At 42.9% G+C, this 72,089-nt stretch overlaps 2 protein-coding genes across 2 annotated transcripts; one reads left to right on the top strand and one right to left on the bottom strand.

The window, feature by feature from the left end:
* Positions 1-7,097: 7,097 nt before the first annotated feature.
* TADA1 (transcriptional adaptor 1) lies at positions 7,098-26,844 on the top strand. The gene is given in 8 exon segments (NM_001131629.1): positions 7,098-7,186; positions 13,501-13,592; positions 13,850-13,915; positions 19,431-19,528; positions 20,943-21,152; positions 23,012-23,163; positions 25,072-25,234; positions 25,636-26,844. Coding segments are annotated over 8 exon segments (1,008 nt in total). The 5' UTR covers positions 7,098-7,112; the 3' UTR covers positions 25,789-26,844.
* A 2,698-nt stretch (positions 26,845-29,542) lies between these two features.
* On the bottom strand, positions 29,543-43,843 carry POGK (pogo transposable element derived with KRAB domain; the record flags this gene model as incomplete). The annotated part of the gene is given in 7 exon segments (NM_001134124.1): positions 29,543-30,754; positions 32,930-33,558; positions 33,613-34,415; positions 35,752-35,850; positions 36,603-36,729; positions 42,264-42,397; positions 43,747-43,843. Coding segments are annotated over 5 exon segments (1,776 nt in total). The 3' UTR covers positions 29,543-30,754; positions 32,930-32,943.
* Positions 43,844-72,089: the final 28,246 nt, after the last annotated feature.

A 72,089-nucleotide genomic window follows, 5' to 3' on the forward strand; every position in this document is an offset into this window, starting at 1 on the left:
TGCTAAATAGCTATACATGGCTGCCGTATTGGAGAACCCAGCTCTAGGACATTTCTATCATTGTAGAAAGTTCTATTGGACAAAGCTGGTCTAGCCAACGCAAAAACCAAAAAATGAAGAAAGAGGCCTAAGGGTTGGAAAGAAAAAGGCAAGTTTTTCCTAATCTGTAGACAATATGATTGTCCAGATAGAATATCTAAAAAAAATCTGCAGGTAAACTATTAGAAATAATAAAGGAGTTTAGCAATGTCAGTATACACAAGATAGGCATAATAATAGCTATGACATATTGACTGTTACTACACATCTGGCACTATGCCAAGGCTTTCATGTACTCTTACATGTTACAATAATTTAATTTTTACAAGAACCCTGAAGTAGCATTACTATTCCTACGCTGCAGATGTGGAAACTGAGGCAGAGTGATTAAGTAACTTGCTCAGAGTCATACAGCTAAATTAGAAGAAGCCAGGATTCAAACCTCAGGCAAACTAGCTCTGTAGTTTGCACTTTAACACCATGCTATTTTGCCTCCATTGCATTCCGAAGTCCCAACAAACCAAATTAGACAACATAACAGGAGGCTGGGCATTGTGGCTTATGCCTGTAATCCCACCACTTAGGGAGCCTGAGGTGGGAGGATAGTTTGAGCCTAGGAGTTCAAGACTATCCTGGGCAGTATAGGGAAACCTCATCTCAACAAAATAATTTAAAAATTGGCTGAGCACGCTGGTGTGCACCTGTAGTTCCAGCTACGCTGGATGGAGGCTGAAGTGGGAGGATCACTTGAGCCTGGGAGAAGGAGGTTGCAGTGAGCTGAGACTGCATTACTGCATTCCAACCTGGATGACAGACCTAGACCTTGTCTTTAAAAAAAAAAATCTCTTCACAAGAACAACATTTGTAAAAGAAATTAAGCATAAATCTCACAAAAGATGAAAGACTGAACACCTTACTTTGGGGAAAGTCCTGGCTCTCAAGGATAGAGAATGCTGTTTGGTATAATTGTGGCTGTAATTCTAGACAGTGAACCACCTCCTACATTTCCACCAACAAATCTGGCCAAATCTTCTGAAATTCATTTATCAAGTTCCTTCCCTGGGGTCAGATTTTTCAGGGCAACACCAGATAGCAATTCATCTTTCTGGATCAGCACTTGCGGCTTTCCCTCCTTCCAGAGGGTGATGTCAGTAGCCTAGTCTTCATCGAGCATAGTCTTGCTATGTTAGTAGCAACTTCAGTGACAGTGCATCAGTTTGGAATCTCTACCTGCCGAGAGTGCCAAAGATCTCTCCAATGCTTTACCTTCATTACTATACTAACATATATTTTTTAGCACTGTAGAGAAGCTCTTATCCACATTCTGAGTAGTGATCAAAGGCTTCAAAATTTCCAAATTTTATTTGGCTACGTGGTTACAAAAGTCTGAAGGGGTTCTTTTCCAAACCTTTCCAAACATGAAACTTCTAGCCTCCACAACTGTGAGATAATGTTTCAATTGTTTAAGCCACCTAAACTGTGGTATTTTGTTGTAGATGTCTGAATGGACTAAGACAAGTACCTATAAAACTTAAGAGGGTCTTAAGCTGGGGCCCATGGGCCCCAAAAAGGACCATGATAGAACTGTGTTCAATAAAATTGTTTTAAATGTAATCCTATGTTATTTATGCTTTAAAACACTATTCTTAGAAGGACTCCAAAGGCATCACCAGACTAGCAGTGAGATCCATGGCATTGAAAGAAAAAGCATTAAGAACCTCTTTACCTCCTTCCATCAGGCATAAAATAAATAGATGTAGTATCAGGGCAAGACGACACTCAACTTATTTTCAACCATAAATTTTACTAGGGCCTAATATATTCCATGTTTATAACCTTTAACTGTATTAAAATCTGTAGACTGATGCAGATATAGAGGAGGAAAACATTACATAGAATTTTCTAAAATATTTAATTCCAGCACACATTTATGTTGAGTTTCAGCCACCATGTACCATAGTATAACCATATGTATAGGTACCATATGTATAGTTACCATATGCATGTACCTTATGTACCACAGCATACATATAAGTATTACAAATTACAGCAAATGTTGTAAGTTCAACAAGAAAATTGAATATATGATTAATAATATTTTAAAGCTGAACTGTAAGAGTCCTTCTAGTAAAGCAGAGCTGCTGATGTCTGAAATGGAAACAACTCACACATTTGCTGACAGTGCTTAGAGAAGGCTAATGAGTCAATGGTAATGGGTAAGTGGAGTAAGAAAGTCAAACAAACATTTTTGCTATGCTAGGCCCTGGCCACTGTAAAGAAGGAGTCTATGATTTATTAAAAAAACTAAATAAACTAAATCTAAATATCATATAATGGATAAAGACAGAATAATAACTATATAATCTTTGGAGCTGGAACATCTCAGAACTCCTTCAACATCAAATTCTAATGTCAATCCAAAAGACAAGTGTTAGCAATGATGGGGAGAAATTGAAATCCTTGTACACTGTTGGCAGAAATGCAAAATGGTGCAGCCACTATGGAAAACAGTGTAGAGGTTCCTCAAAAAATTAAAAATAGAATTACCATATGATCTAGCAATCCCACTTCTAGGTATTTATCAAAAAGAATTAAAATTAGGATCTCAAAGAAATATTAGCATTCCTGTGTTCATTGCAGCACTATTCACAATAGCCAAGATGTGGAAATAACCGAAATGTTCATTGACAGATGAATGGATAAAGAAAATGTGTGTGTGTGTGTGTGTATACACAATGGAATACTACTAGCCTTAAAAAGGAAGGAAATTCTGCAATATGTGACAACATGGATGAAACTTGAGAACATTATGCTAAATGAAATAAGCTAGTCACAGAAAGACAAATACTGCTGCATGACTCCACTTATATGGGTATCTAAAATAGTCAAATTTATAGACTCAAAGAGTGGGATGATGGTTACCAGAAACTGGTGAGAGGGGAAATGAGGAGTCACTAATCATAAACTTTTAGTCAAGCAACATGAATAGACTCTAGAGATCTGCTTTGCAACACTGAACCTGTAGTCAATAATAATGTATTGTGTACTTAAAAATTTGTTAAAAGGGGGGCTCTGTGTGGTGGTTCATGCCTGTAATCCCAGCACTTTGGGAGGCTGAGGTGGGCAGATCATGAGGTCAGGAGATCAAGACCATCCTGGCTAATACGGTGAAACCCCATCTCTACTGAAAATACAAAAAAAATTAGCGCGGCATGGTGGCACGTGCCTGTAATCTCAGCTACTCGGGAGGCTGAGGCAGGAGAATCTCTTGAACCCAGGAGGCAGAGGTTGTAGTGAGCCGAGATCACACCATTGCACTCCAGCTTGGGTGACAGAGCAAGATTCTGTCTCAAAAAAAAAAAAATTGTTAAAAGGGAAGATCACGTATTACGTGTTCTAACCACAATGAAAAAAAGAAATCCTAATGTTAAAAGACCAGTGCTTAATAAAATACAGAATAGGAATGGGAAAAATTAAGGAGGTACAGACCAGGCCCTCATAAATATGTAAGTAAACTAGCTATGAGAATACACTTTTTAGAGGGTTTTCCTTTGTTTGTACAGAATTATATTTATGAAGGAAAAAAGTTGTATAGAAACAGGCAGTGTATATGAATAATACCACCAACCTTCAGTTATCTATCTAATGAAATGGAAAAAGATATGGATAATATAAAGGAAATTTTATTTTATATAAGTGGAGACTACATATACATATTTACACACATAATACATATACTTGGAGAAATATTCATAAATACTTAGATGTCAGGTAAGGTTGGATCCTCAGATGTCTGTTCTCAGCAACTTATTGAGTTGACTCTATTAGTTACTCTCAAACCAGCTTGTAACCAGCTGGATGATAAAAAAAAAAAAACAAACTGGACTAAACATTTGTCAAGTTCCTTGCTCTTTATAAAGCATTTTGACACACATTCTCTGAAGCTATTTATTAGTTGCACTATGCATTGTATAAATATTGCTATAATAAAAGATTTAGAATTAGTTTCTTTAAAGTAACCTTCCAAATTACAAGTGGTTTTAATATTCATTTCCTTTCAAAAAAAATTGTTTTTTAAAGTCGAGGTCTCACTCTGTTGCATAAGCTGGAGTGCAGTGGTGCTGTCATAGCTCACTGCAGACTTGAACTCCTGGACCCAAGAAATCCTCTCACTTCAGCCTCCCCAGTAGGTGGGACTACAGGCATGTGCCATCACCCCCGACTTGGGATTCATTTATAATATTGTGTCCGGAATTGGTTCCTTCCAGAGGGTTCTTGGTCTCGCTGACTTCAAGATGAAGCTGTGGACCCTCGCGGTGAGTGTTACAGTTCTTAAAGACGGTGTGTCCGGAGTTTGTTCCTTCAGATGTTCATATGTGTCCTGAGTTTCTTCCTTCTGGTGGGTTCGTGGTCTCGCTGACTTCAGGAGTGAAGCCGCAGACCTTTGCAGTGAGTGTTACAGCTCATAAAGGTAGTGCAGACCCAAAGAGTGAGCAGCAGCAAGATTTATCGTGAAGAGCGAAAGAACACAGCACCCACAGCATGGAAGGCGACTGGAGTGGATTCCCGCTGCTGGCTGGGGTGCCCAGCTTTTATTCCCTTATTTGGCCCCACCCACATCCTGCTGATTGGTCCATTTTACAGAGTGCTGATTGGTGCATTTACAAACCTTTAGCTAGACACAGAGCACTGATTGGTGCATTTTTACAGAGTGCTGACTGGTGCGTTTACAAACCTTTAGCTAGACACAGAGCGCTGATTGGTGCGTTTTTACAGAGTGCTGACTGGTGCGTTTACAAACCTTTAGCTAGACACAGCACTGATTGGTGGATTTTTACATAGTGCTGACTGGTGCGTTTACAAACCTTTAGCTAGACACAGAGCGCTGATTGGTGCATTTTTACAGAGTGCTGACTGGTGCGTTTACAAACCTTTAGCTAGACACAGAGCGCTGATTGGTGTGTTTTTACAGAGTGCTGATTGGCGCGTTTACAAACCTTTAGCTAGAAACAGAGCGCTGATTGGTGCGTTTACAATCCTTTAGTTAGAAAAGTTCTGCAAGTCCCCACCCAACCCAGAAGCCCAGGAGGCTTCACCTCTCAATATTACATTGTTTGGTCAGATGTCCATTTATGTATATTATATTGTCTAACATTACAGTTTAAATGGACATTTAACTGAAAAACTGTAGTAAAATTAGTGTTAATAGATGTATAAGTGCTGAGAGAGAAAGGAATATTTAATTGAGCTAGACGTATGAGTATTGTCAAGCATGGGTTCAAAAAGAAAATCTTTGAGGCCTATCTTTCTTCGTGGCTAGAGACAAATGAGAAACAGGGACTCTTCCTGGAAGATGTACCCAACTATCCGTAGCCTTTCCTAGTCCTGTTGAATTGATCCTTGAATAGATTCATATATATGTTTGAACCTGATTCAAAAAAATGGAGGTAGCCAACCATAAGTCTCAAAACCAGCAGAGAGGAGCTATGCGTAAAGGGGAAGAGCCATGTGCTTTGTTAAAGTCAAGTTAATTAGAATACCGAGTGCAAGTGTGGGGGTTATGTGGGAAGGCCAGTGGTGTGTGAGGTACACAGGTAGGGTGAGTTCAGATCAGAGAACATTTGAATGCTGGAGTCTGGAATTTGTTCAGCAGAGCGTGGGGAGCCATGGAAAACTTAAGTGGATATTTTTTAAATGTGTCAAAACTTACCCAGAGTTTTGACACAGAGAGGAGACTTTGCCTGACCTTTGTATCTCCTTTCACCTGTATATCTCCGGTACTCAAAGAGTTCCAGACACATAACAGGAGCTCACTGTATGAATTCAAGTGAAGAGAAGGTGCCTGGCTGGCATTGCGGCCAGGACAGGGCTTGTGGGTTTAGGTTGGGCAGTGAGGAAGTTGAATGAATGAACTTAAGGGGACCTCTTTGGAGAAATTACACAAGATTTAAAAGCTATCTAGGATTATTTTAAAAACTTTGGGAGTCAATTTGACAATATACCCCAAGGCATTTATAAATATTCCCATCATTTGATCCAGTAATTCTATTTGTGGTGATCCAGTAATTCTATTTGTGGGACTCTATGCTAAAGTAATAATCCTAAAGGAGGAAAAGTTTTATGCATAAAGAAGTTTTGCTTCATTATGCTATATGCTTCAAAAGCAATATTACAGTATTGCTTTTAATAGAGAAAAAATGGAAACAGGCTAAAAATTGGGAAACAAGTTATTGTGTACCTTCTATCTGTGGGGGTATTTAATATGTTGTCATTAAAATTATTATAAAGACAACGTAATACTACAGATAAATCCTTAAGTTTAAAAACGTGCAAAATTGAACATAGAGTATTTTAAGTCATGGGAGTGTGCGAAGTGAAGGAGAAATCTCTCTCAGTTAAGTGTTTGTCCGGGAGTGGTAAAACTTTTTCTTTCTTTTTATCTTTCTGTGTACTTTCCAAATTTTACATAATTACCTCATTTACTCAAATACTTATTAAGCATCCACTATGTGCCAGGCGCTGCTCTAGGAACTGCAGGTAACAGTGAATAAAACACAACTCCTGTCCTCGAGCCATAACATTTACAAGATAACTCAACTAAACGTCATATGAGACGATTAGTGCTCGGGGAAAAATAAGACAAGGAAAGAGTAAAACTGATACTGCATTTACTTTTTGAAATGGAGGGGTAAGGTACTCCTCCGGGAAGAACAACAGCAGGCTGAATTCGGAGTTGCCCCAGCGGTAACAGAATGAAAGCGCTTGGGACACGCCAGCCTGTCAGCAACGCTGCAGCCGAGGTGGGGCGCACGGGTTTAGGATGCGCGCGCGACAAGGTGAAGCGGTTCACGTGACTCGAGGGGCGGGAGGAAGAGAGCAGGGTTTGGCCGGGCACCTTCCCTACAAAAAGGCGGGCGGAGCCGAAAACCAAACAAACGACTTCTGAGAGATTGGGGGCGGGACTGACCGCGGCCGGCTTAGCTTCCAGAGCCAAGGCCTTCCGCTGAGTTGGTTTTTGGGTTGTTGATCGCGGTGGCCGGGCGGTCTGCGGTCGGGCTGAGACGCGCGGAGCAATGGCGACCTTTGTGAGCGAGCTGGAGGCGGCCAAGAAGAACTTGAGCGAGGCTCTGGGGGACAACGTGAAACAGTAAGAGCTGCCCCAGCACAGCGTCCAGGCCAACACGCGGGTGCTCTCCTGGCCTCGGGCTGCCAGCCCGCCCCGGAGACTCCCGCATCGCCCGGGGGCCTGTGCAGCCTTGAGTCCGCGGCGGCGGGGCTTCGGGGTTTCTCCGGCCGGGGCGGGGCGGGCCACCTGAACTCACCGCCCTGGAGGGACCGGGCCTCCTGGGCGCCCGGGAGACATCGGCGGGCGCCGTTGCTCGGGACTTTCTGCCCTGGGTGGGGCGGGAGAAGCGCACTTCGCACCCAAGGGCCTGCTGAGCAGGTGCGGGCCCCAGCGCGGGCGTGCGGGGTGCGGGAGGCTGACTTGGGCCGAGTGAGCCGGAGCCCTACGCTCCCAGCCAGAGGGCATAGCGCAGGGCGGCCCGCCCCTGGAGGGCATCCTGGAGGTGGAGGCCTGTTGAGCTCGTGTGATCTGCTAGGGATTATTGGTAAGCCCTTTTGACAGCAATTTCGTAAGGCAGACGGACCCTCTGGTGAAATCACAGTCATTGAACACTACAATTATAGTGATGATAGCAGTAGCGGACATTTTAAACATTTTAAGCTCTCTAAATATATTATCTAATCCTTACAACAGATGTGAGATAGGTACAGTTGTTACTCCCATTTGACAGATGAGAAGACTGAGACCTAGTGTGGACAAGTAACTCTTCAAAAGTCACTGTCAGAGTTGGGACCCACGCTTTTGATTCCCGACTGATGCCTTAGAGGGGCTGTAAAGGATCCCAGAGACGCCCAGCCAGACCTTCATCCAGGTTATGGCAGGGGACCTAGTGCACAGTCAGGTTAGATGCAGAATGGCCAAGGGTAAAATCAGTATCCAGCCAAAGCCAAACAGCAAAAAAGGAACCTCTGGGATACAAGGAAGAGTTTGGAAATTTTCAAAACGTTGTTATTACAACTTTATTTTTCAAAATATAGGAAGCAAATGTAAACGTTTAAAATTATAGTGCCTGTGTTGTTGCTGCTAGATGGCTTCTCTGGTATTCTACACATTTGCGTTACTCAATGGATGCATACTTTTAAATGATGTTGGTGGAGGAGCAATTTGGGAATACTTAATTTTTCTCCAATACTTTCTTTTCATCCTTCTCTGTTCTTTATTATTACTGGATTGAAATTACTTAGCTTGGATGTCATACATGAATTTTGGAGTTTTTCCTTCATGTGAAATTTTGGGGTGGCAGAGTTGACAGTACTTTTCATCCTAACAAGATAATAATGGAAACTATAAAAAGATTAGAATTAAAATCTAAACTGTTATTTTAGCATAATTATTTAATTTTTGGTGAACATTTACTTACGCCCAGAGATATGTTTCACTTTTTTTGGGGGGGTTGGGGTCTTGCTGTGTGGCAGAGGCGGAAGTACAGTGGCCTGATCACACAGTTCACAGCAACCTTGATCTCCTGAGCTCAAGAGATCCTCCCCTGCTGTAAGCCTATAACTGGGACTGTAGGCACACTCCACCAATCCTGGCTAAAGTTTTTTTTTTTTCAGAGACAAAGTCTTGCTGTGTTGCCCAGGCTTATCTCAAATCCTGGCCTCAAGCAATCCTCCCGCATTGGCCTCCCAAAGTTCTGGGATTACAGGCATGAGCCACCACACCCGACTATAATGTTCCACTGAAAATTATCTTTCAATATTCATGTTCACTGTACTTATTGAATTAAATATTCTTACTTATTTTAATAGGTAAAATTGACAGCTTTCACCCTAATTACTATAGCTTTTTACTTTTGTAATACCGACTGATAAAATTTACCTTTTTTTTGAGATGGAGTCTTGCTTTATCGTCCAGGCTGGAGTGCAGTGGCAAGATCTCCGCTCACTGCAGCCTCCGCCTCCTGTGTTCAAGCAATTCTCTGCCTCAGCCTCGTGAGTAGCTGGGATTATAGGCACCCACCACCATGCCTGGCTAATTTTTGTAGTTTTAGTAGAGATGGGGTTTCACCATCTTGGCCAGGCTGGTCTTGAACTCCTGACCTCGTGAGCCACCCGCCTCGGCCTCCCAAAGTGCTGGGATTACCGACGTGAGCCACCACGCCCAGCCAAAATTTACATTTTTAAGCACATAAAAGGCATTTCACTCTGTTGCATCTAGAATGCTTACAAATATTTGAAAGCAAACATTTACATACCAAAATAAATCTGAAGGATCTGGCTTGTGTATGATTGCCTTTAACCCTGATGAGATGCAGTGGTGACCTCTGTCATCCCATACTCATTGGTTACAGGTTCAGGGCTGCCAAAAGTGTTTTTGAAGTTAGCATTCCTTACTTAGTTTTCAAAGGCCAAAGCCGACTGTCTGATGTTGGTCAAATACTGATGCTGAAGCTAAATTTGGTGCATCTGGAGTGTGAATCCCCACTAAAATGCAATCAAAAGAGATTTTTATGCCAGAAACAGTTAATGGTACCATAGAGTTCTAAATTTGTTTTTCCATTCTCTCGTTCTTTTCCCTTCTCCTTAAAAAGTGCCTCTGGGTTAAATAGTCAGTAATACTGTTGTACTGTACGGTCATTTCTTATATTTCCTCCATGAGCAGTTTGCTTTGGTTTGCACAACCTATTTAAGTGTGGTCCTCGGTGGTAGGCAAAACATACACGGTTATGCACGGAGGCTGGATATGAGTTATTTGCTATTTATCCAGTGGTCTGAACATCCTTCATGTCTGACTGGTTGGGTCGTGTGCCCAAGCTGCTTCCAGGAAGACATGGGCTTTGCTAGGCAACTCACTTTGTATAGTAGCCAGTAGAATGCCATGTTCAAATAGGTGCCTGATTTCTTTTGAGGATTTGATCATATGTTATTTATTTATGCATTTATTTATTTATTTTGAGAGAGAGTCTCACTTTGTCACCCAGGCTGGAGTGCAGTGGTGCGATCTCGGCTCACTGCAACCTCCACCTCCTGGGCTCAAGTGGTTGTCCTGCATCGGCCTCCTTAGTAGCTGGGATTACAGGCGCCCACCAACCATGTCTGACTAATTTTTGTATTTTTAGTAGAGACAGGGTTTCGCCATGTTGGCCACGCTGGTCTGGAACTCCTGTCCTCAAGTGATCCACATCCCCCTTGGGCTCCCAAAGTGCTGGGCTTACAAGCGTGAGTCACTGTGTCCGGCCATGATCATATGTTATTTAATATTCTTTAGGTATATCCAGTGCTTCATAGTCTGACCCACTTATACTTCTACCCATTGTCCTGACCTTCACAGGGACTGATTGACTTTGTTTTTGGTATTTGTCCTTAGTCTGTTTGTGTTGCTATAAAGGAATAGTTGAGGCTGGGTAATTTATAAAGAAGTTAATTTGGCTCACAGGTCTGCAGACTGTACCAAAAGCATGGCACCAGCATCTTCTGAGGGCCTCAGGCGGCTTCAGTCATGGTGGAAGGTGAAGGGAACCTGCATATGCAGATCACTTTGGTTTTTTTTTTTTGGAGACAGAGTTTTGCTCTTGTTGCCCAGGTTGGAGTGCAATGGCACGATCTCGGCTCACTGCAACCTCTGCCTCCTGGGTTCAAGCGATTCTCCTGTCTCAGTCTCCCAAGTAGTTGGGATTACAGGTGCATTCTACCACACCTGGCTAATTTTTGTATTTTTAGTAGAGACAGGGTTTCATCATATTGGTCAGGTTGGTCTCAAACTCCTGACCTCAGGTGATCTGCCCGCCTTGGCCTCCTAAAGTCCTGGGATTATAGGCATGAGCCACCGTGCCCGGCCTGCAGATCACTTTGTGAAAGGAAGCAAGAAATGGGGAAGGTGCCAGGCTCTTTTTAAACAACCAGCTCTTGGAGAATCTCTTGCAGGAACTCACAGAGTGAGTGAGCTCTCACTCATTACCACCAGGAAAGATAACACCAAGCCATTGGTGAGGAATCCTCTCCCATAACCCAAACACTTCCCATTAGGCTCCACCTCCACCATTGAGGATTAAATGTCATCATGAGGTTTGGTCAAATATCCAAACTATAGCAGTATTGTTGAGGGAAACAGTCATTTGTCTGTGGCTATACAGTGAGTTAACAGAGGGACCAGGATTGGAGAGCAAGTCTTTTAACTCTTGGTAGCTAGTTCTAGCTCTTTGGGCTAAAACTTTTGCCACTGGAGAAAATAGTTTGCGTTATTTTGACAGAGCTTCCTGGTAGAGCCTTGTTTTAGTTCTGGAAGAAGTTCACTCATTCCAAATATACATTTGCTTCTTATAAAATACTGACATAGGACTTTTAAATAATAGAGTTTTTCTCCAGGTTACTATTTTTTTTGTTGTTGTTGTTGTTGGATACAATGGGATAGGAAAAGACTTTTGGTTTTCTGTGGAGCTTTATTTTATTTCTTTCATTATTATTCCTGTCCTTTAAAAAAATGTATAAAAGTGTCCACTTTTGGAAAGTTACTGTTGATCTATTGACTAATGAATGTGTAGCTATCAAGTGGAAAGGGTACCAAGCTCTAGAGCTGCACATGTTTTGTTGTTAAGTGAAATGGGCCTGAAAGATGGCAGTGTCGTGGGTTTTGGGCCACTTAAGACCCCATAAAAGCTATGGGTTTTCTCCTGAAAAACAACAACAACAACAACAACAACAAACATGAACCCAAAGCTTTGCATGCAACTACATATGATCGTAGTCAATTACATATAGAGATACTAAGATGACTTGAAGCTAATCCACACACAGAGGGAGATCTGCCATAGGCATTATATGGCAGTGAAAATACTAAATCATCCTGTTTAGAAATCTGATTTTTTTTTTCCTGTTGGGAACTCAAGTATTGAGTAATTTTTCATCCCGTTCCATAAATAAGAAGCAGCTTCCTTAAGTACCAAAACAAGGGTTGTGGATGTGATATGAAAAATGACATATTTTACTCTAATTTCTAACATTGTTGTTAAAGTGTAAAAGGTTAAGTCATTTTTTTTTTCTACCGGTTACCAAGTAATTTTTATTATTAGGTGTTGATTTTCACTTTAAAAACTACCAAGTTTCTCATATCCCCAGGCATTTTCTTTGTGCTGAGATGTTTAGAAACCCATTTTTTTTTTTTCAGCCAGTTAGATTGAAAGTTGAGTTTATCTGAAGGGAAGGATGTCACCTAAAACAAATATAAATGACTACTCCCCTCTCCGTTAAACACACACACTTTAAAATATAAATCTTAAATGCAGGATTCTGGAGAGTAGGTCATATTAGAAAGGTGACAGTGAGAAACAAGGGTATAGCTATAATAGTTTTGGGTTAAGTGAATCATGAGTCCAATTCTGTGACTACCTGCCAATTCCCTTTTATTTGTTTTGAGACAAGGTCTTGCTCTGTCACCCAGGCTGGAGTGTAGTGGTGTGATCATGGCTCACCACAGCCCTGACCTCCTGGGCTCAATCAGTCCCTCCACTTCAACCTCCCAGGTAGCAGGGACTACAGGCATGCACCAACATGCATGGCTAAGTTTTGTATATTTTGTAGAGAGGGGGGTCCTGCCATGTTGCCCAGGCTAATCTCGAACTCCTGGGTTCAAGCGGTCTGCCTGCCTTGACCTCCCAAAGTGCTGGGATTACAGGCATGAGCCAGTGCACCGGCCAGTCCCCTTTTAGGGAGGATTTTCCTTTCTTTGTTGGTATTCTGATTCCTAGGTGTATTAGTTTGCTAGGGCTGCCATAACAAAGTACCACAGACTGGTTCGCTTAAACAACAGAAATTTATTTTCTCACAGTTCTGAAGGCTGGAAGTCTGTCATCAAGATGTTGGCAGGAGGCCTCTCTCCTGTAGATGACAGCCTTCTTGTTGTGTGTTCACATGGTTATTTCTTAGTGAATGTATCTGTGTCCTAATTGCCTCTTCTTATAAGGACACCAATCATATTGGATTAGGGCCCACCCTAATGGCCTCATCTTAATTACTATTTAAAGGCCCAATCTCCAAATACAGTCATATTCTGAAGTACTAGGGTTAAGGCTTTAATACAGGACTTTTGTGGGGGGACACAATTCAGCCCATAGAGCCAGGGAATTCAAAATTTCCTTTCCTGAGAGTTGGAGCATGTATGCTGAACTTGGGAAAGAAGCAAAATGTGTTCATGCTGTAGTCCCAGCTACTCAGGAGGCTGAGGTGGGAGGGTAGCTTAAAGCCAGAAGTTCAGAGCTCTGATTGTTCCCCTGCACTCCAGCCTGAGTGACAGAATAAAAAATCCTGTCTCTTAAAAAAAAAAAAAAAAAAAAAAAATTGAAAAAAAACTAGAAGCGGCCAAATCTGTGGTTCTTAGTATTGTTTCTGCCTCTGCAGATACTGGGCTAACCTAAAGCTGTGGTTCAAGCAGAAGATCAGCAAAGAGGAGTTTGACCTTGAAGCTCATAGACTTCTCACACAGGATAATGGTAAAATAATTATCTGCGGAGTTATTTTACTATTCTGTAGTTTTCCTAGATTTGTAGTAAAGTCTTTTCCCTTTTTAAAAAGTAAAATTTTGGTTTTGTGGTGTATAAGGTTATCTTAATCATGTGGATATTTAAAATTAAGTATAAAGCATGGCAGAATAGGGGATATCCAAAATCCTGACAAGCTAGACCAAAGTTGTGGTTTCCTTATGTTGAAAATGTTTTGAATTTGATTCTCACTATCTTTCCTTTTTCAGTCCATTCTCACAATGATTTCCTCCTGGCCATTCTCACGCGTTGTCAGATTTTGGTTTCTACACCAGGTAAGGGAGTGGAAATACTTCCAGTGTGTGTAAGTCAGCAAAGCACCAGACTTTAGCTTTCTCTGATAGACACAGCTAGTGTTTGTAAAGCAGATGTTTTTGAACTGCTCAGAAGAAAAGTTTTATTAGGTAGATAAAAATTCTTTTACAGAATCTTTTTTTTTTTTTTAAACAAAAACTCTTTTTAAGAAAAAGGTATGATTTCTCATTTTCAGTTCTTGGCATACATTTTAATTCTTTCCAGTGGAACCCAAACCTCCTGAACCACTTTCAGTGTCATCCAAAGCTTGAATTTCTATTTCTGGAGAAAAAGTCTGTTCACAAATGAGCTATGCAATTTGATCACCATTTTTGACACCAAACTTTTCTTTGCCAGAATTGAGTAGTACAACACCAACATTTCCTCTATAATCTTCATCTTATGATGCCAGCTCCTACATCAGTAAAGTGTTTTTCAGCCAAGCCAGATGTGGGACTACTCTTTTCTAACACCCAGAAGGAAGGACTATCTGAATGTTCGTTTTCACAAGTGCTTTCTTCCTAGGTGGTATTGTGTAATCCTAGGCATGTCCAAGTCCTAGCACCCGTGGACCCCTGGGTCCGGGCGTGTTATGCTGGGAGAGCTGGGCAAGGCTACTCTGTGTGCCACCCTCCCCCACAGGCCAGTTTGCTCAATGGGGGAAATGGTGGTGTCCCTCAGAATAGGGCTTGAGAGAGCCAGAAGGCAGGCGAGGAGATAGCCCGGTAACAAGAGGGCGCAGGGTGAGCACTGCAGCAGGGACTGCCCAAATCTACGGAGCATTGTAAAGCAGGCCATGTCCCTGTACTTATATTACCTTTTGATATTGACTCCCCACTCAGCTACATTTTAGATTATTTAAGTAAATGAGCAGTGAGGAAAAGTGTGGGAGGTCAGGATGAAGAAGGTAAGGGGGATGAAGAGAGGACAGTTGGTGTTAGGTGTCCTGTACCTAAGGGATACCTAACTTGAAAGTTGTCTGTAGTGGGGAGGTGGGGGAACCCAGCATATGTTGGGAACCCGGACTTCCACTATGTTCTTAGGTAAGATAGCACCTGAAAGGTCAAGCTTCAGCACCAGTGTTTGGCAGATTATTGTCAGAGAACAAGAAGTAGGGGATAGTAGCATGTTGAGGGGGTAGGTGGAAACAAAACTTGTCACTTTAACCTGAAGAGAAGATTAAGCTATAAGTCACCTCTTTCAACCATCTTATTTTAATCAGTCAAAAACAAGTAATTAAATACATTGAAAACTTCCTCATGATAAAAGTCATCCTGGACTTTTTAAAAAAAATTAGGCCAAGTGATTTATTCAGTAGTTTTTATGTTTCTAAATTACAGTTTATATCTATTCATAAGACTACAAAAGTTACCATTAGAATTGTGCTCACCAACTCCTGTTGTAGATTAAATTGAAATTTTTTAAGGGCTTAGGGTGATTCTGATGATCATATATTGAAAGCTCATATTTTATCTATAAATGGCTGGTATTTTTTATCCTCTCTCTCTGTTTACTTCTACTACATGATAAAGAACTCACAGCCAGGGCGTGGTGGCTCATGCCTATATTCCCAGCACTTTGGGAGGCCGAGGCGGGCAGATTACTTGAGGTCAGGAGTTTGAGACCAGCCTGGCTAACATGGTGAAACCCCTACTCTACTAATAATACAAAAAAGAAAACTAGCTGGGTGTGGTGGCGCACACCTGTAGTCCCAGCTACTCAGGAGGCTGAGGCACGAGAATTGCTTGAACCTGGGAGGTAGAGGTTACAGTGAGCAGAGATTGTGCCACTGCACTCCAGCCTGGGCGACAGAGCCAGACTCTGTCTCAAAAAAAAAAAAAAAAAAAAAAAAAGAATTCACATAAGATCTCCTAACACCTCCTTCCTTGACCCTCAAAGAAGTCGTTGTTAATGTGTAGTAAACTGTGAGCACTTGCTTGTAGGGTTGTATTAGAGAGCAGTGACTGCCTCCCTCCCCTCACCACACTCATCACCACACATTCTTACACCGTGTCAGATTTTTGATGTGCTATTTAATTTGTATACAAGTAGACTTTAGCCATTCTTCTTTTATGTCCAAAGTTAAATCATAATCTATTTTGTTGTATAAAATTTAATTTGATCAGAAAAGCCAATATTGTGAGGATTACATCTTACTTTTTAGGGAAGCGTATTGTAAATTGTCACATATGCCAAAGATAAATGGAGTGATCAGAAATAAAAACCCTGGTTGATAAGAGTCAAGAGACTTTGGTTCAAGTGTAGGTTTTGCCACTAGCTTACATAATACAGTTACTTGGGCTTTCAAATAAGTACAGCAATATCTACCCCATAGGATTATGAAAAAACAGATGAAAGAACTTATAAAAAAGTGATTTTAAAAATAAAAAATGCCAGCCAGACATGGTGGCTCATGCCTGTAATCCCAGCACTTTGGGAGGCCAAGGCAGGCAGATCACCTGAGGTCAGGAGTTCAAGACCAGCCTGGCCAACATGGTAAAACCCCGTCTCTACTAAAAGTACAAAAATTAGCCGGGCATGGTGGCAGGCACCTATAATTCCAGGTACTAGGGAGGCTGAGGCAGGACAATCTCTTGAACCCGGGAGGTGGAGGTTGCAGTGAGCTGAGATCGCGCCATTGCACTCCAGCCCTGGCGACAGACTAATACCGTCTCAAAAAAAAAAAAAAAAAAAAAAAAAAAGAAAAAATTGCCAAACAAGTGTTGAAGTGGTATTCGTAAGTACAGGTGGCTGATTTTAATTAGATAAAAACCTTCAATATTCTGAATGGTTGTTAATAGTTATTTTAAAATAAATGAAGCATTTGGATTTTGAGAATGTATTCTTCCATTGAACACCCCAAATTTCTCAAAATGAAATTAATATTTGTTAGCAACAAAGAGAAGATTTCTATTAAAAGTAAAATATAGTTCTTTGTGCCTCACAATTTTGGATGGGTTGTTTTCTAGTTTTCTAAGCTAGGCAGGAAAGATGATATTAATAATAATATTTGTTGAGTACAGCATACTAGACACTTTATATGCATTATCTTTAATCCTCACAACAATTCTGCAGGGTAGGTGTTAGCCTGTTTTTATAGATAAGGAAACAAACTTCAGAGAAGAGAAAACAAAACAAAAGAAAAACTTGCCTTAGGCCTTATCCAGCTAGTAATTGGATGTGTTGGACCAAAACTGAAATCTAAGTGCTACTAAAAAGCCTTCCCTTTTGTCAGGGTTAGGCCTTACCATGCTTTGCTTGGCCACACAGCAGCAGCTGGTAAGCTCTGAGTTTGCAGGTCTGCTCCTTTGCATCATCATCTGCATGTCCAGTCTACTTTCTTATCATCACTTAGCATCCAGTTTCATTTATCAGGAAGGGATTTCTTGGGAAAATCATCTCAGATTGGCTGACCTTATCAAGTGAGATCTGTGCATGCCAGAGATAAGAGGAATCTGACTTCCCAAACAGTTCTTTTTAAACTGAGGAATCTGGAATATTTTTTTTTCAAAGCGTTAAAAACATTTCTTTCCAAAAATATCAAAATTGTAGGAACATTTTACTATGATTATGGGTGATTTTTTTCTTTCTTAAAAATTTTTTTGAGTTTTCTTTTTTTTTTGAGGCGGAGTCTCGCTCTGTCGCCCAGGCTGGAGTGCAGTGGCGCTTTCTCGGCTCACTGCAAGCTCCACCTCCCAGGTTCACGCCATTCTCCTGCCTCAGCCTCCCGAGTAGCTGGGACTACAGGTGCCCACCACCACACCTGGCTAATTTTTTTTTTGTATTTTTAGTAGAGATGGGGTTTCACCATGTTAGCCAGGATGGTCTCAATCTCCTGATCTCGTGATCTGCCCGCTTTGGCCTCCCAAAGTGTTGGGATTACAGGCTTGAGCCACCGCACCCGGCCTTGAGTTTTCTTTTTAAGTGTACTATAGTGAGGTTGTATTACTTTTTTTTTTTTTTTTTAACATTAAACAGTGTATGTTCGTGGTTAAAAAAATATCAATAGCACAGAAGGTTTTATGATAAAAGCTTGTTCCCACCCCTAGACCTATTCCCAAAGGCAACTACTTTTTGTTTTTTGTTCTTCTGGTGGGACCTCTTTAGCCCTCATAGTTGCTTAAATCTGTTTCTGGATTTAATGATTTTAACATCTCTGTCTTATTGCTCTGTTTTTGAGATTTCCTGAATTCTTTGGGCCTTTCTGTTGAATGCAATCTTTAATTCAGCAGTTTTAGTAGCATCTTGTTTCATGGATAAACATGTTCTGAAAGTTGGAAATTTATCAGAATTCTTTTGCATTTCCTGTCTAGGACCTCTTTTTTTTTTTTTTTGTTAGCTTGCTCTTTCTTGTCATGTGAAAGAATATTGTAAATATCTGGTGATTAATTGTTGTCCTTTTCATGTTTAAGAATGAAGCATAAGACTGCCTAGAGACTTTGCTTTAGAGTAAGCTGACAGGAAGCCTACTGTTAAACTGGGGGTCTCCCAAATTCCCATATGCAGAGAGCTTTGCTGTAGGGTACCAACATCCATACCAACTACCTTAGTAAATCCCAGAAATTGTGTTCGGTTTAACTAGAGAAGAGTCCTTATTCCCTCCCCACCTTCCTTCTAACTCCCTGCCCCAGCTATTATAAATACCCTGCTCTGTGTCATTCTGTGCATGGGAATGAAGCTTCATGGGCCTATGACCTGCATTGCACAGAAGGGCCCTGCACTTGGTTTGTACCATCATTATCTTGAAATTCTTAACTTTTAAACACGAGGCCCAGCACTTTGATTTTGTACTGAACCCGCTTTTGGGGGTGAGTGAATGGGTTTGTGTGGATGATTTAAGGATATAGACATTCCATTAATTTTGTTTTTAGCCTTATAGATCCCTCCTGGTTTTCACTAACTCATATTCTCCCAGTCCAGGTTGTGGGTTTCTTCCAGGCAGGTTGACGTGCTTCTGCCTCACTTGCCACCTTCCTTGCCTAGCCTAGGTTACAGCTTCCATGGGTCTGCTTCGAGAGTCTGCACCCTTTTAGTCCATCCTAGAAATTTGTTGACATCTCATCGTGTCTGCCACTCGTTTTCCTTTTTAACCTCTGTTGCGCAAGTGTGCCATTTACCTTCCTTCCTTTCATATTTTGTAGCGTCTTGGGAGAGGAGATAAATACATGTGCTCAGTTCATCATCTTAGACCAGCAAATTCTGTCCTACATCTATAATAATACTACTGCTAATACACAAAACACCCAATAAACATTAATTGAAAATATAAAAAAATTTGTCTTCCTAAAAAAATTTTAGTTGCAGCTAGGAAAAAAATGTGATTTGAGAGGATCAATAATTTTATTTAGAGAAGTAGAAAGAGAAGGTTTTGATTTAAGCATTCATTAGTTTAAGCATTTCATGAGCATTCCATGCTTTTTACCCCAAATTAAAACAAACTTAGCAGTTATCAGTTGTCATTATTTTTACTTATGGTTATATATTTCTGTCTCCTAGATGGTGCTGGATCTTTGCCCTGGCCAGGGGGTTCCGCAGCAAAACCTGGAAAACCCAAGGGAAAGAAAAAGCTTTCTTCTGTTCGTCAGAAATTTGATGTAGGTTGTTCTTCAGTAGATCTTGATAATGACTGATTGAAGTACTGGCATGTTGGGACTAGCTTTAGTTTTTAAATGAATATTAAAATACTGGTAGTAGAGTTGAAAAAAAGAGAGTATGATTTGGGAAGAAAAGGGTTTCAAGGATTGTGAATTCTAGGTGTCTGAATTTTTATAGTTCTTGTTTGTTACTGCTTAAATAGTAATGTTATCATTAGTACCTAATGATTTTTCAGTTATTCAAAACAATGCCTTTGTCTCTCCTGTTAAGTATTTTTCTTGAATGAATAATGTTTCTTGGATGAAGACATCTGTCTCAAGGGCTCAGGCAGCCTGGAGGCCTTTGATGGGATCCTGGTGATGCCCAGCTGGGCCCTGAGCCTTTTGAGGACTAGTAGAGATGTCATGAAGGCATTTGGCTATAAAATTTGTAAGCATTTTAAAACAAATTGCTTTTTTCAGTGTATATTTAGGGAAAAAAAGCTACCCCGAAGTAACCCTTTTATAGGTTTATGGGGTATTGATAGCTTTATTGATTAACATCAATAAACAGTTATTTATTTTCACCTTGACTATATGCTTTTTATCAGTAAGAATGTAGAGGCCATCGGGATCTCTAGAGAGACATGTCTGATTTAAAAAGAGCTGTTCAATATAAAGTAGTTTTGTACTTGGAAAATGGAAAAATAACCATGTTGTTTTCATAAAATCAGTTTCAAACAGGGACAAACCATCTTCACTACAAAATCTTTTATATTAGCCTTAAGCAAAAGCTACCGGGGCATAACTCCCAGTGGTGATGGAGAACATGAATGGGCTATCAGAATCTCCCTGGGGAAGGCTGAGATTTTATGAATGAAAAAGACTGAGAAAAATAGTCATGACTGTATCTTAGGTTCTGTGTTGAGAATTCTAAGTAGAAAATAACAGTAATTAAATAGTTACACTACATAGCATTATCTTGGAATATTTGTTACTAGATCTGCCATATTGGTTAGCTAGGCTTTTTAAGATTTAGTTGAATCATTCATTATATATTTATACTTTTAGAACGTACTTACGGTTAGATTTAAAATGCTCTGACTTGTTTGAATATAGTTCAATACGTCTTATTCTCCCTCAGTTATTTTTAACACAGTGCCATACATTCTGTGATCACCAAAGTATTAATTGAATAGAATAAACTACTACGCAAACTACCATTATTCCCCTTAATCCATGTCTTCATTATTACCTTGTATTGGATGTGAATCTGTGATTATTTGTGCATGAATTAACTCTTTTTTTCCTTAACCCCTGTGGTATAGTTTTGGTGGCATTAATTTGTAGGATCTCAACTTCAGTACAGGAGTTTACTTTTGTGTCTTGTTTGCTACTGTAATGAGTAATTTTTAAAAGTTTTTCTTACTCATAGCATAGATTCCAGCCTCAAAATCCTCTCTCAGGAGCCCAGCAATTTGTGGCAAAGGATCCCCAAGATGATGACGACTTGAAACTTTGTTCCCACACAATGATGCTTCCCACTCGAGGCCAGCTTGAAGGGAGAATGATAGTGACTGCTTATGAGCATGGGCTGGACAATGTCACCGAGGAGGCTGTTTCAGCTGTTGTCTATGCTGTGGAGGTTGGTTTGCTGTTGGCAGAAATAATCTTACAGGTTGAATGTGATAGGCTTGTGTGTTGTTTAAAGTCTGTATTGCAAGAAAAGAATCCAAATGTCACTCTGATTTCACAGAATTGTCATTGTTGAAGTTGTTTTCTGTTTTTTTTTGAGACAGCATCACTTTGTCTTCCAGGCTGGAGTGCAGTGGCACGATCATGGCTCACTGCAACCTGGAAATCCTGGGCTCAAGCGATCCTCCTGCCTCAGCCTCTCGAGCTGGGAGTATAGACATGCGCCACCATACTTAGCTAATTTTAAAAAATTTTTTTGTAGGGATGGGGGTCTCTCTCTGTTGCCTAGCTGGTCTCGAATTCATGGGCTCAAGTGATCTTCCCACCTTGGCCTCCCAAGGTGCTGGGATTTACATGTGTGAGCCATAGCACCTGGCTAAAAGTTGTTTTCTTTTAAGAGGAGAAACTCATTATAATACAAATAGTTGTCTTCAGTTAATAAACTAAGCTTTTCAGAAAGGTTATTTATGGCATAACTCTTCTGGTTGATCTGATGTTTTGTCAACAGGGGAACGGTTTTTAAGGAAAGAAATGAAATTGAGAATCCTAAAGATTAAAGTCACTTGTTTTTGCTGTGGTACAGCACTGAAGAGTATTAGTCTTGGCATCTGAACAGCAGAATTCTTGTCTCTGCACATGATTTCATTTGTCCATTCATTTTATTCATTTAGTTACTTGACAAAACTAATTTGATGGGGTCTATAATGCACAGGTACAGTCAGGTGACATTGGATTTTCAATTCTCTGAGCCCTATTTTCTTCATCTGTACCTCAAAAATAATAACAGTTGTCCCATGAAGTTATGAACATTAAATGAATTCTGCGTGCAAACCAATTTAAATAGTACAATAATGTCTTGATATAAGTGGATTTTCCTTGGTATAATTGAAACACCCTGCCTGATGCTGGCTCCCCTAATAATAATGGTAGCCTGGGACGAGTTCTGTCACTCTATTTTCACAGGCTTCCTCAACCTTTTCTTATATACTTGGCTCTCATGAAAGTGAAGAGAAATCAAGTACCTAATTTATTTTGTGATTATTTCCTATATATCTGTTATGTGGCTTTTGAGAGAGCCAAGGTTCTTTTCACGCAAGGATTTTGGTTCCAATAATATCAGATCTTAAAACTTTTTGTCCTATTTTAAACAAAGTTTCAGCATAGTTTATCTCTTTTTAAAAAGTCATTTTTGCTCATGCCTGTAATCCCAGCACTTTGGGAGGCTGAGGTGGGCGGGTCACCTGAGGTCAGGAGTTCGAGACCAGCCTGGCCAACATGGTCTCTTTTAGTTTCTACTAAAAATACAAAAATTAGCCAGGCTTGGTGGCGGGCACCTGTAATCCCAACTACTTGGGAGGCTGAGGCAGGAGAATCGCTTGAACCTGGGAGGCGGAGGTTGCAGTGAGCTGAGATCGTGCTATTGCACTCCAGCCTGGGCAATAGAGCAAGAATCCATCTCAAAAAAAAAGTCATTTTTGTGTACTTCTTTTAAAGCCATCTAAAACTCATTTTTGAGAGAGAGGAGCCAATTTAGAGATGTAAAGACTTTTCAAATTTCATGTATAGCAAGCCCCTCTTAAAGAGAACTATTAATACATGAAAATAAGCACGTCCCCCTCTTTCCCATACCCTCCTACTCCTTTGGTGTGGCTCCGTGGCTCTTCATGTGAACATTCATTTGGTTCTAGCATATACTAACCTATTCTGCATCTCCATCTAAATGCCAATAAATGTTTTTTGGTCAATGGAAGTTTTATGATTTGCTTTTCAAGAGGATATCATGCTATTTTTCTTTTCTTATTTTTACAGAATCACCTTAAAGATATACTGACGTCAGTTGTGTCAAGAAGGAAAGCTTATCGGTTACGAGATGGTCATTTTAAATATGCCTTTGGCAGTAACGTGACCCCGCAGCCATACCTGAAGAATAGTGTAGTAGCTTACAACAACTTAATAGAAAGGTAAATGAAGTTTCTTGTGATTTTGTTCCATCTTTTGCTAGTTGTTTATACTCCTCTTATGTAATAGACCATTGTTAAATAATTGATTGTGTTTTCATAGGTTTAAAGTACCTTTAATAGGAGTACAATTTTATTTTTTAAAGTCCTATACTTGCCTGAGATCTAGTGAATTATTTTGGTACTCCTTTTATGAGAAGTGAAGTTGCAGAGTTTGGCTGCTGCATGCGAGTTTAATGTGCTTGTCCCCCCGCCCCGACTTTCTTAGGTGCAATGGAATAGTGCATAGGTGGTGCATCCTGAGGGCTCCTGAGGGGCATCACCTGCCCAGTGGGGAAGTGAGCCTGCTTTCAGTTAGAGGCAGGGCCTGTGATTGTTGGGTCACAGCTGGGTGTCTTGGTGGTGGGAGGAGGAGGAGTGGTAGATGTTTCTCCAGGCCCTCATCTGGCTCTTGTAGGCATAGCTCAAGATAGTGGCCTGTGCCTGGTGTCATCACTTGCTTTTGGCCTCCTGCTGTGCAGACATGGTCTCTCAGCTCACCTCTGGGATTCCTGTGTCCTCTTCCCATTGAGGGCTTCAGGATGTCTCTATGTCCTGAGTCACCCCTTTATGAAACAACTTAGATTACTTTCATCCCTGTGTTGTCTTTCTTATCCTTCCATCTCCCTTTGTCCTCCACTTCCCCCAAAGGGAATTTAGTCTGAATTTTAAGCCTTTGGGAAAGGAAAAAAAAATAGCAATGTAATTTTCTTTATGGTTACTGAAGTGACTTGAATTTCTTGTGATTTGCTGGACTTTGCATATCTGGTTAGTTTGGGAGAAGAGAGGTAAAGAGATAACTGGGACTTGCAAGTTCAGAGAAAAAAGTATGTATGACTGGGAAGGGTGGCAGGGTGATTGGTGAAGTAACAGGAAGGGAAGGCAGGTGTAGGTGGGAAAGCTAAGAGAGTTGGATAGAGAGAGTGTTGATACCACATGTGGGAGTTTGTGCCAGTGCCCATTTCATGATTCTGAAGACCTTTACAGGGGTCATGGGCCTATTTTAACCCATCTTAAATTGGGTTTACTGTTTAGATTGCCATATGTGGTGATTTATTGTCTGAATCCCATTCAGGCGTATCTGTTTGGGATCATTCTTCTCTAGAAAAAAACAAATCCCCAAAAGTGGCTCCTTGTAGTGGGTGATGTTGGGAGCAGCGTCTGGCCCTGGCGGGACTCCCAAGCCCTCTCTGCCCTACTGGCCAGTCTCTGAGGGCTTTTGCCTCTCTATTGGCCACTTGTTACTCTAACAGGGCTGCTTTTGTCTGATGCTTCAGTCCCACGCTAACGTTCCACTGTGCTTTCCTCTGAGTTACTGCTTTACTCTTTTGTTTTACCTCTAGATACGTCCTCAGCATTGTGTAGGTTATCTCCTGCTGGGTTATGAAGTAAAAACTATGTCTGACTTCTCAGTTTGTATCTAGCTCTATTTTGGGAAATTGGCAGGTTCTGGATTAATTTTCCCCACTCTCCCATTTTTGCCTGTTGCTTCTGTGCTATGTCTTCTTTTCTTCTAATTTATTTCAGAACCAGTTGTTTCCAGTACCATTCACCTCCCTCTTTAAGTTACTTGTGTTGAATGTTATATTCCTGTAGTTAAGGTCTATTAGTTTTTTCATCTGGAAGTTCAGTATCCTGAGCTAGGTAAATATTTTAACATTGTTGAAGAAGGAGGGTAAATATAGTTGTATTACGTTTTATTTCCAGCCTTTAAAAATTAAAATTACAGATTATTCGTGTCTACAGGAGTAGACATTGAACAGATTTCTAATTCAATTAAAGATTTTTAAAATAAGATTCTAGCAGGCCACTCCTGTCCTTGTTGCTCAGTTGTCTCCATGCTGGGACTATTTCTGAAATTTTTATTTTCAGCCCTCCAGCTTTTACTGCTCCCTGTGCTGGTCAGAATCCAGCTTCTCACCCACCCCCTGATGATGCTGAGCAGCAGGCTGCACTCCTGCTGGCATGCTCCGGAGACACTCTACCTGCATCTTTGCCTCCGGTGAACATGTATGACCTTTTTGAAGCTTTGCAGGTAAGTCTTGGCTCCTTAAAGTTTACCTAGATTTATGGATAGGTTAAGAGATTCTTTAAGTCTACAAAGGTATTCACTGGTTTTTTCCACTTCTTGGCTTTGTGTTTTTCAGTTTTGTCTGTTATAAAAGCCATTATTAATACTAGCCTCATTTTTCAAATCCTGAGCCCATCTTCTATCTCCCCAGTAAAGAAAAAGAAAAAAAATCCCTTGTTCTGCTATTCCTGTTTCAGAAGCTTGTTATTTCCTTATCTTATTATTATCCAATTGGTGATTCATTTTAGTGTCTGACTGAAAGTTTATAGGTTGTGTGTATGTTTTGTTGACGTAAACCCTTTTATATGTCAGAAAAATGAGTCTACTGAAGTATAATTGGACATGCATTAATTTTTTAATCCCAGGTGCACAGGGAAGTCATTCCTACACATACTGTCTATGCCCTTAACATTGAAAGGATCATCACGAAACTCTGGCATCCAAATCATGAAGAGCTGCAGCAAGACAAAGTTCACCGCCAGCGCTTGGCAGCCAAGGAGGGGCTTTTGCTGTGCTAAATTAGGATTTGAGGGTGTGGGACCCTCACCAAATTCATTGATTACTGAAAATTGAATGTTTTTTGGGTCCACATTTCAAGGCTGAAGTGTATAGTGTATATATAACCTTTCCTATGGAAATGTGACATTGAGTACATTTTGTGTTGCTGTTGTGAAGCCATTAATATAAATCTTTGGTAATGACCCATATCTCTGTATGTATGTGTTCCCAGTTATGGGAGCAGGCACTAATGAAATCCTGTGCCTGGAATGGAGATACTTAGGTACCTGAGGCTTAGTGTTCTGTGGTCTGCGTGTAAGATAGATGACATCCTAGAACAAAGAAGCTGTTTTAACTTAATCCCCCTGATCAGCAGGATATCTGTGTGTTCAGTGACATCATACATTCTGTATCTAGAAGTCTAAAATTTCTGCCTTTCTCCTAAAGAATGTGTTCTTGCATTTTGGTTGAAATAACCTACACAGTGTTAAAAATCAGATCCCTCCTTTAGTGACCAGTTTAAATTTTAATAGCGATAGGTAGCCCCTGAGAAATTTATCACTATAACTCCACAGGAAATACGACTTGGAAGTGCTCTGTGTACTAAACAAAATAAAGCCCCTCTTTACATTTAAAACCAAAGTCAAAACAAAACTCTTGTAATGCAATTAATTAACTTTATGTCTTCCCATGACTCGTTTTGTTAAATATGCCCAAAAACTTTGATAGGCAGTTTCTTCGGTTAATTATTCCTATAGAATGTATTTTAAGAAATCTATACAAATTGGATATATGCTTGGTAATTCCCCAGTTTCTAGGAGGTACCTATTTCTACCGTTTCAAGTGATAAAGTGAAAATAATTTACATTCGATAGTGTTACTGATAACAAACCTACTTTTCTTAAGAGGTATGTTGCTTTTCACTTAAGGGATAGTGTTGATAAATTAGAATGTATAGATAGGTTTGTGAAAGTCTAAATAATGGCTGTATAGATATGTATATATGGTTCACATATCTGGAGCTGTGTATTTGATTTTGTACTTTAAATGTGACAAATAAACCTTTTGGGAGAAAACTTTGTTTATTAAACATTATAAGGAATATTGCCTTCTACAGAAATACAAAAATTGCCTGCTTTATGAGGGCTTGGCAGAGACTTCTCAAAATAATGTACTAGATGAGAAAGATTAAAAAGCAGATTCCAACTAAGGTATGCCATTTCTTTTTTTTTTTTTTTTTTTTCTTTTTGAGATAGGGTCTCAACTCTGTCACCCCAGCTGGAGTGCTGTGGTGTGATCATGGCTCACTGCAGACTGGACCCCTGGGCTCAGGTGATTGTCCCATCGCAACCTCCTAAGTAGCTGGGACCACAGATTCATACCACCATGCCCGGCTAATTAAAAAAATTTTTTTTGTAAAGACACGGTTTTACCATGTTGCCCAGGCTGGTAATGAACTCCTGAGCTCAAGCAATCTGCCCACCTTGGCCTCCCAGTGTTAGGATTACAGGCCTAAACTACTGCATCTGGCCAGGTATGTAATTTCTTATGTATAGATTAAGACTTCTTAAAAAAAATCAATAGCTTAGTTTCAGTTCTTGGCACAAGCCATTAGTTTTAGGTGAGAAACTATGTAAGAATTTTTAGGGCTTGGAAGAATTTGAACTGATACTCGAATATAGTTTTGGTTTGGACTACTGATATACCTGGGCCTTAATGCTGCCTAGGGAATATGTGTGAAATTTCATAGTTCCATAGATGGAGAGGCAGCCAGGAGCCTTGACCATGTCCTGCTGCCCATTGCAATGTCAGGTTCCATAGGCTGTATGGCTGTACGTACAGCACAGAGGAAACTGCAAACAGGAAAACTTCTCACTACTCTCTAGGACCTGGCCTGAATTCCTAGTCACCTACCCACCTGGTGGGACCATAGAATGCTGGAAGACTGCCTTTGCCTCGTGTATTTCAGGTCTACACTCTAATCTGCTCTCCATGCCAATTTTCCTATGAAATCATTTTCTAAAGAGGGGAGATGGGGTAAAGTGCAGGGCAGTAAGGTAGAAACAGTAATACTTAGCATTTTCACAAGAGCCCCTGAAACATCTGAACTTTGTCCACCAAAGGCTGGTTCCATCTGTAACACCACTACCAGCTGTGGGGACTCTTGAGTGCAATCTCTTCTCTAATTAGGTTAAGAAACAAATGCTTATTATCAAGCATCATGTAGAAAAATAATTATTTTAACGAGGGAAAAAGCTGTTGGAAACCATATAATTTCAGACTTAGAATAAAACTTATTTTTTCCTGCAGGCATTTATCACCGTGCAAAACCAGGTGTGATAAGGCTGGCTGTATTTTACCAGGCAGGTGGGAGGACTCACTTAGCATGTTCTTTTGTTGTTGTTACGAATTAAAAAAAAAAAAAAAATTTAGGTTCAGAGGTACAAGTGTGCAGGTTTGTTATTTGGCACGTTCTTATCACCTTTATCACCCACTTCTCTGATCAATCAAGGACAAACACTTTTCCTTTCCATTGCCTGAAGTGATGACCACAGGTAAATGCCGTGTCCTACCATGCCTTTGACTCATTCCAAAATGCCTCTGGGAGGAAGAGTAAGAGTAAGGAAGCTTAGTCTAGGGGTCAGACTTGGAGAGTGGCTTAGCATTGATGGGTTGAAAAGGAAAAATAACACTGCCAGATTATTCCTGGAGAATCGACTACTACTTTATGGGCACTAAACTGTCAGGACTAATTTTACTAAAAGTGCATAATTAAGACTTAATGGGTTCATCATACTTTCATTTAAAATTCAGATCCCTTTATGGTATTTCTTTCATGTGATTTTGGTAATGTACCACTGCTGAGAGCATACAAAACATGACTGAGGAAACAAGCTATTTATGTCAAACTTGCCCCACTGCACATTCTTCCCTGTCTTCACAGATACCAATATTACTTACACTGCATCTCATGAACACTTTTTGATTGAAAGATGTAAAATATTGGTACCAAACTGGATGGAGAATAAGGTGTAGCCAATACCTTGAATGTAACTTTTCACAATGCTAATAGGTAAAGAAATAAAACCACCATAGCCTATTGTCTTTATTATCAAAGTTTATTGTTGGGGTCAGTTCCTATCTACTAGGGAGTACAACTGTATCTCAATATGTGCTATAGTAATTCTAGGGTAACAGCCATTCTGCAAAATAGTTGTACTGGGGCTCTGTTAGGCATAGATCATAATTAAGTCAGTGGAAGAATGAGCCCAGAGAATCCCTGGCAGCAGAGCCGTTACTCTAGGAAAGTTCCAGTGCTATGCAACCTGTAAGGCATCATCACTCAGCTGATGATGAGACTCACGGAGGTGTTGGTGGAGCGAAACAGAAGTTGAACCCATTTTCTACTCTTCTTGGCAGGGTAACTATGGCTCCAAGGAAGGAACCCAAAATTAGGTCTTGTAAAATCTTTTAAGCTCCCAAAGCAAGAGAAATAAGACATGAAGAAAGAGCCAGTAACTAGGACAGATGAAAAATTAGGTGGAATTGGAAGAATGGAAACTTCTGGAATGCAAAATAGCTGGGTTTAGACGCCATTTAAGATGACGAAGAATACAGTACAGGTAAAAGCAAATGGGGCAAAAATTCAAATATTGACAGTTGTTCAGATACTAGAGGTTAAGTAAAATTTCCCCCCTTAGGGGAAAACTGGTTTAAAAGGATCAGAAAGGTGAATCAGTAACAGGACAATGAGTACCTGAGTAGAAATAGGTGTTTCAAGATGCCAAGAACAGTTTAATATACAAGTGAGCTGAGTCTACAGGAAGGAAAAGTGGTTATGGCAGCCTGTTTCCAGATTTGATCATTGGAATGACATTTCTAGCAATGGCTTTGTCTGTGAGGTCCTGGTATATTTTTTGTAGCACAGATCACTTTAAAGGAATGTTTTCGTAACACCCAAACTTATGTGGGAATGCAAATTACTATAGTGTAAAAATTCAATGACTTCCCACCTATTCCTGCAGGGCAGGAGATCAGAAGTCTTAAAACAGCTGTGGCTAAAAGCCCAAGCCCTCCCACTGCCCCTGTGATAAAAATTTTAAAGAAATTAACAAAACAAGCATCAGATGAGTCAATGGGTCTTGTACCATGTAGACAACAGATAATTTATAGCGACTTCTTCTGCAGGCAGCCTGAGAAACAAGCGCTTGCATACGAAATCCTGCCCTATCATTAAATATAATAATGAAAAAAACAGGGCCATTAAATGAGACCCTAAAAAAGTCTAGCTGCCAATCAGGTTGGGAAGATAAATAAAACAGCATAGTTTATTTTAACCTATATCTTCCACACTAACCTAGTTTGTCTATAGAAAAGCCATCTGCTGGCACCAGGCCAGTATGTCTTAATTTTGTTATTCTAAGTATCTCATTTTTCCAAAAGAGGAAATGTGTAAGTAGCAGGTGTACATAGGTGACACATTTCTACAAAGCCTTCTCTGTAGTCTTGACCTGTGTGGGGACAGGGTCTACTTTTGGAAGCATTTTCAAAGGCAGAATAAAACTTTACTTGAGGTTTTCTCCATAGAAGGACACCAGAGTTATGCCCATATGATGAGTCCCTTGTTGGTGTTGAACAAATTGTCTTTTCTCCAGGAAATAACCTTTGTTCGTTCATATTTACAGGTTTCTTTTGATGGACAGATGGGAGTAATCTCCAAACCAAGAAATGGGGCAGAAGCAGTTTCTTTTCTGATCATGTCTCTGATGAAATGATAGGTCCTAGACTTTTCTGATACCTTGTATGGTGTGGGGAGGGGCTGGGCTGTGTCCTGGGATGGATGTACAGGCTGCTGTCTGGACCTGGGCTGTTCAGAGCCCCGTGGCCTTTTCCTGATGTTCCCTGCGCATCCAGCGCATCCACACTTTCAGGAATAATCATCTTGAGGAATTTCCTCCCCAGCTGTTTAAATCAGAGTTCCATTTGCTGGAAAACAGAGAGAACCTAAATGAATTAACCCTTGGCTTTTTGGTATAACTTTTAACAAACATAATAATTCCATCATTCAGATTTCCAAATAGAGGACAAGAAGTAGTTTTATGCCCACTTGGTCTCCCAAATCTCTTGTTCACTGTGAATCTGTCTACCCCCATCACTTCCTCAGGAGCTGCAGAGAGAACTGTGGCACTCTAGAAGAGCAAAAGCTCATGACCAATATTAGAGGCCAACATTCATAAATGCAACTTAGCATAGCTTTTTCTCCTTTCCTCTTCTGCAAGTTTTTAATCATGTCCCTGAGGTGGTAAGGAGCTTAGGAGATTAAAAGTGCACAAAAATGTTATCTAACAAGGAGAGGGAAAAGCAAAAGGTAAATGAAGAAAAGATGGAAACTCAATGTAATTCAGTTTGATATCCAACGCAGGCAATACAAGGGTCAGCAGAAAAGGGAGGCTGGATTCATGGGGTTTCTCAAAGCAAGGAGGACCCAAGGGGGAAAAAAAGCAATTTTGGTGATTTTGAATGTAATAGTAAGAACTTCTTGCTGCATTGTAATTCCAGGGATCCCAGAATTACAATGGGATTCAGCAATATGAGTACAATTTAATTTGGAAGCAAGGCAGGAGACATAAGTCACTCTCTGAAACACAGATGGACTTACATAGCTGAAGTGGGTAAAATAAGGCTCCCATTAGCATTTCATTTGGAGAAAAAAGCAAGGAAGATGGAAATACCTAATTATACTTTAAAAGAAAGTAAAAGAATGTGTGAAGATGGTTGACGGTTTCAGGTCCTCTGTAAAAGAGGTGGCTTCTTCCTTCATATAAAACACTGTCTGGAGGATCAAATTAATTTATAATTAGAGAGATAAGAACGAAGAGGTAAATGAATTGTTTGTTCTTTGTGGGTGTCCCCCCTGCTGTACATGCTCATCCTCCTCCTCTCTGGAGGTGTAGGTGGGTGGGGTCATTTCACTAGTGTTGTCTCAGTTAGGCCTCCATTCCTACTTTCCTTTGAAAGTTGTTCTTCTTGTGTAGTCAACCCAGAAAATTCCAGGCCTATTGTCCTCAGACCTCACTAGAGTCCTAGATATGCACCCTGTTTTATTTTCTTTTTTTGGTGTAAAGATTCAGTTTAAAAATATCTTCCTTCAGACATCTGCTGACTACAGGAAATTATTGTCATAGCCCATGTGAAGGTCATAGTGAGACTAAGATGATGTTTTAAAACTCCTGAACTCCGTAGGGAAAAGCAAGCAGAAGCTATTATTCTTACTCACTGGTGGCATACCGTAGACAACTCCAGGACTGAGACTCGAGACCTGGAGGACACTGTACTGAAGGCACACTTAGTGCTCTCCCTATGTCACGGTCCTACAGGCCAGCAAAAGTGAGTACACTGTCCCAGCATGTCAATTACACATACTGGCCCTAAATGTTCAGCATAATTTAAGAGGGAAAGAAAAAAGTTGGCTTTTCAGACAAAATTTTGTGTGAACTGAACAATGTCAGACTATGCTTCTTTGGGTCCAAATAATTTCAACTTTACAGCTCTCAGATGTTCTGGCAGCTCATTCTTTGTTCATTTCACCTATTATACAAGTGTTTCTGGGTCCAGGCCACAGAGCAAAATAGACACAAATAAATCAAATAATAAATGTTTCATATAAAGGAGAAAATGCTAATGGTCTGTTATCTATACCAGCAGTCCCCAACTTTTTTGGCACCAGGGACTGGTTTCATGGAAGACAATTTTTGCAGGGACCCAGGGAGTGCGGGGTAGCGGGCGGCAGGATGGCTTTGGGATGAAACTGTTCCGCCTCAGATCATCAGGCACTGAGGAGCCTGCAACCTAGATCCCTCACATGCGCAGTTCACAACAGGGTTCGTGCTCCTATGAGAATCTAATGCCGCTGCTGTGACAGGGGGCGGAGCTCAGGTGGTAATGCTTGCTCACCTGCCGCTCACCTCCTGCTGTGCAGCCCAGTTCCTGACAGGCCATGGACCAGTATGGTCCGTGGCCTGGGAGTTGGGGACCCCTGATCTATACTACTGCACTGTAGGCTCTAAGGGAACTTAAAAACAGAAAAATAATGGGGAGAAGGTGTTTGTAGAACACAGAAATGTCAGCAAAGGCACTGAGTATCTACTCCTGAGTGGTTACCTTTCCCTGTCCCTTCAGTTGCCCTCAGCCATGCTTTCGGTGTCACATTCTTTTGGTGGTTCTCCTCCTCCCGGCAACTCACTCTCGATTTCCCACAGGACGTCGTCTTCCTCCTCCAAGTTGCTGGAGATATGGCACTTCTTGAACCCCTGGACGATGGACTCACTTGAGATGCTATTCCACGCGACCATGACCCACTCCAGAAAGAGGCCCAGGGGTGGCTTCTTAGCATTCCCGGTTGGGCTCAGCGCCAGGTTCCCAGCCAGAAGCCAGTTGGAGTACTGGGCCCGCACACTGTCATTCAGTGGCTTGTAGACCACGACATCCAGCACCTGAAGCTGTGAGGTCAGACCCCCTGGGATGATCACCATGTCAGTGTTCATGCTTTCCATGGAGTTCTTCACGGAATCTGTGGCATGGCCCCGGAAGCCATTCAAGATCAGCATCCCTCGCTGCTTGGGCACCGCTCCTGTCCTCCGTCTCCACACCACTTCCAACCAGTCCTGCATCAAGTCTTCAGTCATCCACCCATACCGGTGGCAGCGGATTTCCATCCCACTGGGAAACTTCCCCGGGGGGATATACGTTCCCCTCAAAATGATGTACGGTGGTAACTTCCTCCCATCAGCCAAGACACCAAGCATTGCTGTGATTTTCAGTTTTTCCCTGCCTGGTGTCTTGACCAAGACAGGCTTTTCGCCCTGGTTATCAACAGTTACCCGTGACGGCACCTCTAAACAAATGGGCGTCTCATCTGCATTCCCCATCTGAGCTACCTCATAGTCATGCGCCCTGCGCAGAGCCAGGACACTACGCTGGTAAGTGACAAGTTTCTCAGTCAGGTCTTCTGGCAGGTGCTGGGGCACGGGCACTTTATGCCTCAGAGACAGGTCATACCTTCTCATCATTCTTCGACACCAACCCAAGCTTGCCTTGAACCCTTTCTCTGGAATGTTCATCTCCTGGGCGATTTCGAGAGCTTTCAGCTGCATCGCCTCCCGGGTGATGGGGTCCCCTTTGGCCTGCATGTATCTGACATATTCGGCCACACGCTGGTCCACCAGAGCAAACCTCCCATTCTTGGGGCCTCGGAATGCCCGCCGCATGGCGTGGGCATTTTGAAGCTGTGGCTTCACTTTGCGCCAGTCTCGAACGTTTTTTTCCAATACTCCAAACTGCTTGGCAGCCTGGCAGTTGTTGGTGCTCTCAGCATATTCCACCACCATCAGCTTGAACCCTGCGTCGTAACTGCGGCGCATGCCCCGGCTGAACTGAAACTTCCCAGCTATGTCATCAGCCGAGAGGTCATACCCTGGGAAGCCCATGGCCATGTAGAAGGGGTACCCCTCACTCCACTCGGGCAGCTCTGTGATATCCCGAGGCAGACGGAGGCCAAAGCTGTCAAAGTGCTGAGGCTGAGGAAACTGGGAGGTAGCATTCATTGGGTTTGGCCAGTCTGGAGGCTTTACGTCAGATTCTTCATTTTCTGGGAGACAAACAGTGAGGGGCAAAAATAATGCCAGTAAGTAAAATGGCTTATACCCTGATTTTTGGGGGTTGAAATGCTAAGAATAGCTTAATCTGAAGTTCACCAAAAGTAGTAACTTTAATAACAGGTAACATTGCCTAAGGCCTTATCCATATGCCAATTTACATGGACTACCCACACCTAGTTCTCTTAATAACTCTAAGTATCACTGTTCCTTCTTTGCAGATGAAGAAAGGGAGGCTACAGAGGTTACATAACGCACCAAGGTAGCCAAGCCAGAAAGTGGCAGAGCTGGGAACTGAACAGAGGCACCAAGCTTGGACCAAATAATTTGGGGGCCATGTATGCATCAAAATACTTTTTATGTGAATGAGAAGCCAAATGTTAACCATACTACCATATAATATTACAGAGATGCATCATGGCCTGAATCATATCCCTTTAGAACCAAGAAAACCTATAGCAAAAACCACACTTAGCAAAGTGAAGCTTATAAGGCAGAAAATTAGTTCTTGCACATTAACGGTGGAACGGGGTTTCACTTTATATTTAGAAGGTGGTCACAGAAGTTGAGTATGATTTGGGGAAATTACCCTATCTCACCCAAACGGAAATGTCATCAGTTGTAGGATGCATCATTATGTGCCATTAAGAAAGAAAACACTGCTAATTAAACTATGACATGCCACTGATTTTAAGAGGCATTCTCAATTTCAGAGACAGTAAAGCAATGGGAGAAAAACAGGTCTCAGAGTCAGTGAAATATGGCATTTTAAACTCTTACTTCCGGAGAAAAGACAAAACTATTTTGGCCGTCTGGAGGCAATGCTATATTTATTCAACTGCGGCCTCAATAACCATTTTTCTTGACAGAGGACTAGGTACTTCTTAGACACATTTGCTCAAATGTATGCTATGACTGCTATTGCTTTTTCTATCCAGTATAAGATGGACAGGGAGCCAGGTAACTCAGCGTGCTTCCTCTCACTATTCTTAGTTTGCAGAGGCACATGGTACGCTACTGAGGTAGCCCTGTTCAGCCAGAAGGTGCACTGGACCAAACGCTGCATAAGCCTCATTTTGCTTCATCCACAAAGAAGGTCATACGTCGAGTCTTGTTACTCAGAGCTGATAGAGGAAGAATGGAAGCTGTGAGGTAAAAGCAGTTGCCTGTCACACACTGTCACACATTTAGCACTGCAAAGAGGGAGATTTCAAAACTCCAAAACCCATAATCTTTCTACCTCTTAAATACCCCGTGGAATGTACACTGAAAATCCCACTTCACAATGTTCCCAGCTGGATGGACGCTGAACTGCTTTACTTGTAGTACCTGCAGAGGTGCCTCCTTGGAGCTGCCACTCGTCAGAATTCTGAGACTCCTCCTCCCCTTCCAAACGGGTGATCATGTCTGGCTTAGGGAATGGGAATTCTGTTTATAGGAAATAAAATAGGTAACAGCTGTGTGTTACTGTCCTGGAGCACTACCAAAATAAGTACTTTAAAATACTTAAGAGCCACTCTCCCCTTCTTCGTGAAAAACAAGGGGAAAAAGGCTCAGGGATACTTAAAGAAAAAAGTTAATGGAAAATAGGTCTGTCTAAAGGAATGGGTAGATCTCTCCTAATGAGGGATGGTATTGGCACCAACAATAAAAGAACTGTATTTAGCAGGGAAGAGGGTGAGTGCACCTGCTGATCCAATTAACATTTTGGTACCTGTATAAGCAAACTGGGAAATCTCTTCAAATGATTACATTCTGCTGATAAGATGTGTGATATCAATTTGGGGTGGAAGTTGGGGAGAGGAGCAAACAGTCTTTGGGAGGGTATGTCCCCAAACTTCTGAGGCTGACAGGGTAACATTAACACCTGCCTTCTCTCATAAGAACAGTGAGGCACAGGCCCAGATCCATGGTGACATTTCTAAGGTTATAGTTTTTATCCTTAAATGTAAATGCCTGGGTTGAATGGGGGCAGTTCTGAGGCAGCACAGGTTGCCGAGTAGGATGACACAATATTTATATACTGCCCAAATCAAAAATTGGAATAAATGGGCACGGACATTGAGGAGGCAGAGTCTAAGTTCAGGAGAGAGGGACATTGGATATACCAGAGAAGAGAGACGTGGAAACAATTCTCTGGGCTCAGAGCTTCCAGGAGACAAAGGAAAACAAAGCTTTACCCAGGGACAGGACAGTTTCATAATTCATCCTCATGACTTCCCGGTAGAGGGCCTTTTGTTGCTCCGTCAAAACTTCCCATTCCTCATCGGAAAAATATATGGCCACCTCATCAAATAGGGCCGGTACCTGGAAGAGTGAACAGCCCTTTCACAATGACAAACAGGCACATGCAGACAGACTTTCAGAGCGGACAGGACCTTACAGACAGCCCAGCACAGCCTGTCCTCTCACAGGTCAGGTGAGGGACCCTGACCCAGGGGAAAACGGACTGTCCACATTCATACAGCTGCTGGAGGCCAATGAGGGCAAGAGCACAGCCCTTCTGTGCCCACCACAGCAGCTGCCACCCTCAGTTCAGATCAGGTAAGCAGCACTTTGAGAAGAAAACTAACTCCCTACCATGATCACCGGTTGGAGGACACTGGGACATTGTACCCTCATGCACTGTGTTAAGAGCTGCTCACGGCTCACCTCTGACCCAAGACTTAAGCCACCCACACCCAGACAAAGTGTCCCACCAACACATGCACCCCCAATTCCCTCCCACCCCACAAAAAGACCCTCGGCCCCGGGCGGGGTGAGTTGGGTTTGTAAATCTGAATAGGATCACTGCCCCCCATGGGATCTTTGTGGGTTTCCAGGGCACTGTATTTCCAAGGGTACTAACCAAAGTGTTAGACTTGGAACCCACACCTGCCCAGGGAGGAGCCACTGAGAGAAGGGGCCCTACTTGGCCTTTCCAATCCACAAGAGCATGAAGAGGAAGAAAGAAGGGCTAATTACAGCTTAATATATATAATGAGATGCCAGAGCAAACTCATTCACTTTGATCCTGGACCAGGTAGGCAGAAAGCCCAAAGGACTGCATCCCTCCCCTTTTCCTCTGCTTCCTGGCCCAGCACCAGGGGGCTCCTCAGTAGCCCAAGGCAGCCAAGCCACCCAAACCAACCTCCTCTTTTTGTTTTTAACTGTATTTCTTATTACAGTCATTAAAAATCCTACTCCAAAGCTCAACCTATTTAGTGATAAGAAGGCACTGGATGGCTTGTTTCAGGCTTGTTATTTTGTATTTTTGCCTTCGAAGCTATTTCCCAAAGCTGTATCTTGGGTCTGGGTGATTATGATACTGTTTTTCCTCAGCTTAGAAAATTAGTGTCCATACGCTATATAGCCTGCAGCCACTTCAGGGGTCAGGCCAACAGTCACTTACATACATTGGCCTTTCCTCCCTGACCCAAGGAAGTCCCCTTGTTCTCTCCCCACCTCCACAGCACCTCACACATAGGAAGCACGTACTAGGAAAGGGCCTGTAACTGCTTCATTTATTCCCCGCAACAGGCCTGTGGAGGAGCAGATACACCTATTTTTTTTTTTTGAGATGGAGTCTTGCTCTGTTGCCCAGGCTGGAGTGCAGTGGCACGATCTTGGCTCACTGCAACCTCTGCCTCCCGAGTTCAAGCCATTCTCCTGCCTCAGCCTCCCTGGTAGCTGGGATTAGAGGCACACGCCACCATGCCCCTACTTAATCAAGGAGAATATGGGCTTAGAGAGGTCTCATTTCCAGGCTAATGTCATAGCCAATAAATGGTGGGGTTGCGTTTTGGGCCCACCACTGCCTGACCCCAAGGATCCAGCAATACCGAGCACAGCTGCCTCCCTGATGACTAACCCTCAACTCTCCCCAGCTCTGTGCTCCACTTGTACTCAGCTGCGTGCAGTTCCCTGAACAACCATTCCCCGACATCCCCATACCTTGGTCCATATCCTCCCCTGGCCTTGGAGGGCCTCCCCTTACTTGGTCTGGCTGACACCCACCCATCTTCCAGGACTCAGCCCAAAATCCCTGCTCCCCAGGAAGCCCACTCTGTGCCACGCTGTGAGCACACCCACATGTCCCTGAGATACCCTGGCCTCCACACTCCCGGGGCACTCATCACACTGCAGAATTCTTTTGGTTGACTTGTCTGCTCCCTCCACTAGAATCTGAGCTTGTTGAAAGCAGGACCTGTACTTACTCCTTTTTGCTTCCCTAAGCCTAGGACACTTCCTGTAGCTAGTAGTCACTGAAAAATGTGTTTTTGAATATACGATCTAGGCAAATCTCTGGATTTCCCTTCTCTTGTTCTACTTGGAACTGTTTCAAAGAATCATTAAATTTTATCTGTCATAAAACCAAACCTACTCTTTGGAGTAAGAATGGACAAACATCCCTAAGTGTGAAATATGAGGAGGTAAAATGGATTCATCTCCAGGCTTTCCTCAGACTTCCTCGCCCTGGAAAGCCAGTCAGCCCAGGAATTTTCCACCCCACTCCTTTCCCAATTCCCAGGCTTTTAAAGAACTGTCTCTTTGGCCTTTTTTTCTCCCTGGGAAGTTCCAGATCTAGGCCATACCTATTTATAGGCCCTTTCCCTTTGCTGATAAAATGGGAACAGGACTGGCTATGCCTGTCATTTCAGAGGGGCCATGAATACTCTTAGGGGGGGTAACATATTCTAGGCCTGGTAAAAACATCAGGTACCAGGAGCCCTGATGCTGCAGGAAGAAAGCTGGGCGCTGGTGCAGGATTCATCTCCTCCTATTGATGACTGAGCCATGGAGGATCTTCAAACAAGCCCACATTATGCTCCAGAGGCACAGTGTAGTGGCTTAGAAATTCTCCTCACAGCAAGCCTCTGTGAGAATGGAGCGATCCTTCAGCTAGGCCCCGCTGCGCAGGCCTCCCCTCGCTCCACAGAGGCCTTTTATCTGGCTCAACACAGCAGAAGGTAAACAGGGCTGGCCCTGGGCAAAACTGAGAAGTCAGGCAGTCTGTGTACCACCTCCAGACACCCCTTCTTGGCCTTGCAGGTAGGGACCCTCAATCCCTGCCCTCCTCCCTTTCCTCAGAAGATCAAGGGCTCACTGGATAAGTGTTCTTCCTCTAGCTTGTATGCACTGCCTTGCTCTGCTCAGGAAGTTGGCATTCCAATGCTATCTCAAAGGGTAAATGTTGTAAAGTGCTTACACCTTGCATAGCCTCGCTAAAGCCTTGCAGCCACCCAGCAAAGACGCAGGGATCTCGGGTGGGGGGGCAGCAGTTGGGGTAGTTTGTACTGATCCACTGATGGAGTGCCTGCTATGTGCCAAGCACTGTACAGGACACTCAATCATATAAACATATTCTCTCACTGAATCCTCTAAACTAGGGACATGGGGATCACTACCTCACTTTTATGGGTAAGGAAACAGAGTGGTTAAGTAACTTGTCCAAGGTCACAGAGCTAGAAAGTCTGATGCCAAGCTTTGCTTTCTTAGCAGGCCACTCAGGCCTTAGCATGGTGGCTGTAGAGAGCCTGAGGCCTCCCTTAGAAAGATGGGCTAAGGCCTCATTCCACAGAGCTAAGGAGAAAGCTCAAACTCGCTGGCGTAGCACTGCATGTCCTCCTGGCTGGCTCTGGCCCCTGGCCTGGCCTTCTATGCCTGATCCCCTTCCACTCCCTGCCATGAGTTTCAGGTTCCAGCTGCAGGAGTTGCTCCTAACTCTGCACCCAAGTGCCTCTCCCCAGTGCTTTTGCCTGTGCTGTCCTCTTGCCTGGAATGCAACCCCCTTCCCTTCCCTTGGCTGATTCCATAATGACTAAGACTCAGTTCAAAGTACATTTTTTATTTTTTCTACTTAAAATTGTATTTCTATTTCAATTCTATGGAATTTTATCCTAATATATTATCATAGTTCTTATGCTTGAAAAGCTTTCACTGATCACCCTAACATAATTCTCTATAACCAAAATACATATTTTAAAAACAGATTCTTTTCTTCTAATTTAATGCTCTAGAGCAAGGTTTCTCAACCTCAGCACAACTGACATTTTGGGCCAGTTACTTCTTTGTTGTGTGTGTATGTGTGTGTGTGTGTGTGGCGGTGGGGGGGCATCCTGTGCACTGTAGATGTCTAGCAGCACCCCTGGCTTCTACCCACTAGATGCCAGGAGGATCTCCCAGTCCCCAACGCACCCCCACCAAGTCAGACAAGAGTGTTTCCAGATACTGCCAAATATCCAAGGGTGGGGAAGGGGGGTAGTGTTTCTAGATGTTGCCAAATGTCCAGGGGTGGGGGCAAAATTGCTCACTGCTCAAGATTAGGCCTTGTCCAGGAAGCTCCGGAGTTCTCAGCCTGAATGAGGCATTCCCCCATCTTGGCTCCTGGTGCATCCTTGCAGACTTCCACCACTGCACTCTGCACACCGTGCTTACTATTACTTATGTTTACTTTCCTGCCTTGCTCACAAGACTGGAAATTCCATCAGGAAAAGAGCCTCTCTTTACGCCCAGCACTGTGCTTGGTAACTGTGGATGGATGGCTGATTGCCTGGAGGCCACAAATGCCCAATCCCCAGCACCACCAGCTGCTGGACTCTCTCCTCCAGCCCTTCTGGTTACTTCTTTCTTTCCCCACCCAAGCATGGTTGGTCTTCATCTTGCTCCTTCCTCACTGTCCCAACACATTCACTTTTATTGCACCTGTTCTCCAAGGCTCTCCATTTAGATGTTCTGGGTTGACCAATTTAGCCTCAAAGCTGAGTTTCGACTGCCTTGAGGTCTTGTTCCAGGCTAAATGGACCTGACGCCTGCTTGGATCAGAATTGGGAAGAAGGATGTGGTGGGCAAAGAACACTGATGAGACAAAGGCAGTGCAGCGTCCACAGCTAGACTGGCAAACTGAGAGCCTGTGGTTGCACTGCCTTTTTTTTTTTTTTTTTTTAAATTAAGGTATAGCATACATATGGTAAAATGCATTACTTTTAAGGGTGCAGCTCAGGAGACCTGTTTTGAAGAACAAATGTCAGTGTTCATGTGTATCCTTAGGGCAAGGCAGATAATCTTTCTGCATCTCAGTTCCCTCCTGTGGTAGGGAACAATTTAGAAGTACCATGCTTGTATGGATAGGGGCTCTTCATGGAAGCAAAGGATACTATGTATACTGACAATGTTTATACACAAGGGAAAATAAGCAGAGAAAAGGAATGTCAATTTGTTGCTTATTTAAAATGTTTACTATTCATGCCTAATTACCAAGAAGTCCAGTAACTACGGTGAATAACTATCTGTAACTATAAGTATCTACTGCATTTGCATTTGTATAAACTGACCTCTATCATACTATTCTGCGTGTATACCCTGAATCTCTGTATTCCCTGCTGCCCACCATTTCTATACAGGTCAGCTGGACAGGCAGCTCTCTTGTGTGAACTGTGGTAAGAGGTGCTCACATAGAACCAACTAGCCTAACCTCTCATGTCAACCCGATGACTCGAGTCTTATTTAAAATGGTTCCCTTCAACCAGCAGTAAGTCAACAAACATTTACTTGGTGCCTACAATGTGCCTGGCATCAAACACAGTGCAGGAGAAGTGGGTGAACGAGAGAGACAAGGTCCTGGCTTCTAGGACTTCCAATTGAACGATGACAAGCTACATGGCTGAGGGACTGTTTCCATAACCACCTCCTCCATTCTTTGCACTGCCTTTTAAAGCCACAGAGTTGTTTTCTCAGGAATGCAAACACACCGGGCTGGGCTATTTTTACTGCCCATGTCTGTCTGAGGAGGAGACTTAAAGCAAGCTGGGCTCTCAGGCCTGCATCTGCTGGCTGTGTGGACTCCACACCTTCTTACTTACCCATCCGCCCTCAGAGCAGATTCGTACTTTCTGCATGTCTGCCGGGCTGTCCTCTAGTTCCCGGCTCTGAATCTCTTCTTCCTCTTCCTCTTCTTTCAGGCTCAAATTGAGAGGGTAGGCTGTGGACTCCATCTCTGCAAGCAAGATTCAGGTTCAGAAAAACCAGGTGTCACTGTGACCTCCCCAAAGCCTATGACGGCGGAGGCTGAGCCACATACAAACCTCTTTAGCCCCAAGCACTGTTCCCGCTGGAGGGAAGTAAGGAAACAGAGTCGGCCAGGAAGCTACAGGGTGACATGTTTAATTATGATAAGAGACGCTATGGGTAGATAACGTATCTGGCGGCCTTCAAATATTTAAAAAGCTATCTGGGGAAGAGAACCCAGACTGGTTTGTAGAGACTGGACGGCAGAACTGAGGCCGGCCAGTGGGTAAATATTCCTGGAAAAGGTTTTAAGCAGTGAGAAAGGCAGTACTTTCTCACAGCCAGTGCCACCCAAACAGGAATCAGAGGCAGGGGAAGGGTGCTGATTTCCTATCAGTGAAGGTGTCTGAACACAGATTGGACACTTACTCAACTGGAATGGGTGCTAGAAGCCAGTTAAGCATGGGCGTATCGGTTGGCTCAGTAGGCCCATTGCCTGGATTTTCCAAATTCAAAGGTTCTGTCCACGAGCTGGTTCAGAAAATAGGGTCATTCTACCTTAAGGGACTTCGCAAACCCAGGAGTCAGTGAAACATAGTGAGGGGTACACCTGGATACCCAAAAAGGTGCAGAAACTGGCTGGGGCCCACCCCGACAGGGAAATAACCCATTGCCTCTGGGCTGCAAATTCTCTATTCGCTGACTCTTGGCCAGTACAAAGGACCGCGCTCCTGCCCTCTACGGGCGCGGGCAATTCCTAGGTGTGGAGTGCGGGTGCATCTTGAGGGCTGCATCGGGGGACCTCCAAAGAAAAGATCCCTCTGGAGTTCAAAGTCGGTTCCTTCGATATTTCCAAAAAAGATAGGCGAACGCGGCATGGATGGGTCTAGGCTTCAGATGCCTGCAGCTGGGGCCCGAACTTGGCCGCGGTCTCCCTGCCGGCTCCGGGGCAGAGGTGGGAGGGGCCGCCTCCCCGCGCTAAGGTGCCGCAACCAGGGCCGCCGCCCGCCCTGCCCTGCTTGCGCCACCGCCGCCGCGCCCCCGGGCGCGTTCGGATTTCTCCAGCCATCTTGCCCCATTTCCCTTTCTCCGCGGCCCCGCGCCGGGAGCGCTTCCGCTGCCCCCTCCGCCCAGCCCGCCTCCCCACCTGGCCCCCTCCCGGCCCCAGCGCACCTGCCGGGCGGCGAGAGCCGGCGCCGCCCGCCTCCCCGGCGGGCCCGCAACAAAGGCGGCGGCGGCAGCGGCGCAGCCTCGGCGCCCCCGCCCCTGCCGCGGCCCAGCCGCCCGGGACCCGGGGGAGGGGCCGCGCCGCCGCCGCCCCCGCCCGCGCGCACTCACCGCCGGGCCCAGCGGCCAGGGCGCGGGGTGGGGACGCGAGGGCTCCGGCCCGGCTGTCACAGCGCCATCCTTTCCGCCTCGCCGTCCTCCCGTGCGCGCGGCCCCTCGGGAGGGAGCGGGGAGGACACGTGGTGGGAGGAGGGAGGGTCCGGCCCGGAGCTGAGGGTGTTGGGAGGCGAGGGGAGGAGCGCGGCTGATGTCAGCAGGCCTCGGCGGCGCCGGGGGACGGCGCCCGCGTGAGCTCCGGGGCCCTCCTCTAGGCGCGGCTTCCGGCCGGTCCGCGCGCCGTCCGGGCAGTCCCTGGCGGGTCTGGGCAGCTGTGCCCTCGGCCTTCTCCTGCCCCGCCCGATGCAGGCCGCTTCTAGTGCTGCGTGTGACCTCGGCGTGGACGAGGCAGGAAGAGCCCGGATTGATTTTAAGCGAGCGTAGCGTGGGCGCACAGTTCCATGTGCTCGTTTGCAGTCACCAGCGGGTTGCACTTGCTTGGACGAGCTCTCCAGGCGTTCTCGCCGTGCTTCAGGGAATGAAAGGCTAGACCGGCAAGAGCGTGTAGGGGCATGAGGAGGGGTCTTTGGGGAAGAATATTCGTATTCTGGCAGCAGGCTCCTGTCCAGAGCTTCGTCATATACATGGAGAAGGAACTTCCTGATTTTTGTAGCTGTTGCTTAATATCCCAAGCATGTAATCCCTTGGACGAAGTGGGTGTATAGAAGGACCTTTCTTCTCCAAAACGTCCAAAGGAGTTGTTTACTCTCAGCTCCGTGGACAATACAACAAAAGTGACCTGAGAAGCCCTGAAGCCCGTTTCATTCCAGAAAAAGATTCTGAGTATGGGTTTTTGTTGAGAACTTGTTGAAGAAAAAATTATTCTGACACTTGTTAGAACAGTAAGGAAGACTTTATACAGGGTTATTGCTATAGGTGTAAAGATGATCACACTAGGGGGAGAGATGAGATCTAACACGGAATACAGTAAGGACAGCTGGGGATGTATAGCCAAGGAGCAGAACGAAGGGGTCAGTAGATGGAAAGTTACTGATACGAGACATCAAGCACCTAGAGGGATTCTTGCTGAACCCACTTAACAGGATTCTTGCTGAAGGCAGGCTAGGGCGATCAGATATCAAGGGTGGGGGAATGAGAAATTTGATCAGATATCCAGGGTGATCAGATATCAAGGGTGGTGATTTCTCTCTAACCTGACTTAGGATTCTTGCTAAAATAGAGCTGGGCAGGCCAAAGGTTCGGGGGTGAGTGGTCAGGGGACCAGGGTGGAGGCCTGCTGAAGAAGAGGGCTTAAGCCTGATTAAACTTTGGTCAAGGAAAGAGTCCGTCAAACTCTTCAGATTGTCCCTGAGACCTGAGTATCTGTTGGAAAAGACCTGTCTTTCCAAGTTTTCGTGGCCACTACTACTTATATGTGAATTTTACTTCTCTCAGTCATGGGAGAGGTCACTGTGCACTGTGCTCTTAATACGTAAAATGTAGCATGACATAACATACACATCTTGGAAGTGCAATCACGGTGACAACCCAATACCGTAGAAGATCTAATCTGTGGGTGGAAAAGATCATTCAAATATTGGGAGGGAGGCTAGAATTTATTTTTGTGTTTTAATGAACAATTATTTTTGTGTAAAAGTAAGTATTTGTAGAATAGGAGTGGCGTCTTAGTTTGAATTGATTGACATTGCCCTCAATTTTTCTGAGGAAATGGCAGATTCAAATAGAAAGTGAGGAGGGCATTAGGAAGGGAGAAGAGTAATAGGGATGTTGCTGGCACCCCAGCATCTTAGAAAAGAAATTAATACAGTTTTGAAATAGACACACACACACACACACACACACACACACACACACACACACACACACGAAAAACCCTACTATGTTAGAGTTTTAGTCTCTGAGAGCCCACACAAGAAAAACCCTACTATGTTAGAGTTTTAGTCTCTGAGAGCCCTAATGTTCTCATGGGCTTGGATTAGGTGTCCCTGGGAAGAAATTAACAGTGACCCACCCGAATTCTTGACTTTGAACCCACAGCCCCATGATCTCAATTACTGTTAGAGGATCCACCTTTTTACGGGTCTGTAATTGCTAACAAGACTTACTCTAGGAGCAACGTGCTGGCCTAGGCACAATACACTGCAGACTCATTTTTAAGTGGTTTTCTAAGTCATTGTGCTTCTCTCTGCTGGTGTTTCATCTGCAAAAAGAGAGTTGAACCATATATTGTCCTAACATTCTCTCAGATCTATTATTGTTCCCATTCTCCATAAGACTTTATCTGAGTCTGAATGGGGAGTGATTGAAGCCAGTCTTTGAGACAGTGCATTACTCTGGTAATTTAATAGTATGGGTGTCTCTTACTTAGTTGGTGGCTAATATCAGCCGAACATCCATTTAATCAACAAAATAGTTCTTTAATGATGCTGTTGGTCTGACTTCATCCTTCCTCCTATTGAATTATTATAGTACACAAACCATAGGAATTCCAAAGAGCCTCAAATTTTACAAAATACTCATTTCTAACTGTAGTGTTAGAAATGACTGTACTCATTTCTAACTGTAGTGTTAGAAATGACTGTACTCATTTCTAACTGTAGTGTTAGAAATACACATTTCTGATTTCCTTCAGCAGAGGCCCCATGGCCGGGTCGACATAGCCACTGGCCCACATACATCTGTTCCTTGGGGACCACTGTAGACTGAATTAATAGTCTTGGTACTTTGTGTCCCTGTGGTAGTGTTATAAGCCACACCTTTGCTGAAGTGTCATGTGCAGAATGTACTTCAATGCCCCTTCACTTGGCCTGCTTCTATGGTGAGCTTCAGCCAATGGAATGTGGGAGGAAGTGACTGTGTGTGAGTCCTGAGTCCTAGGAGGCCTCAGAAGTTTCTCTTTGCACCTCTGGGAGCTTTTGATCTCTGCTATGACAAAAGCATGCTTAAGTAGTCACTGCCCCTCCAACTTTGGCATCAGAAGGAGGCATGTGTTACAGAGCTATCCTTGCTAACATGAAGACCAGTGACCATTAGAAGAGATTATTGTTGTTTTAAGCTACTGAGTTCTGGGGTGCCTTGTTATAGAGCAATTTTGAGGGTGTAGTTTATTGAGATGATGCCAAAAGGCAACCTTGGCCTTAGGGCTCCCAGCCTTGGCCCTCAAGGAGTTTCTCTGAAGCAGGAGAAGGAGAATTGACCATTTTGTGGTAGATATCCTCAGGTATGTGGACAAGGAAATCCTAGATGGGGAGGAAAGGAGGAGAGAACCAAATGGGGAAGGAGTATCACTGCTGACTGTATCTTTCTCTTTCCTGGGATTCTGGCGCTTCAGAGGCAGAGCAAGATATGAACCCTAGCCCTAGAAATTACCCCATAAGAAGCCAGGCATGCTGGCTTGTATCTGTGATCCCAGCTACTCAGGAGGCTGTAGGAGGATTGCTTGACGCCAGGAGTTCAAAACCAGCCTGAGCAACATAGTGAGACCCTATCTTTTTTCAAAAATATTACCCAACAAAGCCAGAAGTTATTCCTGGGACATCTTGATAAAATGGTAAGGAAAATCCTGCTCTGGTCAGTTCCTTGGAAGGACTTGAAGTTCTTGGAGAGGAGGTGTGTTGTTAGAGCACCTCAGAGAGTTAAGGAACACTCAGTGGTTTCTTTAGAAGGGGAAAGGGAATTATAACACTTAGGGTCATACTATTATAGCTACTGTAACAAACAGATCCCAAATGCATAAAGGCACAAACACAACAGAAGTGTGGTTGATGTAATAGTCCAGCATGTTTCTGTCCACAGGTGACTCCTGATGCCGTGATTTAGGATCCGTGTTCCTTCTGTCTTTTGGCTTTGTTGCCACCTGGGGCCTGTGGTTTTCTCCATCTGCCGGAGTGAAGGGGAGAGAAAATGAAGAAGGCACAACCTTTTCTTGCCCCTACAGTGACACATGTCTCTTTTATTCACATTCCATTGGTTGGGATCAGTTACATGGTCACACCTGTATGAGAAAATGTTGGAGAATGTGTGTGTTATCTCTATATAGAAGGGGAGTAGAGGGAGGGAGGGGAGGAAGAAGGGAGGGAGGAATAGAGGGAGAGAGAGAGAGAAGAAGGAGAAGGAGGAGAAGGAGAAGAAGCAGAAGCAGAAGAAGAAGAAGGAGGAGAAGGAAGGAAGGAAGAAGAAGGAGGAGAAGGAAGGAAGGAAGAAGAAGAAAGAAGAAGAAGGGAATTGGCTCACATGATTATGGAGGCTGAGTCTCATAGTGTGCTGTCTGCAATTTGGAGAGGCAGGAAACTGGTGTTATAATTCAACCTGAGTGTGAAGGCCTGAGAACCAGGAGCTCCAATATCTGAGGGCAAGAGAAGATGGACACCCAGCTCAATAAAAACTTTTTGTTCTATTCAGACCCTTAGTGGATTGGGTGATGCCTGCCTGTGTTGGTGAGGGTGAATTCAAATACTAATCTCTTCCAGAAATACCCTCACAGGAACACCCATAAATAATGTTTTACCAGCTATCTGGGCATCTCTTAGCCTAGTCAAGTTGACATATAAAATTAGCCATCACAGGTATGATATTTCTAGGTGTAAACTTTTTGATATTTATTCTGCTTGGTGTTCTCTGAGTTTCCTGGATCTGTTTGGTTTGGTGTCAATTGCTAATTATGGGAAATTCTCAGCTATTTTTTTCTGCTTCTCTCTTTCTGTCTTCTCCTTCTGGTATTTCCATTATGTGTGTATTATACCTTTTGTAATTTTCCCATAGTTCTGGTATTTTTTTCTTTTCTGTTTTTTTTTTCAGTTTGAGAAGTTTCTTTTGACATATCTTCAAGTTCACTGATTCTTTCCTTGGCTGTGTCCAGTCCACTAATGAGCCCATTAAAACATTCTTTATTTCTGTTATGATAGTTTTTATTTCTAGAATTTCCTCTTTCTTCCAACTTCCATCTCTCTGCTGACATTACCCATTTGTTCTTCTTTGTTGTTTACTTTTTCCATTAGATCTCTAAGCATATTAATCATAGTTATTTTAAATCTCAATTTTCATAATTCCCAACTATCTGCCATATCTGAGTCTGGTTCTAATGCTTGCTTTATCTTTTCAAACTGTTTTTGTTTTGTTTTTGCCGTTTACCATGCCTTGTAATTTTTTTTTGTTGAAAACCAGACAAGATCTATTAGGTAAAAGGAACTGAGATGAATAGGCCTTCAGTGTGAGGTTTCATGTATATGTGGCTGGGAGTTAGGCTGGGTTTATTGTTTGCTGTGCTTGTAGTGTTGGAGTCTAAAATTTCCTCTCATGCCTGTGTTTTCGTCTGCACTGCCGTCTTTGGATTTCTGTAGACTCTTTCTTAAATACAGTCTGAGGCTTGCATTTCTTTTATCTATAAGCCGCTGTTACTAGACAGGTGCCTGATTGACATGGTGGTAGGATTTGGAGGGAGAAGAAGCGTTCTTTGATCCTAAGATTAGGTCTCAGTCTTAGTGAGCCTGTGTGCCTGGGCTGCGACCTTCACAAGGGCTTCTCAGCTTCCTCCCGTTCCCCACTAAGTGAGACAGGAAGAGCGGTCTGGATTTAGGCATTTCCCTTCCCCAGGTCTGGTAGACTCTGGTAAAACCCATGTTGGTTAGGCTCTGATAAAATAGTTTCCCTTGAGGGCAGGCTATAGTTGAGAACAGAATGCTCTGGGATTGTTTCAAAAGGGTTAGTTGTCCTGTTCCCCTTGCCAGAAGCATTAGGGGAACTTTCTTTGATTTTAACCCTGAGAAGCTGATGGAGCTTCTGGAGGTAAAACTTCTGAATGTGTGGGGGCTCCACTACAACTGCCCCTCCCCTGGTGGGGAGAAGTTACCTTGCCTGCAGGTCCATATTGAGCTTCTGACAAGTGTTCCTACCGTACAGGCTCCAGCAGTGACTTCTGCACCTGTAAGCCATGATTCTCTGTATCTCCCTGTCTCTCCATTTGTTGAGGTGGCAACTTGCCCTGTGACCTCCATTTTCTGGTGGATCTAAAAAATAATGTTAATTTTCAGTTTATTCAGCATTTTTTCTTGTGAGGGTGGGAGTTGCTACTTCTAAGCTCTTTATATGCTTGGACTGGAAACTGCTTCTCTTATTAGAAAAAAATTCTTTTACTCATGGAAGAGAATGAAAATCACTTGAAATTCTCATCAAACACATATAACTGATGAAAATGGTTGTTTCTTAGGTAAAGCTGAGGGAATGACATCAACTTGTGGCTCAGTGAAGATAACTAAGTAAGGTGATAAATATATGAAATGTAATATTTATCCATTAGGTGTCCAAATTTTCACTGAAGGAATGAATTTAGAGATTTTGGAGGAGTAAATGGGTGCTTACTTGTTGTTTAGTCTTCTCTAAATGTCATTGCTCCCAGCCTAGCTTTTGCTAGGAGCTAGAAAGGAGACACTTCTCTAATGAGAGAGTGAAATGCTGGTGTCTTATATTGCCCACTGGAAGATTCTAAGTGCTTTGCAATCCACTTCGGCAGAGGAAGAGTTGATATCTAACTACAAAATTACAAAAATTAAGTGGCCTGGATAAAAAGGCATCTGTAGACAAAGTCAGACTTTTCTTCATAAGTAATTTTAGATCAGCACATGTTTGGTGGAATCCCTAAAGTTCTAAACCTCAAGCATGGTAACATAATTTTGATCTGGAAAAATTTTAAGCATATGTTAACAGTTTGTTAGCAGTGGCAAATATCCCAGTTACTGGCAGCAAATGCATATGGGTTGGCAGCAACCTCAATTCTTGCCTCCTCAGAAGAAAGAATTTGACAGAGGGACATAGTCAGAAAAAAGAGACCAAAGTAAGTTTCAGAGTAGGAGTTGAAGTTTATCAAAAAGCTTTAGAGCAGGAAAGAAAGGAAAGTATACTTGGAAGAGACCCAAGTGGGCATCTTGGAGGTCAAGTGCTTGGTTTAACGTTGAACCTAGGATTTTATATACTGGCCTACTTCAGGCATCTTGCACCCTTTTCCCTTCATTCTTCCCTTAGGGTGATCTACCAGCAAGAGTGGTGCCCTGCTTGTGCTTGGAAGGTGAGCACGCATGGTGTGTTTACTGGAGTTGTATGCAGGCTCACCTGAGGCTTTCTTCCCTTTTCCGGTGGAATGCCCCTGGAAGGTCATACTCTACCATTTTGCCTCTTAATGTACATGCTCTGGTCGCAGCCAGCACCAGGGAGAGGCAGTTTGCCAATAGATGAAATACATGAAATTGGTAATCGACAGCTTCCAATAAGATCTCAGGAATTGGGCAAGTGGGCTTGCCAATTATCATTTTAGAGAGGCAGGGTGACAACTGCCAGACTATCACCTGATGGTTGCCTGACATTCCTGGTGGGTTGGGGGAGCCCTGTCCTGCCCTGCTAATGCTTGACTAGCTACCTACTCTAACAAGTTGTCTTGTAGAAGTTATAGAAGAGTAATAGTCCCATGAATATAATTTCTCATCTGCTATGGTTTGGATGTGACTTGTCCCTGACAATGTGATTGTGTTGAGAGAAGTTTGGGTCTTGAGGTATCCACCTTCATGAAAGATTCATGATGTTCAACGGAATGAGTGAGTTCTCCCTCTGGCGGGAATGAAGAGAGCAGATTTAACAGAGTAAACCAAAAAGTGTCTGAGACAGGTCAGATTAATTTAGCGGTTAGTTTTGCCAAGATTAAGGACCATGGCCTGTGACACAGCCTCAGGAGGCCCTGAGAACATGTGCCCGAGATTGGGTTACAGCTTGGTTTTATATATTTTAGGGAGACAGAAGCTATAGGCAAAGACATAAATCAATACATGGAAGATATACCTTGGTTCAGCCCACAAAGGCAGGACTTCTCAAAGTGTCAGGGGCTTCCAGGTCTTAGGTGGTGTATTAGTTCGTTTTCATGCTGCTGATAAAGACACACCTAAGACTGGGAAGAAAAAGAGGTTTAACTGGACATACGGTTCCACATCGCTAGGGAGGCCTCAGAATCATGACCTGAAGCAAAAGACACTTCTTACATGGTGGTGGCAAGAGAAAAATTGGCAAGATGCAAAAGTGGAAACCCCTGATAAAACCATCATATCTCGTGAGACTTATTCACTACCACAAGAAAAATATGGGGGAAACTACCGCCAGGATTCAATTATCTCCCACTGGATCTCTCCCTCAATACATGGGAATTACGGGAATACAATTCAAGATAAGATTTGAGTCGGGACACAGAGCCAAACCATATCATTCTGCCCTTGGCCCTTCCAAATCTCATGTCCTCACGTTTCAAAACCAATCATACCTTCCCAACAGTCCCCCTAGCTTTAACTCATTTCAGCATTAACCCAAAAGTCCACAGTCCAAAGTCTCATCTGAGACAGGGCAAATCCCTTCTGCCTATAAGCCTATAAAATCCAAAGCAAGCTAGTTATTTCTTAGGTACAATAAGAGTACAGGTAATGGGTAAATACAGCCATTCCAAATGGGAGAAATTGGCCAAAACAAAGGGGTTACAGTACCCATGCAAGTCCAAAATCCAGCTGGGCAGTCAAAGTTTAAAGCTGCAAAATGATCTCCTTTGACTCCATGCCTCACATCCAGGTCACATTGATACAAGAGGTAGGTTTCCATAGTCTTGGGCAACTCCACTCCTGTGGCTTTGCAGGGTATAGCACCCCCAACCTGGCTGCTTTCACAGGCTGGCATTGAGTGTTTGCAGCTTTTCCAGGTGCACAGTGCAAGCTGTCGGTGGATCTATCATTCTGGGGTCTGGAGGACAGTGGCCCTCTTCTCACAGCTCCACTAGGTGGTGCCCAGTAGGGACTCTGTGTGTGGGCTCTGACCCCACATTTCCCTTCCACACTGCCCTAGCAGAGGTTCTCCATGAGGCCCCCTGCCCCGAGGAAACTTTTGCCTGGGCATCCAGGAGTTTCCATGCATTTCTGAAATCTAGGTGGAGGTTCCCAACGTTAGTTCTTCACTTCTGTGCACCTGCAGGCTCAACACCATGTGGAAGCTGCCAAAGTTTGGGGCTTGCACCCTTTGAAGCCATGGACTGAGCTGTACCTTAGCCCCTTTTAGCAATGGTTGGAGTGACTGGGATGCAGGGCACCAAGTTCCTAGGCTGCATACACCATGGGGACCCTGGACCCACCCACGAAACCATTTTTTCCTCCTAGGCTTCCAGATCTATGATGGGAGGGGCTGCCATGAAGACCTATGTCCTGCCCTAGAAACATTTTCCCCATTGTCTTGGGGATTAATATTTGGCTCCTTGTTACTTATGAAAATTTCTGCAGCCAGCTTGAATTTCTCCTCAGAAAATAGGTTTTTCTTTTCTACTGCATTGTAAGGCTGCAAATTTTCCGAACGTTTATGCTCTGTTTTCCTTTTAAAATGGAATGCTTTTAACAGCACCCAAGTTACCTCTTGAATGCTTTGGGGCTTAGAAATTTCTTCCATGAGATACCCTAAATCATCTCTCTTAAGTTCAAAGTTCCACAAATCTCTGGGGCAGGGGAAAAATGCTGCTATCTCTTTGCTGAAACATAACAAGAGTCACCTTTGCTCCAGTTCCCAAAAAGTTCCTCATCTCCATCTGAGACCAACTCAGCCTGAACCTTATTGTTCATATTACTATCCGCATTTTTGTAAAAGCCATTCAACAAATCTCTAGGAGGTTCCAAACTTTCCCACATTTTCATGTCTTCTTCTGAGCCCTCCAAACTGTTCCAACCTCTGCCTGTTATCAAGTTCCAAAGTTGCTTCCAAATTTTTGGGTATCTTTTTTTCAATACCCCACTCCTGGTACCAATTTGCTGTATTAGTTTGTTTTCACACTGCTGATAAAGACATACCCAAGAATGAGAAGAAAAAGAGGTTTAATTGGACTTACAGTTCCACGTGGCTGGGAGGCCTCAGAATCACAGCAGGAGGAAAAAGGCACTTTTTTTTTTTTAAGACAGAGTTTTGCTCTTGTTGCTCAGGCTGGAGTGCAATGGCACGATCTCGGCTCACTGCAACGTCTGCCTCCTGGGTTCAAGTGATTCTCCTGCCTCAGCCTCCTGAGTAGCTGGGATTACAGGTATGTGCCACCATGTTTGGCTAATTTTGTATTTTTAGTAGAGACGGGGTTTTCTGTGTTGGTCAGGCTGGTCTCGAATTTCTGACTTTAGTGATCCACTGCCTCGGCCTCCCAAAGTGCTGGGATTACAGGCATGAGCCACTGTGCCTGGCCTAAAAGGCACTTCTTACATGGCAGCAGCAAGAGAAAAATGAGGAAGCTGCAAAAGCGGAAACCCCTGATAAAACCGTCAGATCTCGTGGGACTTATTCACTACCACGAGAACAGTATGAGGGAAACCACCCCCATGATGAAATTATCGCCCAATGGTTCCCTCTCACAATATGTGGGAATTATGGGAGTACAATTCAAGATGAGATTTGAGTGGGGACACAGAGCCAAACCACATCAGGTGGATTCAAAAATTTCCTAATTGGTGACTGGTTGAAAGAGGCTTTGCCTGAAGAGTTGAAGTTAGCAAAAAGAAATGCTTGAGTTAAGATAAGGTGAGGATTGTAGAAGCCAAGATTCTTGTCATATGGATGAAGCCTCCAGGCTTCAGAGAGAATAGATGGTAAATGTCTCTTATTGGAACTTAAAAGGTGTTAGATTCTCCAGAATAGACTCAGTAAGGAGAGGGGATTCTCTACAAATGCAAATTTTCCCCCACAAGAGACAGCTTTGCAGGGCCATTTCAAAATATGTCAAAAGACTGTATTTTGGGGTAAAATATTTAGATTTCCTTCAGGGTTAACAATCTGTCATGTGATGCTATTCCAGAGTCAGGTTGGAATTTGGTATCTTATTGCTGCAAAGAGTCTGTTTTTAGTCTTGTGATCTCTATTTTAATATTAATGCTGTCCAGTTGTGCCTCAACTCGAAAGGGAGTAGGGTATAATGAGGCCTGTCCCACCTATCCTTCCCATTATGGTCTGAACTAGTTTTTCAGGTTTCTTTCAGGTCCCCTTGGCCAAGAGGGGGGTCCATTTAGTCAGTGAGGGATGTATAATTTTATTTCTGGCTTACAGTTCCTTTGTGCATTCTCAGCTTCCCCCTTTCTTGCTCCATGACTTGAAGAAGCATGGTGCCCTCACTGGATGAGCTGTCCAAACTTGGATTTCCCGGCCTGCAGACCCATAAGCTAAATAAACCTCTTTTCTTTTAAAATTACCCAGTTTCAGGTATTCTGTTATAGTAACATAAAACTGATTAAGACACCATCTATTGGGTCATTCCTGTCAGCAGAGGAACATGTTGTGATATCACTTATTTAAAAGAAAACATTTTACCAAATATTAAAAAAAAACCATATTTACCTCATAACTCCCTCCAAATACCTTTTCTTTGCTGCCTTTACCACAAAAACCCGTTTGTTGTTGTTGTTGTTTTTTTTTTTCTGAGACAGAGTCTTGCTCTGTCACCCAGGCTGGAATACAGTGGCAGAATCTTGGCTCACTGCAACCTCCACCTTCTGGGTTCAAGCAATTCTCCTGCCTCAGCTTCCTGAGTAGCTGGGATTACAGGCATGTGCCAACACACATGGCTAATTTTTGTATTTTTAGTAGAGATGGGGTTTAACCATGTTGGCCAGGCTGGTCTTGAATTCCTGGCCTCAAGTGATCTGCCCACCTTGGCCTCCCCAAGTGCTGGTATTACAGGTGTTAGTCACTTCGCCCAGCCAAAATCCCTTTGTTCTTACTGTCTACTATGCCTCTCTCCCATCTTTCCCTTGCACATTCTCTAATCATGTTTTCTCTTCCAATGCTTTTCTGCAGCAGAACTTGTCAAGGTCATCAGGAAAGTCCATGCTGCTAAACGGAATGACCAATTCTTAATCTCCACCTTACTTGACTGTGGTAGATAGTTACATGGCTGGCCCCCAAAGATTCATACCTCTCAGGATCCATGCATTGTGTGCTTTCTTCTCTCATTAATTCTGTACTTGGCTGTGGGATTTGCTTTGACCAATGGGACATCAGCAAGTCTGAAGCAAGCAGAGGCTTGACAAGCACTGGATCATTGGTTCTTGCTCTCTTGGAGCCCAGTTGCCAAAAAAGAAGTCTGGGCTATCCTGCTGGAGAGGTCACGTGGAGGAGAGTCAAGGTGCAGCTGCCCACATTAACCACCAGGCCTGTGAACAAGGCTATCAGGAAATAACCAGCTTCCAGCCAACCTGCTGTCTGACTGCAGCTGTGTAAGTGATCCCAAGCAAGACTAGCAGATGTACTACATAGCTGAGCCCAATCTGAATTGCTGACCCCCAGAATAAAATGGTTGCTTTAAGTCACTAGATTTTGGGGTGCTTTTTAATGCAGCAATAAACAACTGATATGCTTGACTCACAGCAGCATTTGATAAAGTTGATCATGGCATGCCTATATATAAACATGTATATATATTTATTTTAATTATGGTAAAATATACACACAAATAACACAAAATTGACCACTTAAATTATTTTTAAGTGTACAATTCAGTAGCATTAAGTACATTTACATTTAGTGTACTCATTGCCACTGTCCATTTCCAGGACTTTTTTTTATCATATCAAACTCTATCCATTAAACAATAACTTCTATTCCTCCATTCCCCATCCCCAGGCAACACCATTATGAGTTCTATCTCTATAAATTTGCCTATTCTAGTATGTCATATACATAGAGTCATACAATATTTGTCATTTTGTGTTTAGCTTATTTCACTTAACATAGTGTCTTTGAGTTTCATCCATGTTGGAACGTGTCAGAATTTCCTTCCTTTTTAAGGCTGAATAATGTTCCATTGTATGTATATTCTGCATTTTGTTTATCCATTCATCTGTTGATGGACATTTGAGTTGTTTCCACTTTTTGGCTATTGTGAATAATGCTGCTATGAAGGTTGGAATACAAGTATCTATTTGAGTACCTGTATCATGACTTAACTTTTTGAAATCTTGTCTTTACTTGGCTTCCAGGATATCACTGCTATTGTTTTTCTCTTGTTGCTTCTTCTTAGCTTTCTTTGTTGTCCTCATTTCCCACATAGCTGACCATTTGAATGCCTCAGGGCTCATTTCTTAGACTTCTGTTTCTATACTCATTTCCTTATTTCATCTGTTCTCCTGGCTTTGCATACCCACATTTGAAACAAGACCCACATTTATTGATGTTCCAGCTTGGACCTCTCCTCTGAACTGCAGACTCATATATCCAACTGCCTGTCAGAAATTTCTATTTGAATGTCTAATAGGTATGTCAAACTAAATCTGTCCAAACATGAAATCCTGACACTACTCCCAAGTTATTCTCCTATAGTCTTCCCATTCTATTAAGTAACAGCTCCATAATTTCAATTGATCTGGCTGTTATTCTTAATTCCTTTCTTTTTCCTTTCAGCCATTAGGAATTCTGTAGGCTTTGTCTTCAAAATATATGCATAGTCTGTCCTCCTCTACTATCCCCATCCTTGAGTAAATTGCCATCACCTCTCACTAGGCCACTGACAATGACCTCATAGCTGGTCACTTGGCTTCTACCTTTCTCCCCTACAGCCTGTTCTCATCACAGTAGGCAGACTATTTTAAAAAGGTGAGGCCCTTACTCTGCTCAAATCCCTCTAATCAGCATAGTAGGATTCATAGCTATTACTGTGTCTACTAAGGCCTTCCATCCCTTCTTCCTCTGAGCCTCGGCACTTGCTGTTCCTTTCCCTTGGAACACTCTCACCTTCTCTGTTCCAATGTCCCCATCCAGCTAAGGCCCTCTGTGATTACTCTTTATAAAGTAGTTGCTTTCCCATGCCCCACGTTCTCTATCTCCTACATTCCACTTCATTTTCTCCATTGTACTTAACACCATCTGAGATCCTTTATGTTTACTTGTTTATTTATTATCTTTTTCCTGACTGGAATGTAAGCTCCATGGGTAGAAGGACTTGGTCTACTGTGTTAATGCTCAATAGATGAAGAAATCATGAGTAACTCTTCCTTCTGGTGTTTATACTAGAATGTAAATCTGCAAAATATACCTTCAGGAACAGGACGAGATGACCTTCAGAAAGTAGTTATTTGATATATACATATTAGATTATGGAGATTGTCCTAAAGATAATACATTTCATTTTAGTACAGAATAGGTAATTATTTTTTCTGGCAGTGGTTACAGAATCAGACTGTTTGTTTATTGCAGCCACTTCTGGTCTGTGATATACAATCAGGAATTTTATTATCCTATCATTCACTGATGCAGTGGTGGAAAATAGGGGAGGGAAAGGAATGTCAAAGAATAATTCTTTAAAAGTGAAAAATATACTCATACTTGGCTGGGTGCAGTGGCTCACGCCTGTAATCCCAGCACTTTGGGAGGCTGAGATGGGTGGATCACTTGAGGCCAGGAGTTCAAGACCAGCCTGGACAACATGATGAAACCCTATCTCTACTAAAAATACAAAAATTAGCCGGGCATGGTGGTGCATGTCTGTAGTTCCAGCTACTCACTCGGGAGGCTGAGGCAGAATTGCTTGAGCCTGGGAGGCTAAGGTTGCAGTGAGCCAAGATTGTGCCACTGCACTCTAGCCTGGGCCACAGAGCAAGACCCTGTCTCAAAACAAAACAAAACAAAACAAAACAAAACAAAATATATACTCATACAAAAATAGAATGAACATACATCAAAGATTTATTAAGCTTGTTAATAAGGGGATCAGCAAGATGGTAAAGCTGGTGTCAAGATCATTTGAAGAAGTTTTAGGCACTGAGGAAAGAATGTTGAATGCAAACCTGGGTTAATATCATACTGGCCAATAAAACCATAACTTTGTGGTTCTCCTTTCTATAGTACAGGAATTGTTTGCATTGCTACCTAATGAAAATCTACAAGTTATCATCTAACCTCACAGTATCTGGGCCCCAATCAATAATAAATAGCAAGTCAAACAAAGGTATGTCTACTAGAGAATCAAGTAATTTTGGGGTGAGCCTGTTAAACAAAGCTTCAGTCTCACATTGAAAGGGCATGCAGGCCGGGCACGGTGGCTCATGCCTGTAATCCCAGCACTTTGGGAGGCCGAGGCGGGCGGATCATGAGGTCAGGAGATTGAGACCATCCTGGCTAACATGGTGAAACCCTGTCTCTACTAAAAATACAACAAAAATTAGCTGGGCGTGGTGGTGGGCACCTGTAGTCCCAGCTACTGCGGAGGCTGAGGCAGGAGAATGGCGTGAACCCGGGAGGCAGTGCTTGTAGTGAGCCGAGATCGTGCCACTGCACTCCAGCCTGGGCAACAGAGCAAGACTCTGTCTCAACAAAAAAAAAAAAAAAAAAAGAAAAAGAGAGGGCATGCAGTTCTCCTTCTGTCTAATTCCCAAGATTTGGATAATTTTTCTTAATGGTAATGTAGACCAAATTAATCTAAAGTTAATTTCTACTTAATAAGTTAGAATTTTTTTTAAAAGAAGAGATTTCTAATTATAAAAACTAGTGTGACCTTATTTTTAACCCCAGAATGAGAACACTCAATTTGACACATTCGAAGTTGAGGATGGATAACTAGTAAGGCAGCTTATTTGAAACCAAGATTTTCAGACAATTGTGAAGGGTGTTCAGTATGAGAATACAGAGTCTCCCCCACCATTCATTTTTCCTTTAAAACATTTTCTTGATTAAGGAGTTTTTGTTTTGAGGTGTGTGCAATGTATTATCATGCTCAGAAATCCATGTAGGCAGGGAAATGAGCATGCTGTGGAACTGGTCCTAACTGTTAGACCTCACGGGATTGTGGCTCTGTGGCTGGACATGGTCCTCCATAGAATGAGGTTGTAGGGGCTGGAGCCTCCACCCTCACAAATTTCGAACTGTGTTTTCTGCTCTATCAATGGTAAGAAACTACCAGAGAAAAAAAGAAGATGGGAAAAAATGGGAAAGGAACTGCATTATCTCATATAATTTTTGCATCACAGTGGGTATTGTTATTTCCATTTTACTGAAAGAAAAGCAAAACTTAGAAATATTATGTAATAAGAGATTGATGCAGTTAGTGGCAGGACTGAGTTTATTCATCTCCAAAGACAGCTATTTTTTCTTTTTCTTTTATTGAAAATGTTGGTCACAGCTGGCCCTGATGGCTCATGCCTGTAAACCCAGCACTTTGGGAGGCCAAGGCGGGTGGAACACCTGAGGTTGGGAGTTTGAGACTGGCCTGACCAACATGGAGAAACCTCGTCTCTACTAAAAATCCAAATTAGTCGGGAGTGGCAGTACATGCCTGTAATCCCAGCTACTCGGGAAGGCTGAGGCAGGAGAATCGCTTGAACCCGGGAGGCGGAGGTTGCTGATGAGCCAAGATTGCACCATTGCACTCCAGCCTGGGCAACAAAAGCAAAACTCCGTCTCAAAAAAAAAAAAAAAAAATGTCGGTCACTGCTTCCATCTGGGTGGCTCAGCAAGGCAGATGGTTCATAGTTCTTGTCTCTGACCCTTGTGTTACCGTCTTAGGTTTCTCAGTACACATGGAGCTCTTGAAACATGGCCTGGCACAAGGTTAGCACTCAGTATATGTTGGCTATTACCTTCCTTATCTCCTCTCCATGCCACCCCACTCTCCACATTGATATCGGTAGTCCAGACCTACACAAGATTTGACACTTCAGGGTATGTTCACTCTCATTGTTTTATTTGATCCTTGCAATACTCCCATGAAATCGGCAGGGCAGGTATTATTTCTACTGTTTTACAGATGAGAAGACTGAGGTTTATGTAGATGAAGCGCCCTTCTCATGATAACATCAAATATTAAAAGGCAGATGTGGAAAATAGAGGCGTCCCTGTGGCACCGCACAATGCCACTACCCCTTTAGCCACACTGTTGTTTTTCATTCGTGCTATTTCCGTGCTCCCCATAGCAAGCCTGAGTGATGATGGCACTTTCTCTCTGGAGCGTCTGTTCAATCTTTTCTGTTTCTTCCCCCTCTCCCCTTCTCCTTAAACTTTCCTTTTGAGAAATGTGCTTTGGAAACCTAAAAAAGGGTAGCATCAAACCCTAAAACCACACATGCTGCAGAGTGAGGGAGGGCTGAAGGCTGAGTGCCCTGCTCCTGCTGTCCATTTGGGGTAGGGCAGGAGCTCTGAACCAAGCCAGGGCGGGAGGGGAGGAGGGTGTATCTAAATTACACCAAGAAATAGATACTGAGGTAAAATTCACAATAATAAGCTAGGAAGCAACCTCTGAAGAAATTCACTTCCTACTTGTTCTTTGTAGCACCCCTAGAAAAAAAATACGGTGAGGATGTTGAAGAATCAGGTGGGATTATTAGAAGTAATAAGAATCGTATTAGTAAAAATGCATATTAATAATATTACAAAATCCTGGGTTTTGGAATGAGTCACATCAAGGGTCTAATACCAACTTTGCTACTGCTGAGCTTTTTTGACCTTGGGGAAATTACCCCCATGTTTGTAGCCTCACTTCCCCCTTTGGTTAGAAGTAAATCAGCCAATCTGTGCCAAGTGCCTCCCATAGTATCTGGAACACAATGGACACACAGTGCAAAAATAAAAAAGGAAGACAGAGATGGGACAAAGATACCGTGGGCATTAAAAACACTTAACAATGGACTACCTTAATGGAATATATATTCACTTCATACATTTAAAAATTTTAAACTATTTTATATATTTATTCCTGATTTTTGCTGCTTTTATCTCTTTAGACACATATTGATTATGGAAATTGGTGAACTTGTCCTTAAAAGTAATTACCTATTCAACTCCATACCCACCAAGAAGAAAGATGTCCCTCCCACAAAAGAGAAGTCTCCATGCCTGGTGTATGAGCCCTAAACAAACCAAAGACCAAAACGTTTCCTTTAACCACTTCACTCCATTTCCCACAGGTGGCTCAAGACAGAGCTAAAGTGATTAGGGGAGGCTTCCTGGAGCAGGAGGTGGGTACAGAGTTGAAATAAGTAGAAAGAAGATAAGGGGTTAATTAATATGCCTCACATTATTCTTCAAAGGCCTTTAGATTTACAAAAAGTTTCAAAGGTTAGAGGATCCTAAAGGGGGAAGTAATATAGGTGAGACCAAAAGGATGTTTCAAGAGAACCCGAGGGAAAGAGGCCGTTTGGTGTGATAATTACATTTATAATTTATGGAAACTTCAGAAAGTTTACAATATGATAAAAGCTTAAAGATATTTATTATTAACTAACAAAAATAGCCAAGCAATGATATCATAACCTGTGATCTATTATATCCATTAGAATTATTAGATTAGTAAAAGAAAAAAATGCAAGTTGGATAGTGATACTGTTTGGATCTGTGTCCCTACCCAAATCTCATGTTTGATTATAATCCCCAGTGTTGGAGGTGGGGTCTAGTGGGAGGTGACTGGATCATGGGGATAGGGTTCTCATGAATGGTTTAGCACCATCTCCTTGGTGGTGTTTTTATGATAGTGAGTGAGTGAGTTCTCATGAGACCTGGTTGTTTAAAAGTGTGTAGCACCTCCCTCTTGTCTCTCTTCCTCCTGCTCCAGCCATATGAAGATGTCTGCTCCCACTTTGCCTTCTGCCCTGAGTAAAAGTTTCCTGAGGCCTCCCCAGAAGCAGATGCTGCCATGTTTTCTGTACAGCCTGCATAACTGTGTGCCAATGAAACCTCATTTCTTTATGAATTATCCAGTCACAGGTAGTTCTTTACAGGAGTGCTAGAATGGACTAATACAGAAAATTGGTACTGAGGAGTGGGGCATTGCTGTAAAGATACTTGAAAATGTTGAAGTGACTTTGGAACTGGGTAAGGGGCAGAGGTTGGAAGAGTGTGACAGGCTTAGAAGAAGACAGTGAGATGAGGGAAAGTTTGGAACTTCCTAGAGACTTGGCAAACTGTTGTGACCAAAATGCTGGTAGTGATATGGATAACAAAGTCCAGGCTGATGAGGTCTCAGATGGAGATGAGAAACTTATTGGGAACTGGAGTAAAGGTCATATTTGTTATGCTTTAGCAAAGAACTTGGAGGCATTGTGTCCCTGCCCTGGGGATCTGTGGAACTTTGAACTTGAGAGTGATGATTTAGGGTATCTGGTAGAAAAAATTTCTAAGCAGCAAAGCATTCAAGATGTGGCCTGGCTGCTTCTAACAACATAGGTTCATATGCATGAGCAAAGAAATGATCTGAAATTGGAACTTATATTTAAAAGGGAAGCAATGTGTAAAAGTTTGGAAAATTTGCAGCCTGATCTTGTGGTAGAAAAGAAAAGCCCATTTTCTGGGGAGGAATTCAACCAGCTGTAGAAATTTTCATAAGGAAAAAACAGCCAAGTGCTAATATTCAAGACAAGGGGAAAAGCCTCCAAGGCATTTCAGAGAACTTTGTGGCAGCCCCTCCCATCACAGGCCTGAGGCCTAGGAGGAAGAATGGTTTCTGGGGCCAGGCCCAGGGCACCAGTGCTCTGCATAGCCTTGGGACACTGCTGTCTGTATCCAGGCAGTTCCAGCTCCAGCTGTGGATAAAAGGAGCCCAGGTACAGCTCAGGCTGCTGCTTCAGAAGATATAAGCCGTAAGCCTTGGCAGCTTCCACATGGCGTTAAGCCTGTGGGTGCGTACAGTGTAAGAGCTGAGGCTTGCAAGCTTCTGCCTAGATTTCAGAGGATGAAAAGCCTGGATGTCTAGAAAGAAGCTTGCTGCAGTGGCAGAGCCCTCATGGAGAACTTCTACTAGGGCAGTTCAGAAGGGATATCTGGGATTGGAGCCCCCACACAGAGTCCCCACTGGAGCACTGCCTAATGTATTTGTGAGAAGAGGACCACTGTCCTCCAGATCCCAGAATGGTAGATACCAACAGCTTGCACCCTGTGCCTGGTAAAGCTGTAGGCACTCAACACCAGCCCATGAGAGCAGCTGTGTGGGCCAAACCTTGCAAAGCCACATGGGTGGAGCTGCCTAAAGGCTTTAGGAGCCCACCCCTCACACCGATGTTCCCTGAATGTGAGACATGGAGTCAAAGGAGATTATTTTTGGAGCTTTAAGATTTAATGACTACCCTGCTAGGTTTCAGACTTGCACAGGGCCTGTAGTCCCTTTCTTTTGGGCGATTTCTCCCTTTTGCAATGAGAGTATTTACCTAATACTTGGGCTCCTATTGTATCTTGGGAGTAACTAACTTATTTTTCATTTTACAGGCTTATAGGCAGAAGGGACTTGCCTTGTCTCAGATGAAACTTTGAACTTTGGACTTTCAAATTAATGCTGGAATGAGTTAAAACTATGGGGGATTGTTAGGAAGGCATCATTGCATTTTGCAATGTGAGAAGGACATGAGATTTGGGGGCGCCAGGGGCAGAATGATATGGTTTGGATCTGTGTCCCCACCCAAATTTCATGTTCAATTGTAATCCTCGGTGTTGGAAGTGGGGCCTGTTGGGAAGTGATTGGATAATGGGAATGGAGTTCTCACAAATAGGTTAGCACCCATTTGTTTCAGGCACTGTTTTCCACCACACTTTCTTTCCCCCAGCTTATGGTAGGGAGACCAAATAAACCAGGAAGATAGGAAATAGAACTAAAATTAATCCCTTCAGTGCTGTTCTCATGACAGTGAATGAGTTATCATGAGAGCTCATTGTTTATAATAAAAATGTGTTGCTTCTGTCCCCTCTCCCTCTTCCCCCTGCTCTGGCCATGTGAAGATGCCTGCTCCCACTTTGCCTTCCACCATGAGTAAAAGCTTCCTGAGGCCTCCCCAGAAGCAAATGCTGTCATGCTTCCTGTCCAGCCTGTGGAACCATGAGCCAGTTAAACCTCTTTTTTTTTTTTTTAATAAATTACCCAGTTTCAAGTATTTCTTTATAGCAGTGTGAGAATAGACTAATACAGACAGATTCTACTGGAGCTCAATCTCTCTTAGAGTAGAGGACAGAACCAAGCTGGTGGACAAACAATTGCCATCTACAATAGATGAGTGCAACACATTCTAAGGTGCTTTAAAACACTATTGCTATCTTTGGAAGGAGAAATAAAAGATAAGGCCAAAACTACAGAGCAGAACCTTGTGGAAATTCTGAGCTTGTTGGAAATTCTGAGCCTTGTAGAATTCTTAGCTTGTTGGTGACCAGGCTTTCTTGGGCCATGGTGTGCAAGATCTTTTGGGGTGAACTCTTAGAAGGGTACCAAATGCTAAGGGTGCCATAGGTTATACAATGTGGGGCTCAGTGTCTACTGGTAGCAACAATGGCAGCAGTGATAACAATACTAGTAGCTAACAGTGGCAGATGGCCTCCTCCTTTATTCCTATTTCTCTTGTCATTCCTGACTCTTGCACAGGATGATCTTTTTCTATCCAATAGACACAAATAACCTCAATAGATATAAATACACTTCAGAGCATAGATAATAACAAGAGTAGTAAAGTAATAGGGGAAGGGATAACTTTGGGGTATTTATCACCTATGTATTTAATTTAATTTATTTAATTTTAAGTTTAGTTTGATTTTTACTGATGGCTGTGTTTAACAACCACTGACCAAAAGGCCTGAAAATGTAACAACTGGCCCTTATGAGCAGGTTCATGACTGGAGGACAGCTGAAAGAATCAGGTACTGGATATTTATGAAAAATGGGTGTTGGAGTTACCAATGTGGATAGGTTTGCTAGGCAAGGAAATAAAATGACTTTTATTCAGTCATTCCAAATTGAGGAGAGAAGAGAAAATGATACAATTTATTTCCATGAAAGCTGTTAGGTTAGTGGCAATCTAGAATTATTTCTTAAGATCTATCATTGTCTTCATAGCTCCTTTTTTTTTCTCCCTCACAGGTTTTCTCAATAGTTTTTTTAAAAAAGCTTTCTTGAGATATAATTCATATACCATAAATTCACCCATTTTAAGTGTGCAATTAAATGGTTTTTCAAATCTCCTTTAACTGACCTTCCTTGGAAGCTTCTCTCATTTTTTTTCCTCCTCAAGGAGAAAATGGAGCAGATCACTATGTTGATTTCCTGTCTTAAAGATTACAACTACTTGATCATATTACATAATATTAGATACAGTAGTAACTTTTTTCAGGATAATTAAAACAAATATTTGCAGCAAAGTGGATTCCTACCAGATAAGCCTCAAGCTGAAGGGAGAGAGCCCCTGACAGGAATGCCAGGTTATCAGTGCAATATTTGGTATTAGTTTTCACATAACTTCAAGGTGTCTCTGAGACAACACCCCTAACATTGATTGGGTTTCAGGCACTGTTTTCCACCACCCTTTTCTCCCCCCAGCTTATGGTGGGGAGACCAAATAAACCATGAAGATAGGAAATAGAACTGAAATTCACTATGGACTTTTACGTTAATGTCTTTATATAAATTATAATCAATAAAGTTACTGATGCCAGTGGCTGCTGTCATCACACTGGTTGCAGCAGGGGCTGTACACTCCATAGAACTGGTGGAATGCCTGCCTTTTCTGAGTTGGGGCAGGGGCTCCCTGGGTGCGGCTGCAGCCTCCCAAAAAAAGGCTGCAGACCCAGGCCTTTTGCTCTACGGAGCAGGCAGAAGCCACGCCCTCCTGGGCAGGGCTACAGCCGCCCATACAGAGGTTTCTGGATCCGAGCCTCCCTGTGCTCTTGGGGCGGGCTGGGAGCAGACAGGATCCGCCCTCTGAGGTGCGGCTGAAATTGCCTAACCCTCAGCTGCAGACCTGGCCCTCCCACTCCATGGAGCAGGCAGGAGCTGGGGACAAGCGGGAGCCCTGCCCCTTCCTAGTTGGCAGGGCAGGGGCAGGAGCTCCCCAGGTGCAGCACCTGGGTATCTCTGCAGCCTGCATCCTCAGGTCGGGAATGGCCCGCCTTCCCCTGCTGGCTCAGAAATGTCTACTCCTGCTACCTGGTGCCGCCTCTTATCTACCGGCAGCAACTCCAATCTCAGAGGAGGGTTGGGATCGAGCCCCAGGGGCATGAATGGTAGTGGGAGGCAGACAGATTCCTGGGTAGAAGTGGATGGGTCCCCAGTAAGGCTCCACTTTCAGGCTAGGGAGGGCCTGAAGGCTGGGGGCTGGGCTGCCAGTCCCCTGGACTGGAGTGGGGACTCATGGATCCTCTTCTGCTAGCCCATGGCCTCCCATGGACCAATTGGCATTCACTTCCTCCCCTCTGAGGTCCATAAAAGCCCAGGGCTCAGCCAGAGCAGGGCAGAGGATGGCCAGAGGACGAAGAGGGCAGAGAGAGGACAAGACGACCAGCTGCAGAGAGGAGTACCCTCTGTGCTGATAGCTAGAGACGATGGGATGACCAGCATCAGAGAGGAGCTACCCTCTCTCTGAGAGCTGCAGAGATGACCTGCCTGCAAAAGGAACTACCCTCTGCCTCCCCAGGGTCTCTTCTTGGTTGAGGGCTGCAGATATTGGGATGACCAGTTGCAGAGAGGAGCTATCCTCTCCAGGGCTTCCTCTGCTGAGACCTGAACACTTGCTGGATGACCTGCCTACAGAGAGGAGCCTATCTTCATCTTGTTCACCCTTTACTTGTCTTTGTACCTCATTCTTCCTGGACGCAGGACAAAAACTCGGGCAACAGTGTTGTGGTCACAGAAGTTTCTGGCCAGAATATTGACAACCCCAAAGATCCCATAACATTACTATTAAATTCTTCATTTTATAGATGAGGCAATTGAGGCTTAGAGTGAATAACTTGTCTGCAGTCATACAGCTGGTTCATAGTAATGTGGATTCCCTTGGTCTGCAGTGATGCTATGCAGGACTTCATGTTGGTAAATCATGAGTTCTGTAAAGCCCTGGAGAGGCATTGTGGCAAGGAAAGCAAATTGCATCCAGAATAGGTTTCAGTTTAGTAAGGACAAATTGCTGCCTCCTCTATGGTGGAAGAAATCTGATGTAATCAACTAGCCACACAGTGGCTGGCCAGCCTCTGCAAGAGATGATACCATATCAAAGCTCAGTATTGGTCTCTGCTACTGGCACATTGAACACTCAACAGTGGCAGGAGCTAGATCAGCTTTAGCGAGAGGAAGCCCATGCTGTTGGGCCTTTGCATAGCACTTGTCACTGATATCATGGCCACCATGGACCCATGCACAAGCAAAGTGGTGGCCAAGGAAAGAGCCTGGTCAAGGAAAGAGGATCTCTGCCATGTTAGTGATGGATGACTCCTTCTTGGACATCAGTGTGAGACACAGATCTAAGCATTTTGTGGTCACTCCAATAGGTCCATTCACGTGGCTCTTCCCTATACTCGTCTCCAATCTGCCAATCTTGCTTTTTCCAGCACCCTGATAAATCAGTTAATCCATTGTCCATTGCACAGGAGCCCTAGTGCATCTCATTTTTCCTTTCGTACAAGAGAAATAACCAAGTATACTGTTCAAAGTTCTGCCCATTGGGAGGATTTCACTTCCTCACTGTCCTTCCAGATCATTTACATCGTTTACCTTCAGTTTGTACCAGCATATCAAGACAATCAATCCATGAACCAGGCCTGAGATTTTCTTTCTCCATCGGTTGATTGTAGGGCCCCTGGGAATTAAGTTGAAGGAAAGATGTCTATGCATTAGAAATAAGTGACATTGGAGTCTGGACCATGCAACTTATCTGTGCTCTCTTGACCTACTCAGGCCAGGTCCGAAATGTTTTCTTTCTGTCATACTCTTTTAACCTTCTGACTCAGTAGATTTGGTAATTTCTAGCTCATTAAGGGCAGCTTCTGTGGTATATCTAGGACATATTTTTCTTATAACAGAGGGCAGGAATGTAAAGGCCAACAGAACTAAGCATGTGCATTTAGAATTTCTGGCTGCTTATAGTGTACACATTCCACTCACATTCCATTATCAAGAGCAAGTCACCTGGCCAAGCTTGACACTGGAGCAGGGAAGCATACTTCACCCATGAGGAGGCAAGGCAAGGGAAGGGCTGCGTAATGCTCTGACAAGGGTGGGAGCAGAGAACTGTAGTCTGCCACATTCCTGGAGCTTTTTTTCACCATTCCTCTCCATTATTATCTCTTCCTAAAATATTTATTGTTTATACCACTCTCCATCTTCTGTTTGGTTATATAAAGTTTTTACATTGTTCTTTGGTTTAGGTATATTATATCTTCCTGGTAAGCTTGATAATAGGAACCAGGAATTATAGTTCCCTCATATATTTTAGCATAGTGCTAAGAGCATCTTAGTTCTTCAATATAATTAACTAAGGGGTTGATAGCATCTATATGATAAAATCATAAGCCACATCAATTTTCATCGGGTAGCTCTATGATCCCTGAGGATATACTTAAGAGACATTTACCTATTATTATTTTACATGTATGAGAAATACCTCTTTTACAGCTGGTTCAGAGAAGTGCATGTTCTAAGAAGAAAAATGAAACCTCATTTATTCATTCAACACATATTTGTTAAATGCCTATAGATATACTCCTCCTTCAAAGAGCTTAGAGTTCAGCAGGTGCAAACCCTGGGGTGTTTTCTGATTATCACAAAGAATGGACTCTGATATGATTTCAATTTAATAAAATGATGTGGTGGGAAGGACATCAGGGGCATATGATCTTATTCCCTCATAACATTAATGTGGAAAGTTAGTTTATATTTAACCACTAGGTGGTAACATAATGGTGTAGTTAAATATAATGTACTCAGATTCTGTATTTGCCAAAAAATTCTAGTCAATTATTACCAGCAGCTGTTAGGCAAAGGAGATAACGAGTCCATGAGGAGATTAAGCTGAATGTTTTTAGCCACCAGATGCTATTAGCTTTTTTCTTCTGTAAAGTGGATTAATGCAAGATTCTAGTTTGTTTATATGGTTGTTAGAACTCAGCTCTTTATTATGCCATCTTGTAAAGCAATCTGTGGCTAAATGCTAATCTCTGGCTAGCTTCTGTTTTAGCTAAGACACTCAGGGTCAAGGGCACCTGAACTGCTTTGTGCACCGCTGACCACAGCCAGTGCACGTGCTTCCACAGGAGATGAAGAAGCCTCTCAGAGCATCACAGAGAGTGCTGGAGCTGTCAGCTTTGTTCTGTTTGCCCTGATCTGGGATTGTGAAAGAGATAACACTATAATTTCTAAGGCTCAACTTGATTTTACCTTCCATGCCTATCCAGGCCTTATGCAACACAGGTAGTTTTACAGTCAAAAGGACCTGGTTGACATTTTGGGCTGGATGATTAAAAACAAACAACAACCTGGGTTTGAATCCTGGCCCCACCACCAATTAGCTGTGTGGCTTCAGGCAAGTTATAGTTTTGTAGGTGCAAATGGGGGAAATACTAATTTTACTACAAAAGGCTGCTGTTGCAAGGCCTAAGTGAGAATCTATATTTGTAACTCTGTCCACATCTACATCCATATCCATGTCTACTAGTAATATTGTCATGCCGTAGTAGGCACCCAAAATTATGAATGCACTTCTCAATCCCTTTGCTCCTCATATCGCTCAGTTTTACAAACAGGCCAATCTTCTTGCTGACCCCAAATATGGTTTTCTCATTTCCATCTTCAGAAGGTGATGAAATACGAACTGCTAGAAAAATGAATGCCCTTTCCTCAATCTTCACTTGCCAAAATTCTATCCGTCCTTTGAGATCCACTTAAAATGCAGCTCTCTATCATAATTATTACATGTCTTAACATTTTACAGTCTTATTTTGTTCTCTATTTTAGTTGTGAGTGTTTTTGTTTTTTCAAGAAAAGTAGATACATTATGATGATGATGATGATGACTTTCCTGTTAACATGTATAACATAACATAAAAATGCTTAATTTTTTTAACTTTGATATATGAAACTAATCTAAAAAAAAATCGCAAATAGCCAAAGCAATCCTAAGCAAAAAGAACAAAGCCAGAAGCATCACATTACCTGACTTCAAACTATACTATAAGGCTACGGTAACCAAAATAACATGGTACTGGTACAAAAACAAACACATAGACCAATGGAACAGAATAGAGAACCCAGAAATAAAGTCACACACCTACAGCCATCTAATCTTCACAAACAAGCAACCAGCAAAAGTGATATTCTAGTTCTTCTTTTGTAGAAAACTATAAAAGGAGTACTTTTATCCCTAAAAGGTAAAAGGCAATGCTGCTTTTTGGGGATAAAAGTACTTCTTTTGTACTTTTCTTTTCTTTAATACTTTTCATCTTTTATTTTAGATTCACAGGGTACATGCGCAGGTTTGTTATCTGGGTATATTGCATGATGCTGAGGTTTGGGGTATGATTGATCTTGTCACTCAGGTACTGAGCATAATATCCAATAATTAGTTTTTCAACCCTTGTCCTCTTCCCTCCCTCCTCCCTCTAGTAGTGCTCAGTGTCTACTGTTGTCATCTTTATGTCCTTGAGTAACCATTGTTTAGCTCCTCTTTTATAAGGGAGAACATGTGGTGGTTGGTTTTCTGTTCCTGTGTTCATTTGCCTAGGATAATAGCTTCCAGCTGCATCCATGCTGCTGCAAAGGACATGATTTCATTCTTTTCTATGGCTGCATTGTATTTCGTGGTGTATATGTACCACATTCTCATTATCCAATTCACCATTGATGGGCACCTATGTTGATTCCATGTCTTTGCTATTGTGAATAGTATTGTGATGAAGTGTCTTTTTGGCCGAAGGATTTTCTTTGGATATATACTCAGTAATGGGATTACTGGGTCAAATAGTAGCTCTCTTTTAAGTTTTTCTGAGAAATCTCCAAACTGATTTTCACAGTGGCTGAACTAATTTACATTCCCTCTGTATAAGTGTTCCATGTTCCCTGCAGCCTTGCCAGTATCTGTTATTTTTAGATTTTTGAATAGTAGCCGTTCTGACTGGTATGAGGTGGTATCTTATTGCAGTTTTGATTTGCATTTCTCTGATGATTGAGCATTTTTTTCATATGTTTGTTGGTTGCTTGTGTATCTTTTTTTTTTTTGAGATGGAGTCTTGCTGTGTCGCCCAGGCTGGAGTGCAATGATGTGGTCTTGGCTCACTGCAATCTTGCCTCCCAGGTTCAAGCAATTCTCCTGCCTCAGCCTCCTGAGTAGCTGGGATTATAGGCACCGGCCACCACACCTGGCTAATTTGTGTATTTTTAGTAGAGATGGGTTTCACCATGTTGGCCAGGCTGGTCTTGAACTCCTGACCTCATGATCCACCCACCTCGGCCTCCCAAAGTGTTGGGATTGCAGGCGTGAGCCACCACACCCAGCCACGTGTCTTCTTTTAAGAAGCATTTGTTCACAACTTACAGAATGGGAGAAAATTTTTGCAATCTATCCATCTGATAAAGGTCTTATATC

Source organism: Pongo abelii, chromosome 1 (genome assembly GCF_028885655.2).
Source record: "Pongo abelii isolate AG06213 chromosome 1, NHGRI_mPonAbe1-v2.0_pri, whole genome shotgun sequence".
NCBI classification, from domain to species: domain Eukaryota; kingdom Metazoa; phylum Chordata; class Mammalia; order Primates; family Hominidae; genus Pongo; species Pongo abelii.